The following is a 58804-nucleotide window of genomic DNA, read 5'->3' on the forward strand; positions in this document are numbered from 1 at the left end:
CAAAACTTTCAAATGAATCAAAAAACCCTTGGAAAGGGTCAGCCTCCAAATCAAATCTCTCCAGCAGGGAAAAATCTTCTAGAAAGGGTTAGCCTCCATCATTCCTCCTCAGCAGAGTGAAAATCCTTTGGAAAGGGTTAGCCTCCAATTTAAACCTTCAATAAGGATAAACTTCCCAGTAGAGTCAACCCTGGGTCTTTCCTTCGTCAATAAAACCCTCAATAGAATAAATTCCCCAGTAGGGTCAACCCTATATTCTGGGCTTTCATCCATCAATTCCTGTTCAGTAAGAACAAATTCCCCGGTAGGTTTCTTACCTACTGAGTCAGCCACAATTTTGGGCTTAGTACAGAACACAAATTTCCTTCAATCAAAACTTCCCCAGTGGAATCATCCCCTCAGAGTCAGTCTCAAACTGTTAGTTTAAGCCTGAAGCTTAGGCCTTGTACAAGCCAATCAAATCCAGATCTCTCATACAGTAGATAGACATGATTTATCTCTACAAAGAGACATTTCTCCTATTTTTCCACATTCAATCATACAAACATTTTCAGTTCAATTTCAATACATTCTCCCATTTAGGATTTTGAGAGGCATGCTTTGACGAACACATACCCAGACTTGTTGCCTTTCCCTAAACTGGTTGAGAATTGTTCTTTCATTCAAGAGACTGTGACTGGCATACTTGCTTCATCCAAGTAAGGTCCATTCTCTTATGAAATGAACTCCTTTTCTGTCACTTCAAATGTTTGTGGTGGAATAGTAGAAATATCTCTCTGTAAAGATGACTGCCTGTCTCTTTCCTATAAACAGAGATCATTCAAGCTTCAACCTTGAGCTTTAAACAAGGCACCTTCAAATTCAATTCATTTCCCTAATTAGTTCCCCGAACTACAAAAGCTCTGACTTCCATTTGGGATATGTAGGCAAAAGGTTCACAAGGAATCTTTGCGAGCAAACAAAACATCAAAAACATTCAGTTCATTTCCTCTCCTAACACAAAGGAGAAACTTTCCTAATAATCAAGCAACAAACAAACATGAAAAATCAATGCAAAGAAAGGTAGAAAAGGTTCTCGCAAAGTACTACGAATACTTAGGGTGATAATACCTTCCCTTAGTATAACCAGCCTCCCGAACCTCATAAATCTCTATTAGGTGAAATCCCCACACCTAGACAACTTTAGGGTAGATTGAGATCTTTTTCCCATTCCTACTAGCTTAGGACAAATTAAAAGTTCGCGTGAAGGCTGCCTTTTCTTCCAAACTTCGCGTGAAGAATTGTGCGTGCCGTTTCCGAAACAAAAGAAAAACCCAAAGAGGAAAGATGTTAATGCCCAAAAGGCGTTATCGGCCCTCTCGCTTTTTTGAGCGTCACAGTTGGTAATGTTAAATTTCAAAATTCTTCCGATCTAAAATTAAATTACAGTATATAGAAGAGGAAAAAGAGAGGATAACAGTAGTGGTATTAATTTTTATGTTTGGGGTTGTGGTGGTCGGGACAGAGCTGGAAAGGGGGCGGTGCTATGTTTGGAGAGAGGAGGGAGAAATGTTTATTTTGTTTTGCAGAGAGAGAATAATAGAGAAGGAAGAATGAGGAAGAGTTTAATGTTGTTGTTTAGTAGAGAGAGAATTATATGTTGTGTGAATTATGGTTTATCTAATGATATGTATTTATAAGCTCTAGCTTTGATCAAGAGCCATCGAATAAAATAGTGTTGGAGATAAGCATGCTCCCTAACCATTAGATGTCTCTCTCACACATGCATAAGTAATGATGACTTATGTAAAATATCATGATATTTTAGTTACCACTTGAAAGTGATATTAGTTGATTTACTTATATTTTTAACTGATGCCGACATATGCAAATAGATTTGGAAAGGATCTATTTTAACCAAAATATACACATAGAAAAATACCCTGAACGGTTAACAGTCGAACGCGCGTTTGATCGAAAAATAAAATGAACATAATAAAATGATCTATACGGTACGAAGTTTATTAAAACAATATAAAAATGATCAAAATCAAAAATAAAAATACCACATAAAACAGGCTCTGATAGGTAAATTTATGACCGTAAATGTTGTCGAAAAAATAAAATGAGCTTACCAATACAATATACGCACAACATAGATTAATAAAATAATCTGGTACAAGTAGAAACTCGAAATATTTCGCCCGCTAAATTTTTACACGGCGTCGAATCGCTTCAACCGGTCAGTCTGTAAAACTCCTATTTAAATTTTGACAAAATAAAAATATTTTGCATGGATAATTAAAACTACAAGAACATGTTGCTAATATTAATAGATTTTGGTAGCACTTCGACATGGTCTCAATAACTCTGTGTTATTTATAGATAATTATATAAAAAATCGATAAAACAAAATAGCATAATACTATTTAATATTCTCAAATTCTAACTCACGCTAACGTACTTTTACGGGTCCTACATTACTACCCTCCTAAAAGAAGTTTCGTCCTCGAAACTTAAGGCAAGTGTAAAACCTCAACTAATTATTACTACCACAATCACTAGCTCGATCGTGCACTTATCGCAACCCTCTACAAAGTTGCATTGACTCAGACTCTAGACGCAAAGCTAATTATCAAACTATGAGATTACCACTCAAATTAACTTCACAAAAGCACATTCACAAAAGCTAGGTCACCCAGGATCATAGGTTCATGGTCAAACTCTCAAGTTACATGTCCGCCTCCACGTCACAACTAATTCTGCTAGGGTTCACGTGAAGTGGTGACTGACTATCCTCTTGATAGTATGCTAATTAACTTTACACGCTACCAAAGCTGGCAAGACTCATCTATTCCATTTAATATGATTCCGTCTACTATCAACAAGAGATTAAGGGTGATCAGTCCCTCAATCTGTCAATAGGTAGCCGACAACCATGAAGGTACCATAGACAATCATTACCTAACTATAGTAGCGTTCTTTGAAAATTATGCTCAAAGTCATCCAAGGAACAAGGATCCACCCATTCCTTCGACGTTTACTAAATGCTTTCTTAATTTCCTGCTACTTCAATCTCATCGATTAGACACAATTGCTCAAAACACATTACATAGTCCCCTTCACGCTCACTTAGCAAGGAACATCTATTGAGTGTCCTCCAAAATAATAAACACCAATACACCGAGTATAATCCAAACTGTTTCGCTCTAGATGAAGTCATCATCTTCGTAGAGAACTTCACAACTTCTCCAACGTCTATAAATCCTTAGTTTTTCCTGTAATCTCATAATTTATGGAGATCTGTATATGTTCACATTCGAGTCTCATTCCTAATCACAATCTTAATAATATCATCCCAACATCTGGTTAGTGATCGAAACTCCCCTAATTTTCCTAAGACATGCCAAAACTATGTCATCTACGACACACAGATCCCCATACACCTGCCTAAAATTCTTGTATCGCACTCTAGAACAACTGCCTTATTTCTAAACCATTACTCAGCTTACTATTGTGTGGCTTAACATGAAATGTTTCACTTCGTTTACTGCCACTTTTGGAATGTCGCGTCTTTCGTGTTATCACCAACTTGCTTCCGATCTCTCTTAAGTTTCTTTCTTATTATTAAATTCCTCTTTTCCTTAAAAGAGCTCATTACTCTAACCATTTGTAACTACTCAAAAACTTTTCTTGATACTTTTTTTTCTCAATACCATTCGCTTCACCCCATCTATTTTTTCCACTAATGCATATCGTTCTTAACCTCGTCTCGAGTTCCAAAGTGTAATGTGGAATTCTATAACATGATTTTCACTTAGTAATTTTACCTTCTTGATTCCGAATGTAAGATTCCTTCGGGTCACCAATCCATTACTCATTATCCTTATGATAAAAGATTTCCAATTGCGAGATTAGTCTTTTTCCACTTATACCACTTCTTAAGTATCAACTATAAATCCGAGCGTAACCACATCATCTATAGCATACACTATTGATGTAATGATCAATCTCCTTCTCATTTATTATTGAGGTATGTTATTGTAGTACTTCTTACAACTCCTTACAACTCCTTTTAATAGAGAGGCTGACACGTGGTATGAAACTTCTAGTAAATCCCCAAAACATTGTCGCCCATAACTTGAATAATTTAACATTTGCACATCTTAACTCCTATGGTTACTTAAATTTATGGTGTTATTATTACCTTCACCTCATACCAACCTTTCTATTCACTATATCCTGAACTATGTATATATCGTCACTTATCCATGTATTTCTTTGTCTCCTACCTTCAGTCGTCATAATATTAGTCCTTAATACTTTTAGTTACAAATCTAACATAATTTAATCACCAAACTTTAACCCTTCAAGCACATGTCAATCGTATAATTGTTGTCTAATTTAACTAGTTTTGATCACCCTTAACGCGTGACACCCGCTTACTTCCTAGATTGATATCTCAAATCCGATTGGAATTGGGGTCAAATGTATCCATAACAAGGACAATTGATGAACTACCTAAATAAATCCTTGTGTCCTCTCTCTCTATCTATCTCATTTAATTTGTATTAGCAAATTGTTAAACTCATTGATTGAGTTATCGATTCGTAGAGATTCATCCTTTGATTGTTAAACGTTAAGCTGTCTTTTTGATTACATTATAATCTATAGGATTGTAAGTGGTAATTGATATCAACAAATTCAAAAAGAAAATCTAAAAAATTGATCGCATGCCAAGTGTTTGACAATTTGCTAGTTTATGTTTTTCTCACTAATTCCATTGGAAATAGATTACCTTAATGATCCTATTAAAACGATTGTTTGAGAACTTGGTGTATTAGTTGTTTATCATTGTTATACATTCCATACAGTATTGCGCATATAGGAGTTTCCAATAATCAGGTTCGGTTTAGATGACTTGTTTGATCTAAGCTAAATCTTCTGCTTACCATAGTCGTTCGGAGTTTCAAAAACAATTTTGAAAAGGAAATTTTACATTGGGGATATATTCACCCCCTCTAGATAAGTCGTTGTCGTCTAACAGTCATGATTCGAATCACATCATTTATGATTCGAATTAGAGAGGTTTGATTCGAATCATAGATCGCCTAACTCGAGTCAAACACATTTGTAGTATTTGGATTTTGGTTTTGTAAATGTGATTCAAACCATAGATTTTCATGTCTCGAATCACCTTACTCGAATCACAGAGTTAGTTTTTCTTGATTCTTGGGTCTTGATTCAAATGACTTAATTTCTTGACTTGTCTTTAAAAAATATCCAAAAAACAATAAAATAAGTAGAACAAAGACACTTGATTGAATATAATTTCAGCAGGTTATTCACAAACATGAAGGAGTAATAATCATCTAGTATTGGCTATTATGCATGGCAATGGGGCGGGTCAGAGACAATTTTTACTTCTCTAAATACATCATTGAATAAATGATGTATCTAGTCTATATATAGTCTAAATACATCATTTATTAAATGAATGTAAAAAGTCAAATTTGCTTATAAAAGAGAATAGAAGGTGTATTTAATATTATAAATTATCAAAATTAAATAATAAAATACATAATAAAATAAATTGGACGAATTCGGGGTGAGTACTAGTATTCCCATTATCCGACCCGTTCCCATATTTTGTATTGGAGAAAACTCAAACTCGAAAGCAAACTTAAATAAAACAGACTTTTCCCATCAAATTCGAGATGAATTTGAATGTGTACTTCAAATATGGATAAGGTTGCCATGCTTTGGCTATATAGTGTTCCATGTGCTCTTTCTGGTAAGATTTTAGAAAATTGAGAATTTAAGATAAATTATATATTAAATTATAATATGTGCAAGTCTGTTATAAACAATCCTATATGGTTAGTAGTAAGATTATTGTGCGGCCGCACGAGTAAATTTATTTATGATATAAACTGTATTTAGATACGTATTTAAATTTGAAATTAATTTTAAAATGAACAATTATTATATAAACTCAATTATATTAAAATACCAAGAGAAAAAAAAGAGACCCATGAGATGAAAGAAAAAAGAATATTTAATGTTTGAAAATAAAAATTTTATCTTTTAAATTAAGGTAATTGTTGATTAAAATGAAATATGTATTGTGTTGACAGTGACCGGTGAAATAGAAAGTTTATTTGATACGATTTAAAATGTATTTATATCAGATATAAATTTAAAATGAGTTACTTAATTATAAAATAAAAAATAATTATATAAACTCAATTGTATTAAATAATCATACAAAAAGATAAAAATGACTCATGAGTAGAGGTGTCAAATTAGAGGGGAAAAAATTGAGCTCTGGCCAGAAAATATGCATCATCACTACCATAAAATAGATTGTAATGGAGTATGCACATAATAGATTGTAATGGAGTATGCATCATCACTACCAGAAAATATGTGATATTCAATTAACCATTCCTTAAATACACCATACTTAATATTGAGGATTAAAGCATTCTTCTAGCCTTTTTGTTTCACATACATACCATACCAATGCAAACACTAATTTACCAACATCTAGTTCAAATAATTTTGTTTTATAAATAGACTCTGTAAACACTACTTTTATCTACTAAACAATATAATAATATCTCCATAGTTATATTTAGTAATAGGAGGTCTAACAACAAACAATATGGATAAAAATATCTAAAACAGTAATAACATTAGTAAAATACAAACTAAAATGTAATACCAGTATGCAGTCAGTAGGCTCATTGATATATACAACCAAAATACCGAACATGACAAAACCATTATATTTATAACAAGGAGATGGATAACAATCTCATATAAAATGGATTTTGTTTGAAAAATGCTACAGTACATATTAAATATTTGGAACAAAATAAGGGCCCTTTATTAGAGCAAAAAAAGATTTATCGAGGGGTTCAAAATTATGGGGTCTAAAAATAATCTTATTAGTAGAGGGCTTAATATATTAGGGCTTTAATAGGGCCAAATAATAAAGGCTTTTAAATATTGGACCTATTTGACAGCTCTACTCATGAGAAGAAGAAAGAAAGAAAAAAAATGAAATTTTGATATGTTAAAATAAGGATTTTTTTCCTTTCAAATTAAGACATATTGTTGATTAAAATAAAATAGACATTATGCTGATAATGACTCGTGAGATAGAAAAATTATTTGATATGATATAAAATATATTTAAATACACATGCAAAATTTGAAATGATTAATTAATTGTAAATTGAACAAATTATATAAATTTAATTTATTAAATAATTATACAAAAAGAAAAAAAGAAACCATAAGATGGAGAAATAAAAAAAAATTAGAAATAAGAATTTTGTCTTTTAAATTAAGACAATGATTGATTAAAATAAAATAGATATTGTGTTGATAGTGATATGTGAGATAAAATAAATTGTTAATTTTATTAAAATTAAATAATAAATTATTATTATTTTTAGTAATAATAATTAAATTAAAAAAATTTAAAATGAAAGTGATAAAGTGTGTGAAGAAGAAATGTTAGAAAATTTTAAAATTTAAATAAAAAAGAGAATGAATGGATGGAGAATTAAAACTTAAACTCATCCTAAATGGGTTCAGATATCCCCCTGCTATCATCCATTTAGTAAAATCAATTTTTTAAAGAAAAATATTTATTTTTTTCCGAAATCAAATTACATTACAAATAACAAAATGAAATAATCTAAAAAAAATTTATATATACATTTCAAATATTTTAAATAAAATATCAATATCAAAATATCAAAACATTAACCACATATTGTATTTAATATTATAAATTATCAAAATTAAATAATAAAGTACATAATAAAATAAATGAAGCGGATTCGAGGTGAGTACTAGTGTTCCCATTATCCGACCTGTTCCCATATTTTGTATATGAGAAAACTCAAACTCAAAAGCAAACTTAAATAAAATAGATTTTTCCCATCAAATTCGAGATGAATTTGAATGTGTACTGCAAATATGGATAATGTTGTCATGCCTTGGATATATAGTGTTCCATTTGCTCTTTCAGGTAAAATTTTAGAACATTGAGAATTTAAGATAAATTAAATATTAAATTATAATATGTGCAAGTCAGTTATAAACAATTCAATATGGTTATTAGTCAGATTATTGTGCGGTCGCACGAGTAAATTTATTTGATATGATATAAATTGTATTTAGATACCTATTTAAATTTGAAATTAGCAATTAATTATAAAATGAACAATTATTTTATAAACTCAATTGTAATAAAATACCAAGAGAAAAAAGGGACCCATGAGATGAAAGAAAAAAGAATATTTAATGTTAGAAAATAAAAATTTTATCTTTTAAATTAAGGTAATTGTTGATTAAAATAAAATATATATTGTGTTGACAGTGACCGGTGAAATAGAAAGTTTATTTGATACGATTTAAAATGTATTTATATACAGATATAAATTTAAAATGAGTTAATTAATTATAAAATAAAAAATAATTATATAAACTCAATTGTATTAAATAATCATGCAAAAAGATAAAAATGACTCATGAAAAGAAGAAAGAAAGAAAAAAAAGGAAATTTTGATATTTTAAAATAAGAATTTTTTCTTTTAAATTAAGACATATTATTGATTAAAATAAAATATACATTATATTGATAATGACTCGTGAGATAGAAAAATTATTTTATACGATATAAAATATATTTAAATACACGTGTAAAATTTGAAATGATTAATTAATTGTAAATTGAACAAATCATATAAATTTAATTGTATAAATAATTATACAAAAAAAAAAGAAACCGTAAGATGAAGAAATAAAAAAAAATAGTAATAAGAATTTTGTCTTTTAAATTAACACAATGTTTGATTAAAATAAAATAGATATTGTGTTGCTAGTGATATGTGATATAAAATAAATTGTTAATTTTATTAAAATTAAATAATAAATTATTATTATTTTTAGTGATAATAATTAAATTAAAAAAAGATTAAAATGAAATTGATAAAGTGTGTGAAGAAGAAATATGAGAAAATTTAACATTTAAATAAAAGAGAGAATGAATGGATATTTAATTATGATTTAATTGTTGGAGGTTGGAAAATGAAAATCATATATTAATTTTGATATTTAAAAAGATGAGAAGAAAAAGAAAAATATTATTTGATTTATAGTGAAATTAGGATACTATTGATTTTGAAGTAGATAGCTGAGTTTGAGTTCAATAGGTATAATTGAATTAAATACTAATAGGTTCAATTATTTTTGGAATGGTTCAATAATTCACATCTAACTCTAAGTAAAGTTGAGTTGGCAGTGTTCAAATGCGCATAACTTACTGTTTGTTTTTTTTTTTTTTGTTTTTAAAAGATATATATCCAATCAACGTCACGGTGTCGTGTTTCTCAAAAATTGGGTCTCATTACCTGTCCTTATCTCAAACTTCCTATATAACAACAACATCACCGAAACCACTTTTCACCCGTTCTCATTTCACCAGCCTAATCATACAACACTTCCAATATCTCCGCCAAAATGGGTTCTGATAGCAACAATTTGGGATTCTTCAAGGAGATCGGTTTGGGTGCCACGAACATCGGCTCTTTCATCAATGGTCAGTGGAAAGCCAACGGTCCAACTGTTCAGTCCGTCAATCCTTCCAACAATCAGGTTTCTTTGCTTACTTTTGAAAAGTTGTTTGCATGATGAGTGGAAGATGAATGAGTTTGAGTTTGAGCTGGATTGATTGTTGGGATAATAGTGTGTTTGCATGTGCATGTTTGGATTTGAGGTGAATTTTGATGGATCTTGGTTGAGTGATTTTATTGAAGTTATAGAGTGTAGTTTTTGTGAGAATTATGGGTTTATTGTGATTTTGTATTGATTCGAACTAGTGCTTGTTTGTTTTTTATGGTTTATGGAGATTTTGGCTTTTGTTTTTATGTGTTTAATTGTTGTTTGGTTTGGATTTAGGTTATTGGTTCGGTGACTGAAGCGACTTTGGATGATTATGAAGAGGGGTTGAGAGCTAGCAGTGAAGCAGCTAAGACATGGAGGAATGTGAGTTTTTTTTTTTTTTTTTTTTTTTTTGTATTTGATGTTTTTCTTGCGAGGGTTGTACTGTATACTACTTCTATGGTATAATTGTGAATTTGCAAGATAGGTCATACTGAATTTAAGCAGAAACTAAATGAGGATGGACTTGTGATGTTTTCACAGATTCCGGCACCCAAAAGAGGTGAAATTGTAAGACAAATTGGGGAAGCATTGAGGGCTAAGTTGGATCCACTTGGTAGGTTGGTGGCTCTTGAGATGGGCAAAATTCTTGCTGAAGGAATTGGTGAGGTTCAGGTATGTCAAATAAAATCTCTTTATTCTTCCGCAAAATGTTGGCTGGAATTTGAACTGATTATATGTTGGTTGAAATCGAAAATGTTATTTAAAATGCAAAAGAATTTGATTTATCAATTTTGTTTTATGATTTTTCTCTTGACATCCATGGAAACATTTGTAATTCTTTCATATTATTTGTTACAGGAAATTATTGATATGTGTGATTATTCCGTTGGGCTAAGCCGACAACTGAATGGGTCAATTATCCCATCAGAACGTACGTTTTTTTACTTTTGTTTTGATGCTAATTCCTTTCCATGATGTTTTGGTTCTGAGTTAATTTTTTCGTCAATGCATTTTCTTTACAGGTCCAGAGCATATGATGTTTGAGGTTTGATATTAAGCTGTGATTATTCTGTTATTCAGTTACCATATATTCATAGAGGTTTAGTTATGAACTTTACTGTGTGCTCTTTCTTACACTACAGGTATGGAACCCACTAGGAATTGTTGGTGTAATCACTGCTTTCAATTTTCCATGTGCTGTACTAGGTATGCTTTTTGTCGTCCTATCTCAACACTCGAGTAACATCAAGAAAACTATTTCAATTTTGAACCTATTTTTTATACTCTGAATTGAGCATATTCTAATGATTAAAATGTTTAATAGCCTGATCATTTCTGTTTTGTCTTAGGATGGAATGCTTGCATTGCACTAGTCGGTGGTAACACTGTTGTTTGGTAAGTTGACGTATCACTGAGTTTTTGTGTGCTTGTAAATTTCAGAACAATTATCTTGTTGCAGATCATAATGAACAATATGCCTTTTATGAACTTTTCATGGGATATATCATCAGCTTCCTGCAGTGTGTTTCAAATTTTTAATAAATTTTTGTCTATCTATTACAATTTTTTCTTATCACCTCACAAATTACAGGAAGGGCGCTCCAACTACTCCATTGATAACTGTTGCTGTGACAAAGCTGATTGCTGAAGTTCTTGAGAGGAACAATTTACCTGGAGCAATATTTACCGGTCTCTGTGGAGGTGCTGATATTGGGGAGGCAATATCAAAAGACACACGCATTCCTTTGGTTTCATTTACTGGAAGCTCAAAGGTAGTTTCTTTGTTTGCTTTATTTGTTTACTTTACTGTTAGACCCATTGTAGATTACAGCATGCTATTGAGCTGATATGACGGGTTCCTATTATAGGTGGGTGCATTGGTCCAGCAAACAGTGAGTCAAAGATTTGGCAAACCCTTGCTTGAGTTAAGTGGTAACAATGCAATAATAGTCATGGATGATGCCGATATCACACTGGCTGTACACTCTATTTTCTTTGCAGCTGTCGGTACTGCTGGTCAGCGTTGTACAACCTGCCGTAGACTGGTATTGAAAATTGATTTCACAATTTGAATGTAGCCATATATGATTTTTGTAAAGTACATGTAATATTCAATCGAGCTGCGTTTTACTGCAGTATCTGCATGAGAGTGTTTATGCAAACGTGCTCGAGCAACTTACTGGACTCTACAAACAAGTCAAAATTGGGAATCCTTTGGAGGAAGGAACTCTAGTTGGGCCTCTGCATACTAGTTCTTCTGTGGAAAATTTCAGGAATGGTATTTCTGCGATAAAATCTCAGGTAAGTCATATCAGTCTTTTCTAGTTAAGTTAAATATGGTCTGCATGTAACTTTCCATGTTGTATATAATTTTCCTCGCTATTATATGCAAGTTTTTGCTCAAATATGCTGTATGCTTGTATTCTTTGTGCGGAGATGGTTAACAAGATACTCTGATTATCAGGGAGGGAAGATTGTAACAGGGGGATCTGTATTAGAGTCAGAAGGAAACTTTGTCGAGCCAACAATTGTTGAGATTTCTGCAGATGCTGCTGTAGTTAAAGAAGAACTGTTTGCTCCAGTTCTTTATGTTATGAAATTTAAGGTAGTATATTATCTATATACATCTTTTATTCTATTGAAATCTTTTCCTTATGAATTTTGTATCTGAATGCATTTCACGAATTTTCTACAGGATCTTGAAGAAGCAATTGCCTTGAACAATTCCGTACCCCAAGGATTGAGTAGTTCCATCTTCACACAAAAGCCTGCAACTATCTTCAAATGGATAGGGTAAGTTTTCTTACTTTGTTTTGTCATTTCCTCTGGATATCTTCTAGTGACTTTGGCTTAGACACTTGAGGACTAACCGAAACCCCTTAAAAGACAGATTGTGATTGTGGTAATTTTGAAATTTGAACTCTTCATGTAATATATTTTTACATATTCGTGGGTGTGATTGCTGTGTAGGCCAAGTGGGAGTGATTGTGGTATTGTAAATGTGAACATACCAACAAATGGAGCTGAGATTGGAGGCGCCTTTGGTGGAGAAAAGGCAACTGGCGGTGGTCGTGAAGCTGGAAGTGACTCGTGGAAGCAATACATGCGCCGTTCTACATGGTAAGTCTTAGTTAAGTTTAGGATGATGCAAATATATCTTATTTTTCTGTGCATGCTCTTTAAAGCCATTATAATTGTTTTTTTTTTTTGCAGTACCATCAATTATGGAAGTGAATTGCCATTAGCTCAGGGAATTAACTTCGGCTAATTTTGAAGTTTGGTTGACATGGGTTCAAATGGTTGAAACACTCTCGGATGTGATTTTGAAGTTTGGTTGACATGAGTTCAAATGGATGTTTCAACCATATATGTTGTAAAAGTGGCACCTTGATGTCTGAGATATTTAATAAACAAATGCCCAATTACATGAGTGTTGGAAATCTTATTTCCCAATAAAAATGTTAGTTTGAGTAACATAAGTTTTGTTTCTCTACATATGATTGCTTAACACATTTTTTCTGAATCTCTTGGACACCCTTGAATTTACTTCTAAGAAGCTGACTGTAGTTCAATATGATCCAAAACTAAAACAAGTTCAATATGATCCAAAACTAAAACATACACATCAAAAGAAACACCATATTGGAATTCAAAAAATAATCAAAATTGGCTAAATTATTTGTACTTTGATTAGCTTCGTTATAGAAATGGTGGACCATCACCTCCCATGCCTGTTCCATGAGACGATGTATCTTGCTGACATGGACCATCACCTCCCATGCCTGTTCCATGAGACTATGGATCTTCCTGATAAGGCCAGTCAGACAATCACACTCTTTAGAAAACATGCACCATGACTAAATACCCCACTGAGGTATATCATAGTCTTCTAGCCAAGGACAAGCCTACATGCGCACTACACAAGTCCACACACCAAAACACCAATTACCAATCCTGCCTTCGTCGGGAATTTCTTTTTCTACCTCTATACCTTCTTAGGATTTTTTGACGAAAAATTTAAAATACCCATAAATTTCACATGACGAAAAATTTAAAATACCCATAAATTTCACATGTGCATATCCAGACTTCCATTTTTTCTATACAAAAAAGGTGACTTCTCATGTGCACATGCGAAGTCACATTTTTTTTTCAGAAAAAATGTGAGTTCAGATATGCACATACAAAGTCACATACTTAAAAAAAAAAAGAGGTGATTTCAGATATGCATATTCAAAGTCATTTAATCATATTACTCGGCGCGAATAAAACATAACCCACGCTCATTTTTCATCTTCACCAAAATAACACATTTCTACTCAAATTTGTAATTTCTACCCATTTCAATTCATACTACATTGAGATTGAAGAATCTAGACTTCTTTTCTTCTGAATTCTTATCAAATTGAAAAACACGAGCCATATCAAAAACATCACAAAGTACCTTTTCTCTATAATGTTTTTCGATGGAGATAGAAACTCTGCAGGCTAGTGTTACTCGAACTTGGGAGCCAATACTTACCCAACCCAGGTTGTATGGCTTCTCATGGGGTTTTGTGGACAACTTCAAATAATCTACCAATTTCTACGACACCAGATTCTCCATGCTGCCACTATCCACAATTAGATAACACACTTTGTTCTTGATAGAACAATGTGTCTTGAACAAATTCTTCCGCTGCCCTTCGTCTTTAGTGCTAGTAACAGTCGCTGTAACACAAAATTTAACCTCTCATCTGATTCTTCCTCCGCAAACTCAACATCGACATACTCATCATTCCCAACTGTAGGATCTTCCTCCCTTTCTTTCGCAACAACAGCAACTCTCCTTGTTGGACAAACATTCGGTTTGTGGCCGCTTCTGTTATAACGATAACATGTGTCTATAGTGGGTCTAGCATATGGGTTATTCTGCATCTGAATTGGTGCTTTACCCTGCTGCACACCGCTGAGCTGCTAGTCCCCTTATTTCCAGGGTTGGAATCTCGGGGTGTTGCATTATTTTCCTTGTCACCTGCTGATTCACAATTACTTTGGGGTGAATACCTTTCAATAGAAGAGAAATTTCGAGGGGATTTCTCCATCAATTTTGCCTTCAAAGCTAAAATGGATGCTTCAGCTACGGTTCATACAGTTTGTAAACCCATCTTCTCTTACAAGGATCTCTTTAGGCCACTGATGTATCGAGCCACTTTCTGACTCTCTGATTCTCCCAATTCATTATGTTTAGAAAACCGCAGGAACTTAGCTGCGTATTCAGTCACGGTTCTCTTGCCCTGAACACACTCAATGTATATCTTATAAAGAATTTATTCATAATCCTTCAAGAAAAATTGCTCCAGCATAAATTATTTCATTCTTCTCCAAGTTCTGACTGACTTGTTTCTTTGCCTCTACCTTTGAACAACAAGTTTATCCCACCAGACAGCTGCAATATTTTTAAGCCTGATCGCAACCATCTTGACTTGTTTATTCTCAGGGACACCCATAACGTCGAAGAACCTGTCAATGTTGATCTGTTAATCAAGAAACTCCTCCATTCCCATCATTCCATAGAACAATGGAATATCAGCCATCACTCAATAGTCATGGTTGTTCTGTAGATTCCCATGATTAACCTCCTCATCAGAAGGTTCTTTTTCATCAGAACTCCAATCTTCGACACGGTTTCCACCCCGTAGAACCCTAATCGATTCCTCTCTCTTGTCTCTTTGCCGATTCCCATTGTTGTTCGCCTGATGTGCTAAATTTGCCATCTATTTAGTCAAAGCAGTTAGAGCTGCGGTAAAAGTCGTGGTATTTCCCTCAAGATCTGCTTTGGTTACCGGTTGATTCGTCATAGTTGTCGAGCTACAAAAAGAACAGGAGAAAACCCGCTCTGATACCAACTGACACAGTCAGAAGCCACCCAAAGGAATAGCAAGCGCTAAACTTTGAATGAAAACAGGGTTGCAAGCACAAACCCTATAGATAAGCTCTGGAGTCCACCAGGAATAAAGAAAACTTTGGATTCTATTATAATAAAAGAGATAATCCTTATGGCTATGCCAAAGGTCTTTAAATACAAAAAACAAAGAAACCCTATTGGGCCTTATGGGCCTTTAATCAAAACAAAATTAAATAAAACAAATAAAATAGAAAATGCTTAAATATTAAAACTAAAATTGCTTAAATATTAAAATGCTTTCCAACGTGCGATTTCTTCTTCGATACGCACAATCTTCCTACATCACATATGCACATGAAAAACCCACTCTTACCTTAGATGAAGTTCTTCTCTAGGGTTGCCTCCTCTCTTCTCTTCCTTTTTCTTCCTTTCTCTTCTTTCTCCTCTTTTCCTCTTTTCTTCACTTCTCTTTCTAACTTTATATTTTTCAAGTTTGGTTAAACTCTTACTAACATAATTCTCTTAATGGGCTTACTAACTCTTACTCCTTACTTTTACTCTTCCTAACGTAATATTAGGTCCAATTACTCATTTTATCATTTCCACACCCAATAACCCAACACACATAACATATATGTTCATAAAACCATACAATTAATTAATTATTATATCATATAATAATTAATAAAATAACTAATAAATAAAAATCAGGGTGTTACACCTACAGGATCCACATCTGCACTAAGGAGTCTCCTGTCTGAGGCGTCATCCTATCGTGCCCGTGAGCAGGTTGAGGCGCCTCAGGAGGAGGAGGTACCAGAGAAGGTTGAGGTTCCTCATGATGAGGTTCAGGATACACAGGCTACCCGGTTTAGTGGATCAATGGAGCAGGCGAACCTCAATTACCCAGGAGGGCCTTCTTGAAGACTGAGAAAAACGTAAGAAACGGGGTTTGAATTTTGTTTTCTAAAAACTTTGCTTCTTTTTAAATTTTTTTTTAAAGGTTAGAGAGATAGTTCATGGAAGGATAAAAGCAACACTTTCAGTTATCCTGGTTCACCTTAGAAAAGAGTAATCCAGTCCACCCGCCAAGGTGATTTTGCCTTAGAAAAGGACTTAATTCACTAATCTTGAAAGATTACTAACGACCTAGTCACTTGAGAAAAACAAATCCCAAAAAGATTTACAAATGAATGTTTACAAGATATTGCTTCTAAAAAGCAGATTGAAACATCAAATAGTTTAGCTCAAATGTTAACACAATTTATGGGCAACAAGTCTTGTGTTATTACAAATTTTTAGAAACTAGATTTCTCAAAATGGAGTGTTTAGTGCAGTTTCTCTAAGAACTTTCTTTCTCTCTTTTTCTCTTTGAAATTTATTTGCTGAGTTTGAAAATATAGATTGAATAGCATAGTAGTTTGTTCGTTGTTGGTTGTTTTTCTTCAAGAGAGAGTGTCACAATTATATATTTCCATGATTATATGACCGTTGAAAGAGGACAAGGTGACGCTTTCCTAGATACAACATCTCCAAAAGACTTAGAGAATAGTGAACACACCAACGACGAAATCGTATTCTGCGTTCTACAAAAGTATAAAAGGTGATGTACTTTTATACCATGTTGCTTCTTTTGCAAGTTTCTTATCGTCCTTCAGTTGTAACATACTTCCTTTCTGAAGTAGAGAGTTTGTTGAGGAGATCGAGTGATGCTGACGTTCCAAGAGAGAGAATCCTTTAGAAACAGAAAGAGGTCTTTAGAGTCAAGAGCAACAGCCTATCTGAACGATGCATTCTGATTTCTGAACTGAAAACAACAAGCGTTTCTGAACTGAATTCTTGTATCTGAATAGTCGTTTTGCTTTAGAATGTTTGTACATCGTTTTCTAATGAGTTGTTCAACATTCTTCAGAACTATTGACGTCTCTTCAGAATTGAGTTGAATAAATCTTTTGATGTGATGATGCTGATTCTGATGATTATTTGGACATCAATCCTAATCAACCAAAATAGTGAATCTGCACACTTAAGAAACTATTAGAGTATAAATTGTTTCATACAAATATATGTATTGTTATCATCTAAACTTAAAGGTTGAATGCATAACCAATTCTTGTTCTAACACTTATGACACTTCCCTCTTGATATACTATAATGAGCATGCAACTCATCATATTTGGGATGGAAAGGTTACCTTTTTTTGCAATTTTTCATTTAAACGGTTTAATCACAAATATTGGTTTAACAACTAACATTGAGGTTATTATTTTTTTGTTACAAGAGCGGTTGTCCATCAAGTTCGTGAACCACTCGTGGAAAATGTTTGATCTATTTAAGCCGTAGGTGGGTTGGTTCAATGATGTTGCTGCTGGATCCGGACTTGGCAGCTTATATTGTATCGGTTATGTTACTATAAGCCACGACATGCAAGGGGAATTTGTCGAAAGATGGCACAGGAAGATGTCGTCTTTCCACTTTCCTGTTGGGGAGTTGATGATCAACCTTCATGACGTGGCTTGTCTGCTCCACCTACCTTTAAGAGGGAGGTTACTCAACCATTCTCAGATACAACAAGTTGAGGTGGTTGAGTGAATGGTAGATTATTTAGATATGGATCCATATGCGAAAGCAAAAGACTGTAGAATAACCAATGGGGTGCATGTTAGATTATCCACCCTGAAAGTGCTATATGAATACCACTTTGTTGCGGCAACATGGGCCAAGGGTGAGGGTGATGAGCTTTTTGTTGAGTACCACCGAGGTTGTGCCTTGCGGTGTTGGTTCATATTCTTGGTTGGCACGTCCCTCTTTGTGGAAAGAAGTGCAACCTACGTTGACGTGACATACCTCTAATATTTTATGGATTTGAGTATAGTTCATGAGTGGAACTAGGGGCCCGCCATTTTGGCATACCTATACCAGAAGCTGAATGAAGCATCAAATTGGAGGATCAGGAAGTTGATTGGCTCATGCACACTACTAATGGTAAATTTCATTTCAATCGTATTACATTTAATTTGTTATTTATTAATTCGTACTTACATATTTTGGTATTTGTGTTTTACCGCATTCAAGGCTATAAACTTGATCTGGTATATACTGACGACATGCCTAGTGCTGCAAGGTATATCCTCCACTGCGGGAATCATAAAGTGGCGCCATACCAGGTGTACCTCGATCGTACTAATCATGATGACATCAACTAGATGCCGTTTCAGGATTACAGGGACGTTGTCACTTTCGACCAGATCTCATTATATTCCGGATGGTTAGCATGTGGGACAAACGCTATTGTCAGGTATCTGCTAGAGTGGTTCATTAGACAATTTGGATATGTGCAGATGATACCAAGATCTCCCTTTGAGGCTGCTCCTGACATCATTCATCATCGAGATCTCACTGACATCTTTTAGGATTGGGCGCATCATTTGGTTCCAGACGAGTATCGGATGATGCGGGCATCTCAGAGTTAGCACTGTGTAGAGGGATTCATGACATGTTTTTTTAAAGTGTCACATCCTATCATGACACCAAATGCTCCAGGACGTCCACCTAAGCCAGCTCACAAGGATGTCCTGCCGATATGTCAGCGGATACACTCGATTGGGTAGGAGACATTAGATAGAGGGATCATTGAGAGGGGTGGTGCAGATGAGGTTTCCATAGTTGAGAGGATGGTCTGGGAGGCGTCCAATGCGGCGGGCTATAGGAGGCAGAGGAGGTCGCCGGGGGTTAGGATTAGGCATACTCAATAGTAGTAGCACATGTTATTATGTTTTATATTTTTCGTTGTAATATTTATACATTTCGCACTTTCAGAACAACCATATATTGTATTTTAGTATTTTAGAACATCTAATGTAATTGTTATTTTCAATTCTTTTTTTCGTCCAAATTGTATTAGGTGTAGTTAGTCCGTTTCTCCTTTTTTATCAATGTAATAATGAAGTTTTAAATAGAAATGACAAATACAGACAAAAATTCGCATGTACATATCTGAAATATTTGTTTTAGGTGGTTTCGAATGTGCATATCCGAAAATACCTCTGATATTTTAAATACAATGTTTAAATAATAAAATGTTTGAAAAATGTGATTTCATATGTGCATATCTAAAACATCTTGAAAATATGAAAGGTGTGTTCAAATATGCACTTCCGAAGAGTATTTTGGGATTTTCATAGGTGTTTTTCATAGGTGTTTTTCACCATATATGGATGACTTAAGATATTCCTGTCTCTTACTCCGCATCCAACTTGACCCGCCGAGATGGAGGAGGCCTCCACCCAACTAGCACTACTTCCCTAGTAACATACTTCCACTCTTTTAGCCTTCACACTTGTCTTAGGGATAACAGTGAAAATTAATAAAATTTATATGTATTATTTGCAATTTAGTATTGGTTGAGTCAACATTGATTTCTTGTAGAAATTGTAAATAGCTGCATGTCGCTAAGGTGTCTCTAAAATAGAGGTATTCCATTAAGCCTTGGAAATACAATTGTACTTAAATGTTATTCTATCGAATGAAATGGATATATGTTCATTTAAGAAATTATTATCTCTATTATTCTCATTTAGTACCTTTGATCCATGTACCAAATTCTATTCCAATTCTATTAGAATTCCTACTTGAATCCTAAGATCATCCTCGGATCCTCTCATTGAATATCAAAATCCGGTTATAATTGGTATCATCGAGCCTTCGAATCCGCGACCATAACTAGGAACCGATCTTTAGCTAGGCTTAAACAACGATTGACAAATGCTAAATCAGAGAGTCAATCGAGGTTCGACAATATAACTATTGGCTTGGATGAAATACATGCGATGATACAACAACTAGCTCAGTCATCTGCCAATTCCTCACCTCACGAAGACTACCATCGAGAGGAGTAACACCCTCCGCACACTTCGTCAAACCCTTACTCCACTCATATCGCGAAGATTGATTTCCCTCAATTTGATGGCAAAATAGTGAAAGAATTGGTTGTATCACAACGACCGCCATCAAGAGGAGCAACACCCTCCGCACACTCCGACAAACCCATACTCCACTCGAATCACGAAGATTGATTTCCCTCGATTTGATGGGAATAGGGTGAAAGAATGGTTGTATCAATGTGAGCAATTCTTCTCTCTTGACAATACTTCCATTCACCTTGATGGTAGCACCCTTCAATGACGTTTCAACTATATGTGTTCTCGATTTGACAATTACCCCACTTGGCAACAATACATCACCGACCTATATATATATATATATATATATATATATATATATATATATATATATATATATATATATATATATATATATATATATATATATCACCAAGGTGTCAAACTTAGTAACATGACACCTTCGATAATTCTCTACCCTATGTTCGTATAAGAAAATCCATAATTGATTGAAAGCTATTATTATATAGATCACGCCTATAAAATTTCAAATCAATCAAAAATCATTTAATATGTTAAAGAGAATGATAAAAATTAATGGTTTTCATGAAGCTTTGTAAAGTGTTACTTTTTATGCACCTGGTTGACATATCAAATGATTTTCGATTGATGGAATTTTTATAGATATAATCTAATGATAATAGCTTTCAATCTAACGGTAAATTTTGTTATACGAATATGCGGTAAAAAATTATCTGAGATGTCATGTTACTAAGTTTGACACCTTTGTGTCATTTGATCTTGATCATATATATATATATATATATATATATATATATATATATATATATATATATATATATATATATATATATATATATATATATATATATATATATATATATATATATATATATATATATATATATATATACACACACACACACATTGAGAATAAGTAAGTTATATAAGAATGTGAAAATGAGCATTAAATCATTAATCATATTTTAAAAATATTTTTTAATCTCAACCATTAAATATAAATTCAAAGGTTAAATATATTTTTAGTCCTTATAACATTAATAAAAATGAATTTTAGTCCCTATAAAAAAAAGTCGACTTTTAATCTTTATAAAATTATTTTTGCACGCAGTTTTAGTCTCTACAGGAACTAAAACTGCGTGCAAAAATAATTTTATTAGGACTAAAAGTCGATTTTTTTTATAGGAATTAAAAGTCAAAATTGAAATATTTATAGGGACCAACAACATATTTAACCCTAAATTCAAAGGTTGTTATTAAATTTTTAAATTTTTATATAACTTATTCATTCTAATTTTTTTATAGGTGTATTTTCAATAAGTAAAAAAATTTTAAAAGTTAAAAAATGTTATAATCGCATTTTATGAGTCAAATTTATGCTAAAGTATGATAAATCATTTATTATTTTATGTCTGATGTTATTTATAATTTAAATAAAAAAAACTTTAAAAAAAATTAATTTAGTTTATTATGACCCAATTTTAATAATTAGAAGAGAATCTCAAATTATTTGATACGCCAAATTAATGATTACATATATGATCACCACCTTTCTTGTCAATAAAACTCACCTCAATGTACCAATCGTTAGTTGGTCAAGTGGTGATTGACGTTAGATTTGGTAGGGAGAACTCCCCGCAACTACGATCGAGAGGGGAATGAAACCACTTGATGGCAGAATTCGTCCCCGAACCGGACTAAATCGGTGGTATAAAGCCAAAATATATATATATATATATATATATATATATATATATATATATATATATATATATATATATATATATATATATATATAAAATAAGCGGGTGTGATTTCGAGTGTCTGTTTCACACTATCCAAATCCGCATCCGAAAAATCAGGTGGCACCCGAACTCGAGTCAACGGGTGAAAACCCGCAGGTTCTACTTGCCATCCTATAATCAATAATTAAGACCCACTTGATAAAAAACGTATGTTGCATATTCGATGCAAGCAGCTGCAATTGAATTTGCTTACTCCCACGTTGAGCCAACCAATGTCTTGAAATAGCGGAGCTCAACACAAAAATTGCTACTTGGTGTTGGAAACTACTCCTTCAACTGCAAGAACATTATTCCAACTCCAAGTACATCATGGCTTCCAATCTTATTAAAACCTTAACCTTTGTCATGGCAACTTTAGTTGCTTTCACACTTCAACTCTGCTACTTGTCACCCATAGATCCAGTTGTACTGCACATACCACCTGCTGCATCTTCATTTTCTTCAGCCAAAAACAACCAATTACAGGTCAATCTCTAATGAATACTTGTTGCATACTTTCATTATAATTTATATTTAACTGATTATTATTGTTTTCTGATATATTAGTTGTAATTTCTTGAACAGAATGTGATTAAACTTGGAGAAGGAATTATGAAGAGACCAGAAGATGTTTGTGTGGATAAAGGTGTTTTGTATACAGCTACAGAAGATGGTTGGATTAAGAGAATGGTTAGGAATGGAAATTGGGAGAATTGGAAGCATATAGATAGCTCTACTTTGCTTGGAATCACAACATTAAAAGATGGTGGTCTCATTGTCTGTGATGCTACCATGGTAAGTATATATTGACTTGCAAGAAGGATATATATTAATGGTGCATGCATGATTAATAACAGATAATTATGTTTTGCAGGGTTTGCTGAAGGTTACAGAAGAAGATGGTTTCAGTGTTATCCTTTCACAAGTTAATGGTTCTCAATTATTGTGAGTTTTCAGACTAATAATTCATATTTGCATTTCTTTTAATTTCTGTTTGTTTTGTTCTTTCAGCATTTTATTTTCATAAAATAATTTCATATTTGCAAGTTTCTATTCTTTGTCAACTTGGAAAAAGATGTCGATCACTTCCTCTAGTCCAAGTGGACCAGCTCCATTATATTAATTAGTAACCAATGAATAGTTTGACACATGCATGATATTTATAACACTTCATGTGAAATCTCTTACAATAGAGTTGAAAATTTTGTAATTAATGAAGATATTACTTTATTACATAATCATTGGTATCTCAATAAATGATTATTTTGCAAATGAGTAAATGATATCACATTGAAAATTTAACTTGCATTAATGTTCCTTAATTGCACTCATTTTCTCATCACGGAGCTAAATAGGAGAGTGCCACATAAATGAATTTGGTGGTCCCTAATCTAATGCCACTTGTTACATTTTTAAGTCTAAGACAAAATAGAGAGTGTTTGAACTACTATTAAGAAATTGTTTGAAAAGACTAAGATAAATGTGGGTTTCATACTTCCTCTCTTTCATAACTTTAATGCTTCTAGTTTCTTGCCACATTGTAATTGACTTTACCATTTAACTAGAATCCTGAATCTTCTTTTGATGAGGCTTGAGATAACTTTTCAATATAAATACCACCATTAGACCTACCACATGATTAGAGATCTTAGCTGACTTCACCAAATTCCGTTTGACATTAGGCGTTGTCCTTCTCAGATATCCATTCATAACTTGATCTTCAAGCACATTTGATCACCACAACTTGATCTTCATAACTTGATCAACACAACTAGATTAACATAACTTGATATTCAAGTCTATTCACTTAATCATTGTATCAGATGATCTCTAGGCTTCATCTTGATCAACATACCTTAATCAACATACGAAGAACTTTAAGCACCATCACTTGATCACATGAGATGTCATCACAATATTCAAGCATCATCACTTGACCATACTTTAATTTTCAAACACCATCAGTTGATCCACATATCAAACACCATCGCTTGATTAAGATAAGACTTTCTATGCAAAAGCCTAATTAAAAAGTCTAAATTGTACGCGGAGGTACATTTGTATGGTTGAAGTTGTGTTGAAGTCTTACAATACTTAGATTTTCAAATTGTTGAATGTTTAAATATGTGAGAACAATGTCACAATTCTTCTATTAAGTTCACCACTTTTTAACATCCTAACATATGGTTTTTCTAATTTTTACAATTGATCCAGGTTTACAGATGATGTAATAGAAGCATCAGATGGAAATATATATTTTAGTATTCCAAGTACCAAATTTGGTATGCACAATTGGTTTCTCGATGTGCTTGAGGCGAGACCTCATGGACAAGTTCTAAAATACAATCCTATCTCAAATGAGACAACTATTGTCTTTGACGATTTGGCCTTTCCCAATGGTGTCGCACTATCTAAAGACGAAGATTATCTTCTAGTTTGTGAAACTTGGAAGTAAGTAACTTTATGATGTATCCTATTGCTACAACTTAATTTTTATCTTATTTTGTTTGATTTGTTTTCATGAATCAGATTTAGGTGTATAAGACATTGGTTAAAAGGAAATAATAAAGGAAAAACAGATATCTACATTGAGAATCTCCCTGGAGGACCTGATAACATTAATCTTGCTCCTGATGGCTCATTTTGGATCGCTCTACTTCAGGTAAATATATACACAGATAGGGAATTTTAAGAACAATCTCTTTTCAATGTACAATTCTATTAAGTATTTTAATTTTTTTCCATAACTTTTTTCTTTCTATAAGCTTAGAAGATTTGGAACTAATAAAGCATAATGATGAATTGATGTTGTAGATGACTTCTGAAAGGACAAGTTTTATGCACACCTCTAAGGTATTCAAGCACTTGTTAGCTTCATTTCCAAGGCTAATTAACTTGTTTAATAGTGCAATTAAGTCTGCAATGGTGGTAAAAGTGGACACTGAAGGCAATATTATAAAAAGGTTTGGTGATAATGATGGGAAGATTATTACTGGTGTAACTTCTGTTGTTGAGTTTGAAGACCATCTTTATTTAGGTAATATAAATACTGACTTTGTTGGAAAATTTCAATTGCCAAGTGCATAGATGGAACTAGTGAAGTAATTTATGCATTTATTGAATAAGGGGTGAATAATATGCTTGCATGAGAAAACATCTTATAAGTTTTGGTATGCATGAGTTAGACGAATCACACATATATATTATGTCAATTTAGTAGTGAAAAATTATGGGTGTGCTTTTGCGTGTGTAGATATTTGTTTTTTTGTTATTTCGATGCTTTCCGAATATGTCTCGTATTTAAAAGAAGAGTTTGACAAAGAAAAAGAAGAAGGATTAATGAGCTCTCTCACAGGGGCGGATCCAGATATTACATATTAGTGTGGCTAAATCGAAAAGAAAGTATGAACTAAATTATATTGAAAATAAAAAATAATATTGTTTAATGAAATACATTTACAATGAAAACCGTCTAGTATTCATTTCTTGAAAATGAGCTAAAATAACATCATTGTTAATTGTTCCAAGTACATCTCTTTCTGTAAAAAGGTGCAAGACGTTCATTTAACCACTAATCACTCGTTTTGTTACATAGATAACTCTTCACAAACTTCATAGCTGAAAATACACGTTTCACGCTTGCAGTGGCCACTGGCAAGACTAAAGCCATCTTTAGAAACTTATAAACCATATCAAATGTGTTGCACTTATTTGTTTCCACAAGTTTTTCACAAAGATCTGAAAGTTATTTTAACTTTGTAAAATTTGGGTCACAACGAACATTTCTAACATAATTTGGAAGCTGGTGTCACACCACCACTTTCATCACATCTACAAAATTATTTGGATAAAGTTCAACAATCCTTAATAATTTTTTCACATCAAAAGCTGCAAATGGCGATGAGAGACTCAAACATGAAACACACTGAAAGAGTTCAGTATTATCTTCATCAAACCTAGCATTGAGCTCATGCAACTGCAAATCCAAAACACTAAACAAACAGTCATGCTTATAATGATTCAAATTAGAAACACTAGAAGTTGTAGCATGTCACATAGGTTGAAGGATAGAAAAACACTTAGAGAGGGGGGGGTTTGAATAAGTGTAGTTTCAAAACTCGTAAGATAAAAATAATTTGCACAAGTATTTTTATCTTGGTTCGTTGTTAACTAAACTACTCCAGTCCACCCTATACAAGGTGATTTACCTCAACTGAGGATTTAATCCACTAATCACACGAGATTACAATGGTTTTCCCCTTAGACAATTTCTAAGTCTTCTAGAGTCTTCTGATCACAACTTGATCACTCTAGGAACAACTGCTTAGAGACCTTCTAAGACTTCTCTAGAGTATACTGATCACAACCCGATCACTCTAGTAACAACTGCTTAGAAACCTTCTAAGACTTCTCTAGAGTATACTGATCACAACCCGATCACTCTAGTCCTTTACAATTTAATGTAAACAAATTCTAAGAGTATTACAATTTCTTCTTAAAAGCGATAATCACAAACTGTGATATTTCTCTTACAGATTTAAGCTTAGACTCACTAAAGTATTACAACAGTAATGTAGTGAGGTTGAAGATGAAGTTTGATAGCTTTTGAAGTGAACAGCAAGATAGTATCATGGATAGTTCAGAATTCGTTCAAAGTGCGTCCAAAATTCGTAACCTTGCTTCTCATCAGAACTTCATATATGTATAGGCGTTTTGAGAAGATGACCGTTGGGAGCATTTAATGCTTTGCGTATTCCATACAGCATTGCATTTAATGTTTCACTGTTTTGTCAACTACCTCGAGCCTTGCTTTTGCTGTGACTACTGACATTGCCTTTAATAGCTTCTAACGTTCCTTTTGTCAGTCAGCGTAGCCTGCCATCTAGTACTTGATTCTGATTTGTTCTTTGTAAATACTACGTTGAAAATCATCAGAGTACAAACAGCTTGGTGCAAAGCATCTTCTGATCTTCTGATCTTGATATGCTTCTGAGCGTGATTCCATGACTTCAGTGCTTCTGCTTCTGAACTCAAGTTCTTCTGATGCTTCTAATAGACCATGTTCTGGTTCTGCTTGACCATCTTCTGATGTCTTGCCAGACCATGTGCTGAAGTTGCATACTGAACCTTCTGAGTCAAAGCTTCTTAGTGTTGATTTGTGCATACTCTTTATATATTTCCTGAAAAGGAAATTGCATAGGATTAGAGTACCACATTATCTTGAGCAAAATTCATATACATTGTTATCATCAAAACTAAGATTATTGATCAGAACAATTCTTGTTCTAACAATCTCCCCCTTTTTGATGATGACAAAAACATATATAAATGATATGAATTTGCAATCAGAATAACAGACGGCAAAAGACAATTACACAGTTATAGCATAAGCATATAAACATAATGTGAATGTGTCTCCCCCTGAGATTAACAATCTCCCACTGAGATGAATAATCTCCCCTGAAATTAATACTAGAAGAATTTTATAAATAAAAGACTTCCCTGAGTATTTCAGTAGAGACGTTCACATATGCTTGAACTTCAGAACATTCACTGCTTCTGATTTCTGCTTCCATAGGACAGCTTCAGAACATTGAATTTCTTTAGATCCTCAGAACATTCACAGCTTCTGATTCCTGCTTCCATCGGACAGCTTCAGAACTTGAATTTCTTTGATCCTCAGAACATTCACAGCTTCTGATTTCTGCTTCCATCGGACAGCTTCAGAGCTTGAATTTCTTCTTACATCACTTCATGCTAGATTGTATCAGAACATTGTTGAATGTACCAGAGCATCATCAGAGAATCTCTACATCCTGAAATGTTACAGAACAAAACTAAACGACAAAAGTCAGCATGAATGAATTAGAACATAAAATATGTTTCAGAACACATAATATGTATCAGAGCCATATAAGCCATATAGAATGTATCAGAACATATTCTATCATCAGAATATCTGAACATTCTTCCTTCTTGCTTCTGATTCTGAAGCTTCATAGCACTCAGCTTGCTTCAAGAATCCAAGAACTTGATTCATCTTGTTGCTTATTGATCTTGAATCTTCAATTCCTGCAACAACACAACTTAGAAACATATGAAGCTTGCAGCTTCTGTTAGAAATGTGGGGGCTTTCTTCCCGGCAACTGCTAATATAAATCAAATCATTTATCACTATTTCTCCCCCTTTTTGTCATAACATCAAAAAGAATGTAAAAGATTCAGATGTAGGCACAGGACAAATGGAAAGAGAAACAAATAGTCATTAATAAAATAAGCAGAAGTACAAGAGTTATGCAGAATAAGCTTTTCATTGATTAACCAAACAGAGTTACAGAAGATGTATGCTGATACACAAGTGCAACAAGCAAAGAAAACTACAAGGACACAAAGACTACAACCCTAGCCTAGTCCTCATCTAAGCTAGTATATCATGAATCCCAGCGTTGTTCTTGCTCTTGCTTGGTCATCAAATCTTGAAACTTTGCATGCCTGAGCAGCTCCCAGAGAAAGAAGTAAATGAATACAAAGGAGGAACTGAGAACAGTTCACCAGGAGAGAGCGTATTCTCAGATGGGCTTTCCCTTAACATAGAAGTTAAGTCCTTATGGAACCTAACTTCATCCAATATCTCAAGAAAGTCTTCTTCCTTTGGACAAATGTTGATAACAGCATCAAAGAAGAGATCTGACTTGAGAAAAACTTGGAATGCCATCCCGATATATGTTTCTCATCCTGTAACCGATTAACCCTTCCATCCGTTCTATTCAAATAGATCAGCCACTTTTGAGACTTAGTTTCTTCAACTGGTTTAAAGTTTTGATGAAGGGAACTAGGCGAAGGATTCATGATGAACGCTAGATCGATGAAGAATGAACTAGGGTGTATGCAAAAGATATTCATAGAAAAGTGAGAGAAAGAGAGAGAGAGAGATCACAAAGATTGATTGAAGAATGCAAAGAAATGGAGAAATAAATAGAGGGAATGTGGGGAAGGAAACGTTCTAGGGAAGGGAAAACGTTTGACGGATATAAAAACGAAAAAGAAAATAAAAGAAATGATGAATGGCATTTAATGCTACGTGACGAGAGGAGAGAGAAACTATGACAAATGAAGTGATAGAACAGTTACCTATGAAAGGCGCCTCCTCAACTGCACGCATGCTTGTCCAAATAGGGTAGACACGTGTTACCATCTGGAAAGCTAGATACAGCTGTATTTACTTTAAAAGATATTCTGAATCAACTCAGACAATGAAACGTTAGTAATAAACGAGTCACTACTTCTAATTGATTTAAAATCAGAACTTCTTATAAAAGATTAATCCATTCTTATTTCAGAAGATAGCCATACATAAGATTTTCTCATCTTCTCATTCTGGGCAAAGATCCATACCGATATTCTTCAGAATGAATTTAAACCTATCTTCAGCCAGGGGTTTTGTAAAGATATCAGCCCACTGATGGTCTGTATCCACAAAGTTTAAAGATAAGACACCCTTCTGAACATAGTCCCTTATGAAATGATGTTTAATCTCTATATGTTTAGATTTTGAATGCAATATAGGATTCTTAGATAAACAAATAGCTGAAGTATTATCACAGAAGATAGGAATGTTACTCTCAAATATTTGATAATCTTCTAACTGACTTTTCATCCAGAGCATTTGTGTGCTACAACCAGCAGCAGCAACATATTCTGCTTCTGTTTTTGAAAGAGCAATGGTTGCTTGCTTCTTGTTGTACCAAGAGATTAGATGACTTCCAAGAAATTGACAACTTCCAGAAGTACTTTTCCTCTCAATTCTATCTCCAGCATAGTCAGCATCACAGAATCCTACTAAGTTGTATTCTTTGGATCTTCTGTAAACTAAACCAACATTAGTAGTACCTTTCAGATACCTCAGAATTCTCTTAACCGCAGTTAAATGAGATTCTCTCGGATCTGATTGGAATCTAGCACATAAACAAACACTGAAGAGAATGTCAGGTCTAGAAGCCGTTAAATATAGAAGAGATCCAATCATACCTCTGTACAACTTCTGATCTACCTTCTTACTTACCTCATCCTTACCTAGTATGCATGTTGGATGCATAGGAGTTTTGGCTTCTTTGTAGTCAGAAAGATTAAACTTCTTCAGAAGTTCTTTCACATACTTGGTTTGATGAACATATGTTCCTTCTGATGTTTGATTGATTTGAATCCCAAGGAAATACTTGAGTTCTCCCATCATGCTCATCTCAAACTCAGCCTGCATAGATTCAGCAAACTCCTTTCCAAGTGTAGCATTAGATGTTCCCAAAATAATATCATCAACATATATTTGACAAATTAAAATATCCTTTTTAAATGTTTTACAGAAGAAAGTAGTGTCCACTTTTCCTCTAGTGAAACCATTTTCCAAAAGGAAAGAGCTCAAACGTTCATACCAAGCTCTAGGAGCTTGTTTCAATCCGTATAATGATTTCTTTAATTTGAAAACATGATTTGGAGACATGGAGTCTTCAAAACCAAGAGGTTGATGGACATAAACTTCTTCATCTATGTAACCATTTAAGAAGGCACTCTTAACATCCATCTGATAAAGAGTGATGTTGTGTTGAGTGGCAAAAGAAATTAATAGACGAATAGATTCTAACCTGGCCACTGGTGCAAAGGTTTCTGTATAGTCAATCCCTTCTTGCTGACTATAACCCTGAGCCACCAGTCTGGCTTTGTTTCTTACCACTTCACCTTTCTCACTCAGCTTGTTTCTGAAAACCCATTTTGTTCCTATGATATTGAATCCTTTAGGTCTTGGAACAAGATCCCAAACATCATTCCTTGAAAACTGATTTAACTCTTCTTGCATGGCAATTATCCAGTCTGTATCTTCTAGAGCTTGATCAACAGAAGTTGGCTCGATCAGAGAAACCAGACCTAATTGACATTCAGCATTGTTCTTGAGGAATGCTCTTGTTCTGATAGGATCATTTTTCTTTCCAATAATGACATCTTCTGAGTGAGCAGATGTGAGTCTAGATGATCTTCTGATAGTTGGTTCTTCAGAAATTCTCAGATTTTCCAAGGATGCAGCAACCTGATCTTCTGATTCTTTGCTGCTTTGGTTTTCAGCTTCTGAAACTTTTCTTCTTGGTTCTTCAACTTCTGAGATATCAATATCAATATCTGCAAAATTCTCAAACTGCTTTGGCTTTTCAAGACCAAGCTTATCATCAAACCTGATATTGATTGATTCTTCTACAATCAATGTTTCAGTATTGTATACTCTGTAGCCTTTAGAGAGTTCAGAATATCCAAGAAGGAAACACTTTTGTGCCTTAGAATCAAACTTACCAAGATGATCTTTAGTGTTCAGAATAAAACAAACACATCCAAAAGGATGAAAATATGAAATGTTGGGCTTTCTGTTCTTCCACAATTCATAAGGAGTCTTATTTAGAATAGGTCTTATAGAGATTCTATTCTGAATATAACATGCAGTGTTTATTGCTTCTGCCCAGAAGTGCTTAGCCATATTGGTTTCGTTGATCATGGTTCTGGCCATTTCTTGTAGAGTCCTATTCTTTCGTTCTACAACTCCATTTTGTTGTGGAGTTCTAGGACAAGAGAAATCATGGGCAATACCATTTTCTTTGAAGAACTCCTCAAAGAATTTGTTCTCAAATTCACCACCATGATCACTTCTGACCTTTATGATTTTACACTCCTTCTCAGTTTGGGTCTGAGTGCAGAATTCAAAGAACACTGAATGAGACTCATCCTTGTGTTTTAAGAACTTTACCCATGTCCAGCGGCTATAATCATCAACGATGACTAATCCATATTTCTTCCCTTTGACAGATGCTGTTTTGACAGGGCCAAACAGATCAATGTGCAAAAGTTCTAACGGCCTTGAGGAAGAGATAACATTCTTAGACTTGAATGCAGGTTTGGAGAACTTGCCCTTCTGACATGCTTCACAAAGAGCATCTGATTTGAATTTCAGATTAGGGAGTCCTCTGACAAGATTTAGTTTGTTAATCTGAGAAATCTTTCTCAAACTAGCATGTCCTAATCTTCTGTGCCAGACCCATTGCTCTTCAGAAACAGACATAAGACAAGTCACCTTCTGATTCTTAAGATCCTGAAGATCTGTCTTATAAATGTTGTTCTTTCTCTTTCCTGTAAATAGGATTGAGCCATCCTTCTGACTTACAGCCTTGCAAGACTTTTGATTAAAGATTATGTCATAACCATTGTCACTTAATTGACTTATGGACAATAAGTTATGAGCTAATCCATCTACTAGAAGAACATTAGAAATAGAAGGAGAGTTACCAGACTTTATAGTTCCTGAGCCAATAATTTTTCCCTTCTGATCTCCTCCAAACTTCACTTCTCCAGCAGATTTAAGCACCAGGTCTTGGAACCTAGACCTTCTTCCTGTCATGTGTCGCGAGCATCCAGAGTCCAGGTACCATGACATGTTGTGCTTTTCCTTCTTTGCAGCCAAGGATATCTGCAATAGGAATAATCTTTTCCTTAGGTACCCACATTTTCTTGGGTCCTTTCTTGTTAGTTTTCCTCAAGTTCTGATTGAACTTGGGTTTAGCATTATAGGAAATAGGAGGAACAGAATGATAGTTTATGTTCTGAGTTCCATGATATTTCTTAGGTTTTGTCAAATGCTTCTTGGTGTGTGTTATGTGAAAGCTTTGAGCATGTGATGTGTGCCTAATATCATGGGAGTGGCCAAATTTAAATTGGTTATACAGAGGCTTGTATGATATTTTCATATCATCCACAAATTCAAGCTTGTATGGGATTTCACCCTCATAACCAATGCCAGCTCTTTTGTTTCCTGACACAGCATATATCATAGAAGCAAGTTGACTTCTGCCAATACTTCTAGATAAAAACTTTCTGAAACTTAAGTCATATTCTTTCAGAATATTGTTCAGACTTGGAGTAGATTTTTCAGAGACAGAAGGAGATCCAGTATTTTTGGATAAATTTAAAACTTTTTCCTTCAGTTCAGAATTCTCCACTCCAAGCTTCTTAGTTTCAAATTCAAATAGCTTTTTCAGCTTCTTGTATTTGATACTAATCTGAGACTTGAGTTCCAGAAGTTCTGTTAGACTGGAAACTAACTCTTCTCTAGATAGTTCAGAAAATACCTCTTCAGAATCTGATTCTGATGTAGATTCTGATCCGTCATCAATTGTGGCCATTAGTGCCAGATTTGCCTGCTCATCTTCAGAGTCTGATTCTGATTCTGAATCATCCCATGTTGCCATAAGACCTTTCTTCTTATGAAATTTCTTCTTGGGATTTTCCTTCTGAAGTTTTGGGCACTCACTTTTGAAGTGTCCTGGCTCATTGCACTCATAGCAGACAGCCTTCTTCTTGTCAGATCTTCTGTCACCAGAAGATTCTCCTCGTTCAAATCTCTTTGAACTTCTGAAGCCTCTGAATTTCCTTTGCTTGCTCTTCCAGAGTTGGTTTACCCTTCTGGAGATCATGGACAGTTCATCTTCTTCTTCAGATTCTGATTCTTCAGGATCTTCTTCTCTAGCCTGAAAAGCGTTAGTGCATTTTTTAACATTAGATTTTAATGCAATAGACTTACCTTTCTTCTGAGGTTCATTTGCGTCAAGTTCAATCTCGTGACTCCTCAGGGCACTGATCAGCTCTTCCAAAGAAACTTCATTCAGATTCTTCGCAATCTTGAATGCAGTCACCATTGGGCCCCATCTTCTGGGCAAGCTTCTGATGATCTTCTTTACATGATCAGCTTTGGTGTAGCCTTTGTCCAGAACTCTTAATCTAGCAGTCAGAGTTTGAAATCTTTAAAACATCTTCTCAATGTCTTCATCATCCTCCATCTTGAAGGCTTCGTACTTCTGGATTAGTGTAAGAGCTTTGGTCTCCTTGACTTGAGCATTTCCTTCATGAGTCATTTTCAAGTACTCATATATGTCATGAGTCGTTTCCCTATTAGATATCTTCTCATACTCAGCATGAGAGATAGCATTCAGCAAAACAGTCCTGCATTTGTGATGAATTTTGAATTCTTTCCTTTGATCATCAGTCATTTCGCTTCTTGTGAGCCTTACACCAGTAGTTTTAACAGGATGTTTGTAACCATCCAACAGAAGATCCCATAGATCAGCATCCAGACCAAGAAAGTAACTTTCCAGTTTATCTTTCCAATATTCAAAGTTTTCACCATCGAATACTGGTGGTCTAGTGTAACCATTGTTACCATTATCATTGTATTGCTCAGCTGAGCCAGATGTAGATGTAGATGAAGGTGGTGGAGTCTCAACCATCTTGACTTAATGTTTTTCTCTTCCTGAATCTTTTCTAAACACGGTTAAGTGCTTGCACCTTAGAACCGGCGCTCTGATGCCAATTGAAGGATAGAAAAACACTTAGAAAGGGGGGTTTGAATAAGTGTAGTTTCAAAACTCGTAAGATAAAAATAATTTGCACAAGTATTTTTATCCTGGTTCGTTGTTAACTAAACTACTCCAGTCCACCCTATACAAGGTGATTTACCTCAACTGAGGATTTAATCCACTAATCACATGAGCTTACAATGGTTTTCCACTTAGACAACTTCTAAGTCTTCTAGAGTCTTCTGATCACAACTTGATCACTCTAGGAACAACTGCTTAGAGACCTTCTAAGACTTCTCTAGAGTATACTGATCACAACCCGATCACTCTAGTAACAACTGCTTAGAAACCTTCTAAGACTTCTCTAGAGTATACTGATCACAACCCGATCACTCTAGTCCTTTACAATTTAATGTAAACAAATTCTAAGAGTATTACAATTGCTTCTTAAAAGCGATAATCACAAACTGTGATATTTCTCTTACAGATTTAAGCTTAGACTCACTAAAGTATTACAACAGTAATGTAGTGAGGTTGAAGATGAAGTTTGATAGCTTTTGAAGTGAACAGCAAGATAGTATCAGAGATAGTTCAGAATTCGTTCAAAGTGCATCCAAAATTCGTAACCTTGCTTCTCATCAGAACTTCATATATATAGGCGTTTTGAGAAGATGACCGTTGGGAGCATTTAATGCTTTGCGTATTCCGTACAGCATTGCATTTAATGTTTCACTGTTTTGTCAACTACCTCGAGCCTTGCTTTTGCTGTGACTACTAACATTGCCTTTAATAGCTTTTAACGTTCCTTTTGTCAGTCAGCGTAGCCTGTCATCTAGTACTTGATTCTGATTTGTTTTTTGTAAATACTACGTTGAAAATCATCAGAGTACAAACAGCTTGGTGCAGAGCATCTTCTGATCTTCTGATCTTGATATGCTTCTGAGCGTGATTCCATGACTTCAGTGCTTCTGCTTCTGAACTCAAGTTCTTCTGATGCTTCTAATAGACCATGTTCTGATTCTGCTTGACCATCTTCTGATGTCTTGCCAGACCACGTGCTGAAGTTGCATACTGAACCTTCTGAGTCAAAGCTTCTTAGCGTTGATTTGTGCATACTCTTTATATATTTCCTGAAAAGGAAATTGCATAGGATTAGAGTACCACATTATCTTGAGCAAAATTCATATACATTGTTATCATCAAAACTAAGATTATTGATCAGAACAATTCTTGTTCTAACATAGGTTTCTTCCATTGCACATACGGTGCATCCATATCAAGAACATCAATATCATGCTTATTACAAATTTCCATAACGTTGGATATAACTCCTTCCCATCCATCATTCCTCCTTTGTTGTAATTCTTGTTTGGCAGCATTGACAAGTGGCAAAAAATTCAAAAGATCTTGCCCACGCTTTTGTAGTGCTTCACTCAAATCATTTGTAAATCCTAAAATCTCAACCATCTATAACATGAAGATAAAATCAAAAGATTGGAGCACATCTGGAAAAAGCATAGTTTCACCATATTTTTCAAATGATGTATCCTTCCCGGCGTCTTCAATTACCCCAATAATGGCATCATACAAAGTCATCAAAATAGTTAGAGTTCTAAAGTGGAAACCCAAACGAGTGTCACCTACTCTAACAATGGATGATTCTTTATTTAAGCCATTGCTAGTCTCTATCAGGCCCTCTTCAATCAATTTAGCAAACTGAGTTACTTGTTTGTCCCAAAGCTATTCATATATCTTGTTAGAAGATCGTGTGTAATTAACAAGCATATTGACCTTACCGGAAAAAAATCACTAATATCTTTGTGAGTCTTAGCACATGCAGAAAGTGTCAATTGAAGCTGTTGGGCAAAACAACGCACATAATAAGAAGATGGATTCTTATTTTGGATTAAAGTTATTAAACCAGCAAACTTACCTTGTATATTACTAGCTCCATCATACCCTTGGCCACTAATGCTAGAAAAACTCAAGCCATTAATAGACAACAACTTCTCAAGTTCCTCCTTAAGTGACTTAGCACTTGTTTCTTTAACAATTACAATCAAAGAAAACTTTCTTTTACCAAAAATTCACTATTAACATAGAGAATAACAATAGACATTTGTTCTTTACCAGCAACATCACCAGATTCATCAATCAAAACACAAAACATAACATCTGTAATATCACATATAATTTGTTGTTATTTCACATGCACAAGCAACAGCAAGATCCCTTTGAATCTTAGGGTTATTTCTCGAAGTCCAGTCTATTACATTAGCTATCTTTGGGTTAACTTTTTTTAGTGTCCACAAAATCAAGAAATGGCCCCTTAAATAAAGAGTTAAGGGACTCATCACTCCCTCGTAATGGCATGCCACACCTTAAAAGATACTTAGTATCCATAAGAGAAGTGTTAAACAATCGTAGGTGGACTTATGTAGAACTCACACCTATATGAGGCTGGTTTATATCAATTTATGTGTCATACATGTTAGAGTAACGATACTAAATCATCCTCCTAAAACAATGTAACACAATGAACAAAACCAAAAGAAAAAGAAGTAGATAGAGAAGGAGAGATGATCAAACACAAAGGAAATAGATAAAGGGATCATCTATCATCAATTTAACCATTCCAATTCATAACACAATGGGAAAAACTTATCACTAATCCAAAGTAACAAAAATGATCAAATGATCATTTAATCAATATGTTTGAAATGGTGAAAGTTCATACAACCAAAGTATCATTCATGGACCAATTGAAATTGATGAAGCATTAATCAGCCAAGTCATGATCCAATCGAACAAAAATTCAAACAAAAAAAAGAATTTAAAAAAAGATTAAAAAGGATTTTAAAATGGAAATTGAATGGAAAATTCAAAAGTAGCAACAAAACATCAAATAAATTGCCAAGAAAATTTGAGAAAGTCAGAAATATTCCAAGTAATTAGATCTTAAAAGTTGAAGAGAAAAATGTTAGAACAAGATTTGTTCTAATCAATATTTTGTGTTTTGATGATAACATTATATATGAATTTTGTATAAGATAATGTGGTACTCTAATCCTTTGCATTTTCCATTTCAGGAAATATATAAAGAGTATGCACAAATCAGCGCTCAGAAGCAACTGACTCAGAAGCAACTGACTCAGAAGGTTCTGGATGGCTTCATCAGAACATGCTCTGGAAAGACATCAGAAGATGGTCAAGCAGAATCATAACATGAACTGAAAGCATCAGAAGAACGAAGTCAGAAGCAGAAGCTCTGAAGTTCTGATGGTATCACGCTCAAGCTCTTCAAAGTCAGAAGACAAGAAGATGCTCTGCACCAAGATGTTGACTCTGAAATTCAAACATTGTTATTCTACAAATCTGAGTCCAGAAGAAAGTACAAGATGACAGGAAATTAAGTCTAATCTCTGACTGACAAAAGGAACGTTAGAAGCTACAAAAGGCAAAGTCAGTAAAAGCAGGAAAAGCAAGGCTCGAGGTAGTTGACAAAAGTGTGAAACATTAAATGCAAAGCTGTACAATTCACGCAAAGCATTAAATGCTCCCAGCGGTCATTTCCTCTCAGCGCCTATAAATAGAAGTTATGATCAGAAGCAGAATAAGAACACTTGTGCAAAATACTGAAACGCTGTCAAAATCAAATATCAACGAACTTCATCTTCAACCTCACAAACTCTTGTAATATTTAGTGAGTGTTAAGCTTAGAACTTAAGAGAAATATCACTGTTGTGATTATAGCTTTATTAGAAGCAATCTATACTCTTGTAAACATTATTTTACATTGTTTGTAAAAGGTTCCTAGAGTGATCAAGTTGTGATCAGTAGACTCTAGAAGACTTAGAAGTTTTCTAAGTGGTAATTTCCTAGAGTGATCAAGTTGTGATCTGTATACTCTAGAAGACTTAGAAATTTTCTAAGTGGATAGCCATTGTAATCAGTTGGATTAGTGGATTAAATCATCGGTTGAGGTAAATCACGCTAAGGGGGATGGACTGGAGTAGTTTCGTTAACAACGAACCAGGATAAAAATAATTGTGTTCATTGTTTTTATCTTACAAATTTTTGAAGTCACACTTATTCAATCCCCCCTTTCTATGTTTTTTTCTATCCTTCAATTGGCATCAGAGCGCTGGTTCTAGGTGCAAGCACTTAACCGTGTTAGATAAAAGATTCAGGGAGAAAAACACAAAGTCAATATGGTTGAAACAACTTCATCTACTCCTACATCTGAAAAAACAACAATGGTAATGGAAGCAATAGTTTCAATGGCTATAATAGACCCCCAGTTTTTTATGGGATCTAGTGTTGGATGGTTACACACATCCTTTTAATGCTCAAGGTGTCAAGGTGTCTAGACAAGCCATGAGTGATGCTTAAAAGAAAGATTTCAAGAATCATCATAAGTCTAGAACTATATTGCTGAATGCTATTTCTCATGCTGAATATGAGAAAATAACAAACAGAGAAACTGCTCATGACATCTTTGAATCATTGAAGATGACTCATGAAGGTAATGCCCAAGTCAAGGAGACAAAGGCTCTTGCTTTAATCCAGAAGTATGAAGCTTTCAAGATGGAGGAAGATGAAAATATTGAAGCTATGTTTTCAAGATTCCAGACTCTGAGTGCTGGATTAAGAGTGCTTGACAAGAGATATACAAAGGCTGATCATGTCAAGAAGATCATCAGAAGCTTGCCCAAAAGATGGGACCCAATGGTGACTGCATTCAAGATTGCTAAGAATCTGAATGAAGTTTCTCTTGAAGAGCTGATCAGTGCCTTAAGAAGCCATGAAATAGAGCTGGATGCAAATGAACCTCAAAAGAAAGGTAAGTCTATTGCATTAAAATCTAATAATAAAAAATGTACTAACGCTTTTCAGGCTGAAGAAGAAGATTCCGAAGAGTCAGAATCAGAAGAAGAAGAAGATGATGATGATGATGAACTCTCTATGATCTCCAGAAGATTAAATCAACTCTGGAAAAGTAAACAGAGGAAGTTCAATCCAGTGTTCAGAATATAACATACACATCCAAATTAAACTCTGAAAAGTAAACAGAGGAAGTTCAATCCAGTTTAATGTAAACTCTGAAAAGTTCAATCCAGTGTTCAGAATATAGCATACACATCCAAATTAAACTATGAAAAGCGATACACATCCAGATCATCTACATAAGTTTGATTCTATACTCTGAAAATGTGTAAAAATTAATTATCATATGGAAATTAAAAAGAAAATAATAAAAATTACTAAAAATTATTTTTAAATTATGAAAAAAAATCAGATAGAAAATATTTTTACTGATTTATGGAAAACAATTGGAGTCAAAAGAGCTATTTAAAAAAATCAGAAAAGAAAGAAAATATTAAAAAGGGTTAAATACTCTGCCATTAGGGCGAGATTTGGTTTCCCCCTATTAATTTTTTTTAGATTCCCTTATAAAACACAGATTCCATTTTCGATACCCCTATCTAGGGCTGGCAATGAACCACACTAACACGAAAATAGTTCGAAACTCGATTCGAAAATTAAATCGTTGAACTAGGTTCATGAACCAAATGAGCTGAGTATGAGCTAAAAACTAAGTTCATTAACTAAATGAGCTGAACTTGAACTATACATAGTTCGACTCGTTAGGTTCATGAGTCAACTCGATTATATATAAGATAGATTATATTGTCTTTAAGAGTAGGTTTAAATATTTGCTCTAAACCTTAGTATCATATTTTATTTTAATCTAACGGTTTTAATTAATAGTTTATATTCTCTAGTGAGTAAAATATTTCTACAAATAAAATTAACATCTTATAAATTCCAATCTTATAACTTTTATTTTATTTCTATATTTTTTATTTAAAAAATATTAATTTAAGATGTCAAATATATATGTAAAAAAATAGACTTTAAAAAATTACTTTTAAATCCGTGAAATAAGCGAGTTGAACCTAATAAGATAAACCTAACGAGCTGAATCGAGATGTTCGTGAACTTCTAACAGGTTGAGTTTGACCTGAAAAAAAAGTTCGAGATAAACTCGAACTCGAACTCAAACTCGGTCAATTCTTAACGAGTCGAGTTTGAGCTGGAAAAAAAGTTCGTCATGAACTCGAACTCGAACTCGGCCAATTCTTAACGAGTCAAACTGAGCTGAGGTGAGTTCGACTCGACTCGACTCATTTCCAGCCCTACCCCTATCCTTTGTTTGGCTGACTGGGCGAGGGGAATCTTGCAAGGTGGCATCCATGTGGTTTTTTAAATATTTTTTATTTATTTAATTGTCATTTTAAATGTCATGGCATTTTATTTAATATTATTTTAAGTTTATAAAAATTAAAAATTGTAGTTTTCCAAAATTTTGGCAAAGACAAGAATCAAACCCACATAAATATTACACGCTTCCACTAGGCTGATTGGTCTGTTTGTTATGTCATATTATGAAACTGAAGTTATATAAATATTAAATACTGTGAGTTTATTACTGACACAAAAGCATGCAGTATATATAATTGATACTCAAAATTAAGTTTGTTACTGAAAAAAAACGTTAACATTATTTGTAATAACATTAACATTATTTATAAACGTTAACATTTATAAACTAACATACATTTTTTGTAATGACATTTTATAAACTAACATACGTTTATTATTTTGTTTATGTTTTATTATAGTATATAATAAATATTAATTTATATAATATATACAGTTAATTAAATACTATACTAATTATATACTATAATATACATGTACATTAATAATTATATACTATATTAAAATAATTAATATAATAATAAAGTTAGTTTAAAATTTTGAACGATAATTAATATAATAATAAATATTAGTTTATATACTGTACATTACTATAAAAACAATGTAGTTTATAAAAAAATGTTAAAAGTATATATATGTCAGTAATGCAATAATTAAAAAATGTAGTTTATAAAAAAAATGAAGTTTATAAAAATTAATTAATTAAAATAAAATAAATAGATATTGCAATAATTTAAAAAATTGAGCAATAATTATATTAAAGTGTATATATATATATATATATATATATATATATATATATATATATATATATATATATATATATATATTACATTTATTCATTTTATAACCATTAATATATTTTATAAACTATTTTATAATATTTTTATATTATTTTATGTAATATTTAATATAGTGTACATTAGCCTTTTTTTATATAACCATAATATATAAAGTACATTTTTTATAATATATATAAACTTGAAAAACAAACTTATTTATTATTATATTAATGTTAAAGTTAATAGTGTTAGTATGTATATATACTATAAGTATATACTGTTAGTATACCGTTAAAATTAGTTGAGTTGTATATACTGTATTAACGTATTATATTAATTGAGTTTGAAATAATAAAAATCAACAAAAAGAAGTAGTTCAGTTGGTGGGAGACTCGCCTCCCAACCTATTGATACTAGGTTGTAATGAGATTTTCCACGCCCATTCAGCCAAACAAGGGATAGGGGGTAGCGAAAATGGAATCTGTGTTTTATAAGGGGGGTATAAAAAAAATTAATAGGGGGAAAATCGAATCTTCCCACCAGAGCGCGCGCACTTCCGTATCGTCTTCAACCTCGAGTGATTTCTACAAATCCATGAACTCTGCATTTTAAGCTCAAACAACACATGTTTAAGCTTCTACTCATATCATCGTACACGTCTCTTTGCTTTAGAGCCATTGATTGCCTCTGAGCAAAGATAATTTGCTCAAGAACACGAAGAACCCTAGTTCTTCAAAGTAAAATTAAATGACAAATATGCAAGATAAATTCCAGGTAAGAGAGGGATTTCAATCAATGAATCAAGACGAAGAGTGTGTTAACTTGTTTGCTCCCAATTTAACTCGTAACTACCTTTTTAGTTGGAGCTTCGAAGGTCAACAATGGTGGAATCGAGTTGAAGGTTGCAGGTAGTTTCAAGCTTCAACAATGGTTCATTTAGATTCAAATGATGCCAATGAGTGATTCTGGGCAAAGAAATGAAGCAAAAACAAGCTTAATTTGGGAAAAAGATGTATGGTTTTTGAAGCTTTTCATGAGTGAAAATGGCAGAGGTTTTTGTGGATATTCAAGCTTGCAAATGAAGAAAAAAATGGTCCTCTATTTATAGGAAAAGTATAGAGCTCATGGTACGCGTGAAATCAGATCTAAAACGTGTGAGCTGTAACATCCTTCTAAACCCCACAACAATCAAATAAATATTTTAGAGTAACATGAAACAAGGGTGTTACAATTCACATTTAAAATAATTATCAAATGTCATTGTCATGCATTCACTGAGGAATTCATCATAATACATAATAATTCATGTCAACACAGCGGAATTTAAATCATACGGATAAGTTCAACATCTTTTAAAACTTCATCCTTCAAACTCAAAACAAACAATTAGAGTTATAAAACATAAACTCAAAACATTACGTCCCCCAGTGTTACACTATATCAGAGCATGACACCTGACGCTAAACTAAAACGCACTGACTCATGAGCTAATCCTCACCGAGTCGGAAAGCCGCTACCTCAATCTGAAAATAACAACATGTAAGAGTGAGTCTCATCGCAATTAACAAATATTATTGCATCGTAAATAATAACATATCATAGTTATACCATTCACCCAATTGTATTATATTCATACAATTCAACAAACACACAACTAGCACATCATCAATTCATAACACTGAAACACATTCAATCATGTTATGAAAATCATGCATATGGATGAACTGACACTATGCATGTGGTACCAATCATCATCAATGGGAATAACCCACCGACCGATCCAACATCTTCAAGATACGGTCCTGCCAGCACAAATTCCACACAATGGGAATTATGCCCTTCACTTAACCCCCACATCATCAGGATTCAGCCCTCAACAAATGATTATGAATGAATGCAACATATATAACATACTTATACCATCATCGTCATCAAGTATGTTTAAATATATATTAGTATCATTCGAATATCATCCAATTATCATCATTATACAACTCATAAATCATCACATGATTATTATTTCAAACATAGCATGTATTAACACATCTCATCACATATATGTACAATACATCATTCATCAAGAAATAAAATCATGTTTCAAAATAATTGTAGTTACACCTCATCCCATCATTTAAACACATAGGTTATCTCATAAGGTTCATCGTGCTCGAATCGGCACTAAAAACAGGCCAACGGTTCAAAAGATACGTCATTTTCAAGTTTAAAAAATTTTCTGCACAGCAAGGTCCGCTCAGCGGACCACTAGCGACCTTTGACAGAAGCGGTCTACCTTCAGACTTCTGCTCAGCGGACTACTAACGACCTTTGGCAGAAGCTAACTAGGTCGGGCCCTCTGCTTAGCGGACCCCCTCCGCTTAGCGGACCCCGCTCAGCTAACCCCTCTCCGCTTAGTGGACGTGCGATTTTGCAGATTCTCAGGTCTGCGACAGACCCTGCGATCTCACACATTCTAAGTCCAAAATCGATTCTAAACATCATATACAGCCAAATAATCATCAATTGCATCATCATACATCATTATACATCAAAACAACACATTATTAACCAATAATCTATGCAATTTCATCAATTATAACCTCCCTAAACCTAACATATAATCCAATTGACCTAGACAATATTCCTAATCAATGTTACCATCCAAAACACGATAAGAAATGCTAATCGGAGAGTCCCCCCTTACCTTAGCCAAGTTCTTGATTTGGTCCTCTTCCTCTTTCACGCTCATCAATTCTCCCTCTCACAGCTTCTATTTTCACGTTCTAACTCCTTTTCCTTATTTTCCTTTATTTTATGAAAACATAAAATAAATTAGTAATGGGCTTAACCACTTAACACCCCCTCTTTACTAATCTCAACACTTGGCCCAACTGCCTATAGTTCATAATTTTACTGATAAATCCCTTAAAATGCTGAATTCTTAATAATTAATTTAAAGTTAAATTAAATTAATAAATAAGAAAATGCGGGTGTTACATGAGCCAAGTTGAAAATTTTCATTTTGCAATTTGTGTGAGAATGAGGGTGAAATGCGTGTGTTTGGCATGAAACATGGTCGTTTTCACTTTATTCTTCATGTTTTGCATCAACAAACAAGTTTGCCATGTGTTGGTGGCCCCAAGTGAAGATTTTGGTATTTTAGGTTTTAGGTCATGCGTGAAATACAAAGTCCATGGCGCCATGTTTCAGCTTAGGCGAAATGCAATCTACTCATGCGTTTTGAAATCTTCTTTGTGCTAAATGATCACTTGATGATTAAGAATCAAATTCAAAAAAAATCACATCAAAAGGAGGCTTGAGTTGAAAATAGCATGGATAACAAGTTTAGGTCATGACTTGATTTCTAGGTAAGCCACTAGGTCGAACCAAGTTCTGGACCTGCTTTTGTGCATACACGGGCATCTTGGCCAAATCCAAAATTGAGGTACTTTGAGGAAAAATTGACGTTTAACCCTTGAAACAAAGTTGTAAAGGATTTCAAATGTGACATTTGGCTCGAAGTAGATTTCAAAAATATTGAGAAACGAGAGAGTTGTGGTATTTGGACCAAGTGACATGCCATACTTGAATTTAGGCCAACCAAACATGCACCAACTTGTGATTTTTGTTATCTTCTTGAATTCAAAGGCCCAATGATGAACACTTGAATACCAATGAAGAATTCTTGATTGTCCTTTGAATTACTTTGATAATTGATTGAGAATATGATAGGGATGGCATAGAAATAAACACATGAACCATACTTGGATCAACCTTGAAATCATGCACCAAACTTTGAATTTCTCTTGACCAAATGAAATTGAATGAAGCTTGACATGATTATGACTTAATATTATAGGTCATGCCTTAATGTAAAGTTTCTTGGGCCATTTGTTGACCAAAATCTTGACTTTGGGAACCAAAACCCTAATTGAGAAACCAAGCTTTATCTTTTGATATCTTCAACATCAAACCAGGTAACCTTGAATCTCCAATCATTATTGACCATTGAATAAGGTCCTTTAAGCATTAAACACACTTTTTCTCCCTTGATTGCAAGTCCATGCCTTGTACAATAAGATAAGAAAGCAACACATATTTTTGTATTTTGAATAAGGTTAGTAAAAGTTAAAGTATAAACGATCATAGAAGAAAAAAGAAAACAAAGGGGTTAAGGATTAGGAGGATAACATGCTTGTGATATTTGGTTGGATGCAAATGATATGATAGGCGGATACAAGAACAAGATTTGGTTTTGTAGTATATCTCTAAGTTTTGATGATAACAATGGAGTATTTGTGAAAGAACTATTGTATGTTATAATGTTTGTTTCTGTGCAAGATCATGACTATTGAAGATATCAGATCAAACAAACATTATAAAGATGAGCAATGAACATCGAACAACACAAGTCACAAGCATATTGAAGAAGCAAGTATACTTCTGTATCTGATCATAATCGGAAAGATCCAAGGATGTCTGATATTGCTGTTGCAATGTTCCTATGGATTCTTTTCTAAGAGTGGTTCTGATTCTGAAGAAAGCAAAGACTCTAAAGATGTAAGGATTCTAAAGACTCAAGCTCTGAAGACTCATGGTTCTGAAAAACAAAGGTTCCGAAGACCGAGTGTTGAAGACTCTGAAGACGTAGTTCTAAAGACTTTGAATACTTGAAGTTTTGAAGAACAAGGTTTCAAAGATAAGTGTTTAAGTTTCAAAGACAAGATTTTGAGTGAATAAGTTTTGAAAAACTGAAGCCTTAACTATATGGAGATTAACGTATCTTAACTATACTCATGCTTCAAACATCTATCATCAGAAGCCTCTAAAGTTTAGAAGCCAAATGTTACTATTAGAAATGATAAGTACATAGCACAGAGACCAGGCAGTACTATTCCAAATCATTATGTAACGACTCTTTTCAATAGCCAGTTGTTGTTCAATGACTCTATTTTCTTTGGCTATATAAGGAAAAGACCATATGTTTAAAGAAGTTGTTGGTGTTAAAAATCATTGTGAAAAATAACATAACCATCAACCAAAACAACAACAAGTAGAACGACTCTTGATCAAATGGTTATCTTGTTATGTTGTTCTCTTTTTATGTTGTTAAGGAAGATGATCATTGTAAGACCCATAGTTTTATGTAACTATAAGTATCAGGGTGTAAGACTAATAAGGGAGTTAGAGGTTTTCGATCGTTAATTTTAATAAATGGTCTATAAATAAACATCGAGTGGTCAAAACCATACCGGAGCACTATCGAAAATTTAGTAATATTTTTCATGATGCTTTAATAGTTATATTTATCTATGAAAAAGATTCGTCGCTTTTATAAAAAAATTAAGTAGGAGTTTTCAGGAATACCGGTCGAAACAAATCAACATTATACGAAAATTAGCGAGCGAAATATTTCGAGTTTTGATCTATACCAGATTATTTTATTAATCCATATTACGCATAGAGCGAGTAGGTAAGCTCATTTTATTTTTTTTTAATGCAGTTTACGGTTATACTTTTACCTGTCAGAGCTTGTTTAACCGGGTATTTTTTATTTAAGATTTTGATCATTTTCAGTCTGTTTTATTAAACTTCGTACCGCGTAGATCATTTTAACATATTCATTTTTATTTTTTGATAAAATGCACGTTCGACTGTTATTCGTTCAGGGTATATTTTTTCTATGTGTATACCTTAGTTAAAATAAAATAAAACATGACATAGTATAACTATTTTTTTTTGCTTACGTAGGGTTACTAAAATTACTAAGCATCACTAACGAATAAAATATCATGATATTTTACTCAATGTCATAATGACTTTTACGTGTGGGAGAAGGATCAAATGGTTAGGGAACAACCTTATCTCCAACACTATTCAATCCAATGGTTTTAAAATCCATACTCTTAGTTATTAATACATGATGTGATCTAACTTAAATGCACAGAGCACAATTTTTTTCTCTCTCTCGGGATACACCTATCTCATCTTTCTTTCATATTGTCTCTTCTTCCTCTCCTCAATTCCAACCCTTTTTGAAAGCTCATATCCTGGTATGATTTCTTTCTTCCTAGTTAGAGAAGTATCTCCTACCAATTACTTGCTTTTATATCCCATGACATTATAAAAGAATTATAAATTTTATGATTAATATTGACCACTAATAACTACATGATCACTATAATGCTTATAGTTAAAAGTTAGTGTTCTTAGACAATGGACTGTATCATGTTTAAAATATAATAATAATTCTATTAATAACTAAAACACTTTCTTGTAGTATACATTGAGTTGCTATTTATGAAAGAATGTGTAGTTCTAACTAAGGTAATATGACATATCTTTTTCTTTTCAAAGTGAAAAACCTTTAATAATCTTCATGATCTTTGGACTGGAAATTAAGAACTTGTTACTATGTGAGAAGAAATATTTTGGACGTTACTTAAATTCATTTTTAACTGGAAGGACTAACAATTGTGGTGATATGCTGAAGTTTCATTATCTACCATCAAATATACTCTTAAGATGATAATAAAATGATAATTAACATGTATTTAAGATGATAATTGTGGTGCAGTATTTCTAATTTTAAATTACTATTCTCTTTCTAGCATAATATTTAATTTTCTCATTTGAATTAAACCTTCAGATTAAATAATTTAAAACATTAATATTATGATGGCGTAAATTCTCAATTATTCTTTTGTAATATATTGCTGATGTGTAACTATATAAATATTTTCTATTCTTATGAAATCACTTTATGATTGATTTATTAAACGTGGTATTTACTAAATTATTTTTACCAGAGAGAATTTATTAATTATTATAGTCATGAAATTAACATATTATTTATGTGTTAAAGTTATTTATAAAATTTGAAATTATCAATCAAAATTTTAGATGTCAATACTAGTTAATTAATCAGCCTTTGTATTGATATTGTGTTGTTATTTTTTTAGAGAAAAAATATAATTTCTATTTGAAAGAAATCTACTCTAAATTGATCTAGTCATCAAAAAGTCTTTTGGGTTACGTTTTTAAAAAGAAAGTTTCGGTGTCTAAAGATTTTAAGATCAAAATATTTTATTTCGAATAGGAAATAATATTCTTATTTCTAATTGATATATATATATATATATATATATATATATATATATATATATATATATATATATATATATATTTCTGATATTTTATTTTATAATTTGGACTAAACATTTGGAATTTAAGTATTATAATGTATTTTCAATCATTTTAATCAAGTATGATCAAAGCATTTGATAATAATGGGTTGCTCGGAATAAAAATGAATTTAAAACCAATGATTTAGGATATAGGTGAATAAGTACAAACAAACTTGTTATAAATATAGTAAAGGAACTAGTGTCACCAATTTTTGGATGAAAGGAAAAATACTATATTTAATGGTAAAACGTTACTTGGTTTAGGGTTTGATAGTACTCAGTCGGTGGAAAGTAGAGATAATCGAAAAGCTCGCTATGGTAAGGGCATTTTCTAACGATATTATATGTGATTGAATGCATATGTGATGGTATGAATGATGGTGTGCCTAATTGGGGGTTTTGTGATAATTGCGTGCTCGACTGAGAATGTTTAAATGTTGTGTGCCCAATTATGATTATGTGTTTATGTTGTGATGCTAAACTTGTGAACATACTTTCATATGATTCGTTGAATATACGAATTGACTTGTGGTTATGATTACATATGTGAAGATTATGTAAATTGTTGCATTAGTATATGTAAAGAAAGTGTATACTCATGCATATCATAGTTGCGTGTATGTCGAGTGGACTACACCGGGTGAGGACTCTAGTGGATTGAGCTCACCTAATCCTGTGGGATTTTATTGAGTCAGTGTCAGTGGAGAATACTGCACCTTTAGTGGAAAGAGGCCACGACTCTTTGCGGAGAGGTTAAATTCCAGAATTCATGCATGTGAGGAACCCGGTTAGGGGGATCACACCCATGTAGAGTCTGCATTAGGATATTTATGCCTTACTTTATTTGTTGAAATAAATATTGTGACTGTTGTATATCATGTATTACTTGCATTTGTGTATTCTTTCATGTATTCTATTTTTAGATCGTGACCCTCTACTATTATCATTGAATGGGCTAAACGCCCCCAGGTTGTTAGGAATCGTGATAATTAGGGTATCCAGGTGTCGTGAAGACTTGCAAGATGTGTATGTCTTTGGCGATCGAAATCATCAAGACTCAATGTCATAGTGAGTCATTTGTACTACGTCATCCTTGGCTTTCAATTCAAGATCAGCTTAGGGGTTGTTGTTGAAGTCATTGCTTACTCTTCCTTACTGTTTCCTCTGGAACTCGTATTGTGGTAAAATCTGTCTATTTATTTGTTAAAATAAAGATTGTCATTATGATCTTTTAGACAAAATGTTTGATTTTTGTTCTTAAACCTTTAATTGAGAAAAAAATTGTACAAAAGGCCATGTGTTATGATCATTGTCTTACAAAAGTTTACTCTGATTTATTTTAAAAATGATTATAGATGTTTTATTTCAAAGACTTTGTTGTTTTAAAAAAAATACACTCTCGCTGTTAAAAATCGGGGTGTTACATTGTGGTATCAGAGCACGGCTTTAGATCTTCAAAAGGAAAGTGAATTAGGAAGTCATTGGTCTAGAGTCTTTTAGATTACAGTAGTTGACAAGTCAGTTCTAACGAATAGTTTATTAAGTTTGCGATAATGAGTTGATTCAATGAGATATTTCTTGAGAATCAAAGAAGGATCCTAAATCTAAGTATTGGGTTTTGTAGGAATAAGATGCCTCCCGAAGAGCACCTACATCCCCTAGGAGGAATGATCTCTCCATAGATCAAATGGCTCATGCAATGAATGTTATGGCAGCTACCGTGACCGTTCAAACCAATGCTAAGACGCAAAGAGATATAGACAAGAGAGAGCGCGAGAAGCGTGATGCTGGGTCTCGTACTCTCACTCAATTTCGTCACCAAGACCCACCTAAGTTCCATGGGGAAGGAGGTCCTGATGCTGTTGATTTATGGCTTCAGGAATTAGAAAAGATATTTGGAGCAATCCATTGCCCTGAGGGGGAAAAGGTGACTTTAGCCACCTATCAATTACTGGGAGATGCCGAGTACTGGTGGAGAAACACTAAGCTTATGATGGAAGGTGCTTACGAGGAAATAAATTGGGAAACCTTTAAACGAAAATTTCTAGCCAAATACTTTCCTGAGACTGCTAGGGAAAGGTATGGTGAAGAATTCTTGAAATTGCGCCAAGGAGGTATAACCATCGAGGCATATGCAAACAAGTTTGAGTCTCTGTCAATGTTTTTTCGCTTCTTCAGAAATGCTGTCGATGAAGCTTACATGTGTTGTCGTTTCCAAGATGGTCTGAGGTATGAGATGCAGGATGCAGTGGTACCTTTGGGAATTCGACAATTCCAAACGCTGGTGGAAAAATGTCAAGAGATTGAGGATATGAAGAATAAGAGGGTAAACCGTGGTGGAAATTTAACTGCTGGAGGACCTATCTGTCCAAATAATCTTAATAATAATCATGGTAAACAAGGAATGAAGCCTTACCAACATCCTCAGAATAATCGCGAACCAAATCGTCCTGCAAATTCACCTCAGGGAAATCAAATGAGGAGGAAACAAATGTGCTACCATTGTGGTCAAGAAGGACATTATGCTAATGACTGCAAAGACAATGCACCTTCTTGTTACAAGTGTAAGAAACCTGGTCACTATTCCCAAGATTGCAAGGCTCCAAAGGTAGAATCGACGCTAAATGCAACACGTGGAGCCCGGCCCATTGCAAAAGGGCGTGTCTACACTATGGACGCTAAAGAGAGTGGTCAGGCCAATAATGTGATACAAGAGGAATGCCAAGTTGCAGGTAACACTCTAACTGCCTTGATTGATACTGGGGCAACCCATTCATTCATTTCCTTAGACTGTGCAAATCGTTTGAACATAAAGATATCTCCCCTGCTTTTTGATTTACAAGTTTCTACACCTGCCAAGAATTTAGTTGTGAATTCAACATGCTTACACTGTTTAGTAGTCATCCAAAATAGAGAATTTTTGGTCAATTTAATTTGTTTACCCCTACCGTCACTCGAGATCATTCTCGGGATGGATTGGTTATCCTATCACTATGTCATCTTGGACTGCACTCGCAAGATGGTATTCTTCCCTGAACCTGGAGTTGTTAAATACTTGTCTGCCGACCAACTTAGAGTGACATTGAGGGAGGGAGCTCAAGAGTTTTTGTCACTATACAACGTAGAAGTAAACCCAGACATTCAGATAGAGAATGTACGCGTGGTTCAACAATTCCAAGATGTATTCCCATTAGAGATCCTAGGATTTCCCCCGATACGTGAAGTGGAGTTCTTTATAGACCTACATCCTGGAATAGGACCGATTTCGTATTCCCCTTACCGAATGGCACCAACGGAATTAGTAGAGCTAAAGAGTCAAGTAGAAGATTTATTAGAGAAAGGATTCATCAGGCCAAGTGTGTCCCCTTGGGGAGCCCAGTCCTCTTGGGAAGAAGAAGGATGGACGTTCACGCTTATGTGTAGATTATCGGAAGCTTAATAAGGCAACTATTAAGAACCGGTATCCCTTACCACGAATCGATGATTTGATGGATCAGTTAAAGGGGGCGGTAGTTTTTTCAAAGATTGACTTAAAGTCTAGTTACCATCAGATCAGAGTTAGGGATGAAGACATTCTAAAGACGGAATTTCGTACACGTTATGGGCATTATGAATACCTTGTAATGCCGTTTGGAGTGACGAATGCACCTGCCATTTTTATGGACTACATGAATAGGATTTTCCATCCGTTCTTGGACAAGTTTGTGGTAGTTTTCATCGATGATATACTCATTTATTCGAAAAACAAGGAGGAGCATGAAGAACATCTTCGCTTGGTTTTACAAGTGTTGCGTGAGAAGAAATTGCATGCAAATCCTTCAAAGTGTGAATTTTGGTTAGAAAGAATGAATTTTCTAGACCATGTCATATCAGAAGAGGGAATAGCAGTGGACCCAGGAAAAATTGAGACCGTACTTGCGTGGGAACAACCAAAGAGGATCACAGATATACGAAGTTTCGTAGGATTGGCTGGTTATTATCGAAGATTTATTGAGGGTTTTGCAAAGATTGTGGCACCAATGACGCAACTTACAAGAAAGGATCAACCTTTCACTTGGACTGAGAAGTGTGAAACCAGTTTCCAATTGCTAAAAGAGCGATTAACAACTTCACCAGTGTTAGTTTTACCACAACCAGATGAACCTTACGAGATTTATTGTGATGCATCACATCAAGGACTCGGATGTGTGCTAATGCAACACAAGAAAGCAGTAGCATATGCATCACGACAGTTAAAAACTCATGAAAGGAACTATCCTACCCATGACTTACAGCTTGCCGCAGTGGTATTTGCCTTGAAAATTTGGAGACACTATCTTTATGGATGTACTTTTATCGTGTTCAGTGACCATAAAAGTTTGAGATATCTTTTTGACCAGAAGGAGTTGAACATGAGACAGAGAAGATGGATGGAAACACTCAAGGATTTTGACTTCACACTACAATACCACCTGGGAAAGGCGAATGTTGTAGCGGATGCGTTGAGCAGAAAGAGTATTTCTACATTATCAACCATCATGGCTAGTCAACAAAAGTTGTTGGAAATGTTTCGAGATCTACATTTGAGTGTGGAATTTGCACCAGGAGCTTTGAAGTTTGGAATGATTAAAGTGTCAAATGGATTGTTGGAAGACATTGCCAATTGTCAAAATGACGACTTAATTACAGAGAAAAGGAATTTGATCGTTTGAGGAACCACCACAGAATTCAAGGTGGGTGAGGACAATATTTTAAGATGTAATGGTAGGGTGTGTGTTCCCAATGCAAAAGAATTAAGAAAATCGATCCTTGAAGAATCTCATAAGAGTAAGTTGAGTATTCACCCAGGGGCGACTAAAATGTACCAGGATCTAAGGCAAGATTTTTGGTGGCATGGTATGAAGAAAAACATAGCGGAATACATTGCATCATGTTTAACCTATCAGAAGGCAAAGGTGGAACACCAGAGGCCTGCAAGTATGTTGCAATCATTAGACATACCAGAATGGAAGTGGAACAGTATTTTAATGGACTTTATCACTGGTCTACCAAAAACTAAGAGGAAAAATGACTCAATCTGGGTTATAGTAGATCGTTTGACAAAGTTTGCTCACTTCTTAGCCGTTAAGACGACTTATACAACTGAGAAGCTAACCGAGATTTATATAGCCGAGATTGTGAGGCTTCACGGAGTACCTGTGAGCATTGTGTCAGATCGGGATCCTAAATTTACCTCCCATTTTTGGAAAACACTACATGTCGCATTGGGTACTAAGTTAAGGTTGAGCTCGGCATATCATCCATAAACGGATGGCCAGACGGAAAGGACTAACCAGTCACTAGAGGATTTACTAAGAGCGTGTGTGTTGGATGACAGAGGAAGTTGGGATGATGTTTTGCCACTGATAGAATTCACGTACAATAACAGTTTTCATGCAAGCATTGGGATGGCCCCATATGAGGCTCTCTACGGAAGGCGATGCCAGACTCCACTATGTTGGTATAAAGATGGAGAAAATATGATAGTGGGACCAGAGATGGTGCAACAAACTACCGATAAAGTTAAGATGATTCGGCAAAGAATGAAAGTTTCCCAAGATCGCCAAATGAGCTATACAGACAGGCGTCGTAGGCCTTTGGAGTTTGAGGAAGGAGAACATGTATTTCTTCGACTCACCCCAACCACCGGTGTAGGTAGAGCTTTAAAGGCGAGAAAACTGACCCCTAAATTTATTGGACCATACCAAATCACAGAGAGGATTGGGAAAGTTGCATACAGAATTGCACTACTACCGGTACTATCAAAAATTCATGATGTGTTCCACCTGTGTCAATTAAGGAAATATGTTCCAGATCCCTCGCATGTGATCACACCCGATGACATCCAGTTGAAGGAAAACTTGTCATTTGAGGTACCCCCACTAAAAATCGGAGATAAGAAGATAAAGCGCCTTAGAAACAAGGAGATACTACTAGTTAAGGTAATTTGGAACGAAGCCACAGGAGATGCAACTTGGGAACTAGAAAGCATGATAAAGGAATAATATTCAGAGCTCTTTAACACCGTCTAAGTTTCGAGGACAAAACTTCTTTTAGGAGGGGAGTAATGTAAGACCCATAGTTTTATGTAACTATAAGTATCAGGGTGTAAGATTAATAAGGGAGTTAGAGGTTTTTGATCGTTAATTTTAATAAATGGTCTATAAATAAACATCGAGTGGTCGAAACTATACCGGAGCACTATCGAAAATTTAGTAATATTTTTCATGATGCTTTAATAGTTTTATTTATCTATGAAAAAGATTCGTCGCTTTTATAAAAAATTAAGTAGGATTTTCAGGCGTACCCGTCGAAACAAATCCACATCATACGAAAATTAGCGAGCGAAATATTTCGAGTTTTGATCTATACTATATTATTTTATTAATCCATATTACGCATAAAGCGAGTAGGTAAGCTTGTTTTATTTTTTTAATGCAGTTTACGGTTATACTTTTACCTGTCAGAGCTTGTTTAACCGGGTATTTTTTATTTAAGATTTTGATCATTTTCAGTCTATGTTATTAAACTTCGTACCGCGTAGATCATTTTAACATATTCATTTTTATTTTTCGATAAAATGCACGTTCGACTGTTATTCGTTCCGGGTATTTTTTTTATGTGTATACCTCGGTTAAAATAAAATAAAACATGACATAGTATAACTTTTTTTTTTCTTACGTAGGGTTACTAAAATTACTAAGCATCACTAACAAATAAAATATCATAATATTTTACTCAATGTCATAATGACTTTTACATGTGGGAGAAGGATCAAATGGTTAGGGAACAACCTTATCTCCAACACTATTCAATCCAATGGTTTTAAAATCCATACTCTTAGTTATTAATACATGATGTGATCTAACTCAAATGTACAGAGCACAAATTTTTTCTCTCTCTCGGCATACACCTATCCCATCTTTCTTTTATATTGTCTCTTCTTCCTCTCCTCAATTCCAACCCTTTTTGAAAGCTCATATCCTGGTATGATTTCTTTCTTCCTAGTTAGAGAAGTATCTCCTACCAATTACTTGCTTTTATATCCCATGGCATTATAAAAGAATTATAAATTTTATGATTAATATTGACCACTAATAACTACATGATCATTATAATGCTTATAGTTAAAAGCTAGTGTTCTTAGACAATGGACTGTATCATGTTTAAAATATATTAATAAATCTATTAATAACTAAAACACTTTCTTGTAGTATACATTGAGTTGCTATTTATGAAAGAATGTGTAGTTAGAAATTCTTTAAACAGGAACCTTGTTTTTTTTTTTCACATCACATGCCTTCAGTATTTTAGTTTATGATATAAATGAACACTTACTTCTTTTGGACTTTACTAACTAATTTTGTGAATCTAACTTAAGACAAAGTTCTTTTTATTCCACCATTTTCATCTATTTGGAGTTTGATCTTCAAATTAGAAGTTGGGAACTTTATAACTAAGGTAATATGACATATCTTTTTCTTTTCAAAGTGAAAAACCTTTAATAATCTTCATGATATTTGGACTGGAAATTAAGAACTTGTTACTATGCGAGAAGAAATATTTTGGACGTTACTTAAATTCATTTTTAACTGGAAGGACTAACAATTGTGGTGATATGCTGAAGTTTCATTATCTACCATCAAATATACTCTTAAGATGATAATAAAATGATAATTAACATCAGGGCCGGCCATGGGCCAGGGCAAGCAGGCCCACAGCCCAGGGCCTCCAAAAATCAAGGGCCTCAAAATTTTTTTTTGGTAGTTATATAGATCAGTTTAAAGGGTGTAAATAACAACCAACAGGCCCAATTAATTATAAGTCCAACTCCAAGTCTCCAACAAAAACAAAAGCAACCCAATAAAAAAAATATATTGTTATTCCCTCAGACTTTAATCTGCAACTTTTTAACTTTTCACCTATTTGTCTTTTCACTTTTCCGCTTCCGCTCTAGCCAGTAGCCACTGCTTCTTCAGTTCTTCTGCACCGCCAAAACCAGTGAATCAACACCACACTTTTTGAGTTTTGCAGTTTAGTTCTTCAGTTCTTCCGAGATAGACCTCTTTTATTCTCTTTGCGTTTTGCACTTTTGCTACAACAAATCATTTATTGATAATGATAACTTTGTTTCACTTTTTTTTTCTTGATTCTGAAATTTAAGATCTTGATTGATTCTTGATGTTTGATTACTAATATTGTTGCCCTTAATTTGTTATTCATGAGATTGAGAGAGAAGTGAGTTTTTTTTGAGTGGGTGTTGTTGATGTTTGTTTTGACTGAGAGTGAGAGAAAATAAAGATGATTATTATTAGATGAACATGAACCATGTACTTGTTGTTTGAGAATGAAAGAGAAGATGTGATGAAATGAAAATATATACTTTAAATTTTTAATGTTTTACTGTAACAGAAAAAAAAAAAGTAGTGACACGTGATGCTTGTTTTGTTCATTGAAATTTTATAAATTAAACTCTTTTTATTTTATCTTTATGAAAAGTCTAAGTTAAATTTTTAATGTTATTTTTTTTAAAGTGATAAAGCTAACTATTTTATTTATCTATTTAATTTTAATGCTATGAAAAATATCGGCTCTACTTCAACGCTACGGAATTTATCGGTTCAACTTCAACATTGTGGAAATGATCAACTTCAATTTCAGGTTCTAAATTTGTTTTCATTATTTCTTTCTATGCCTCCTAAATTGCCTCCTAAAATTAGAAAGTTTGATTCTGGATATGAGAAGCGTAAGAAAAAGAAAAGACTTGATGAGTTAACTCAATCTCAATCAGGAGCTCTTGATAAATTTATTATAAAAGAACCACAAATTTCTATTGAAAATCAAAATGATGTTGGAATTATAGAAAATATGGAGGAAAATCAAAATTTACAATCATTAGATAATGCAACTCTAGAGTCTTGTTGTATTCATTTTGAAAAGACATTGAAACATAATGAAAAATGTGATATTGATGGGAAAGAATTATGCGTGGAGTTAAGGTTACTAAGAGATATGTTGCCTGCAGGAAATATTGGACCTATTGATATATTACGATTTTTGAAAGACATGGATTTTTTTCCTAATACACTCATTGCATATAGAATTTTATTGACTATTCCTGTGACTGTTGCCTCAGCAGAAAGAAGTTTTTCAAAATTGAAGTTGTTGAAGTCTTACTTGCGGTCTACCATGTTACGAGAAAGGCTTAACGGGTTAGCTTTGATAGCAATTGAGAATGATTTGTTGGAGAATATACAATATGAAGACTTGATTGAAGAATTTGCTTCGAAAAATGCTAGAAGGGAGACTTTTTTTAAGTAGCTAGAAGGTATTTTAATATTATTGATTGAATATATTTATTATGTTAGTTACATGGATTAATGGCTACTTTTGATGTTGTTGATACAATTTATAATTTAAATAAATGATGTTATTTTTTTGATCAGGGGCCTATATTTATCATTTGTCCGGGGCCTCCAAAAAGTCGGGACCGGCCCTGATTAACATGTATTTAAGATGATAATTGTGGTGTAGTATTTCTAATTTTAAATTACTATTCTCTTTCTAGCATAATATTTAATTTTCTCATTTGAATTAAACCTTCAGATTAAATAATTTAAAACATTAATATTATGATGGCGTAAATTCTCAATTATTCTTTTGTAATATATTTATGATGTGTAACTATATAAATATTTTCTATTCTTATGAAATCAGTTTATGATTGATTTATTAAACGTGGTATTTACTAAATTATTTTTACCAGAGAGAATTTATTAACTATTATAGTCATGAAATTAACATATTATTTATTTGTTAAAGTTATTTATAAAATTTGAAATTATCAATCAAAATTTTAGATGTCAATACTAGTT

General features: G+C 33.7%; 4 protein-coding genes across 5 annotated transcripts; 3 read left to right on the top strand and 1 right to left on the bottom strand.

Moving 5' to 3' along the window:
• The first annotated feature begins 9446 nt into the window (after positions 1-9446).
• Positions 9447-13142, top strand: LOC131595000 (aldehyde dehydrogenase family 7 member A1-like). Of its 2 annotated transcripts, none has more exons than XM_058867210.1 (14): positions 9447-9654; positions 9958-10044; positions 10204-10335; positions 10522-10594; positions 10686-10708; positions 10806-10869; positions 11013-11058; positions 11255-11435; positions 11532-11708; positions 11800-11964; positions 12128-12268; positions 12359-12456; positions 12634-12783; positions 12877-13142. In XM_058867210.1, the coding sequence occupies exons 1-14, from the start codon at positions 9520-9522 to the stop codon at positions 12929-12931; spliced, it is 1527 nt and encodes a 508-aa protein (XP_058723193.1). In that variant the 5' UTR covers positions 9447-9519; the 3' UTR covers positions 12932-13142. The 2 variants fall into 2 exon arrangements, with proteins under 2 accessions (XP_058723193.1, XP_058723194.1); XM_058867211.1 differs by lacking the exon at positions 9447-9654 and adding an exon at positions 9746-9775.
• A 9312-nt stretch (positions 13143-22454) lies between these two features.
• LOC131599387 (protein STRICTOSIDINE SYNTHASE-LIKE 4-like) lies at positions 22455-25929 on the top strand. The gene is made up of 6 exons (XM_058871762.1): positions 22455-22763; positions 22863-23072; positions 23152-23222; positions 24492-24728; positions 24807-24939; positions 25092-25929. The coding sequence occupies exons 1-6, from the start codon at positions 22608-22610 to the stop codon at positions 25362-25364; spliced, it is 1080 nt and encodes a 359-aa protein (XP_058727745.1). The 5' UTR covers positions 22455-22607; the 3' UTR covers positions 25365-25929.
• Positions 25930-35878: 9949 nt separating this feature from the next.
• LOC131597553 (uncharacterized) lies at positions 35879-36830 on the bottom strand. The gene is made up of 4 exons (XM_058870244.1): positions 36791-36830; positions 36457-36704; positions 36230-36400; positions 35879-36127 (listed from the first exon to the last, which is right to left on the bottom strand). The coding sequence occupies exons 1-4, from the start codon at positions 36828-36830 to the stop codon at positions 35879-35881; spliced, it is 708 nt and encodes a 235-aa protein (XP_058726227.1).
• Positions 36831-50598: 13768 nt separating this feature from the next.
• LOC131597554 (uncharacterized) lies at positions 50599-52350 on the top strand. The gene has a single exon (XM_058870245.1). The coding sequence runs from the start codon at positions 50599-50601 to the stop codon at positions 52348-52350; it is 1752 nt and encodes a 583-aa protein (XP_058726228.1).
• Positions 52351-58804: the final 6454 nt, after the last annotated feature.

This window comes from Vicia villosa, linkage group LG4 (genome assembly GCF_029867415.1).
Source record: "Vicia villosa cultivar HV-30 ecotype Madison, WI linkage group LG4, Vvil1.0, whole genome shotgun sequence".
In the NCBI taxonomy this organism is placed as follows: domain Eukaryota; kingdom Viridiplantae; phylum Streptophyta; class Magnoliopsida; order Fabales; family Fabaceae; genus Vicia; species Vicia villosa.

Bases quoted from the DNA above. Each gene is read 5' to 3' on its own strand.
- LOC131597553 (XM_058870244.1), bottom strand. From the start codon at position 36,830: ATGTTTTGTGTTTTGATTGATGAATCTGGTGATGTTGCTG. The intron at 36,705-36,790 runs GTAAAGAACAAA...TAATTGTTAAAG, and splicing joins TGAATCTGGTGATGTTGCTG to AAACAAGTGCTAAGTCACTT. The intron at 36,401-36,456 runs GTAAGGTCAATA...ATATATGAATAG, and splicing joins ATATTAGTGATTTTTTTCCG to CTTTGGGACAAACAAGTAAC.
- LOC131595000 (XM_058867210.1), top strand. From the start codon at position 9,520: ATGGGTTCTGATAGCAACAATTTGGGATTCTTCAAGGAGATCGGTTTG. The intron at 10,045-10,203 runs GTGAGTTTTTTT...ATGTTTTCACAG, and splicing joins CAGCTAAGACATGGAGGAAT to ATTCCGGCACCCAAAAGAGG. The intron at 12,457-12,633 runs GTAAGTTTTCTT...ATTGCTGTGTAG, and splicing joins ACTATCTTCAAATGGATAGG to GCCAAGTGGGAGTGATTGTG.
- LOC131597554 (XM_058870245.1), top strand. From the start codon at position 50,599: ATGGCTCATGCAATGAATGTTATGGCAGCTACCGTGACCGTTCAAACC.
- LOC131599387 (XM_058871762.1), top strand. From the start codon at position 22,608: ATGGCTTCCAATCTTATTAAAACCTTAACCTTTGTCATGGCAACTTTA. The intron at 22,764-22,862 runs GTCAATCTCTAA...TTTCTTGAACAG, and splicing joins CCAAAAACAACCAATTACAG to AATGTGATTAAACTTGGAGA. The intron at 24,940-25,091 runs GTAAATATATAC...TTGATGTTGTAG, and splicing joins TTTGGATCGCTCTACTTCAG to ATGACTTCTGAAAGGACAAG.